We start from the raw sequence: 72,089 nt of genomic DNA, 5'->3' as shown, positions 1-72,089 counted from the left end.
CACCATGGACTAAGGCTGATCTTCAATAGCAACATAAATAATGGAAAGCTGACATTCACGTGGAAACTGATCAACATTCTTCTCGATGATAACTTGGTCAAGGAAGGAATAAAGAAAGAAATTAAAGACTTTTTAGAGTTTAATGAAAATGAAGCCACAATATACCCAAACTTATGGGACACCATGAAAGCATTTCTAAGAGGAAAACTCATAGCTCTGAATGCCTCCAAAAAGAAACTAGAGAGAGCACACATTAGCAGCTTGACAACACACCTACAAGCTCTAGAACAAAAGGAAGCAAATTCACCCAAGAGGAGTAGACGGCAGGAAATAATCAAACTCAGGGGCGAAATCAACCAAGTGGAAACAAGAAGAACTATTCAAAGAATCAACCAAACAAGGAGCTGGTTCTTTGAGAGAAAATCAACAAGATAGATAAATCCTTAGCCAGACTCACTAGAGGGCAGAGGGACAGCATCCTAGTTAACAAAATCAGAAATGAAAAGGGAGACATAACAACAGATCTTGAAGAAATCCAAAACACCATCGGATCCTTCTATAAAAGGCTATACTCAACAAAACTGGAAAACCTGGAAGAAATGGACACATTTCTAGACAGATACCAGGTACCAAATTTAAATCAGAATCATGTTAATGATCTGAACGGTCCCATATCCCCTAAAGAAATAGAAGTAGTCATTAATAGTCTCCCAACCAAAAAAAGCCCAGGACCAAATGGGTTTAGTTCAGAGTTTTATCAGACCTTCAAAGAAGATCTAACTCCAGTTCTTCACAAGCTATTCCACAAAATAGAATCAGAAGGTACTCTATCCAATTCCTTCTATGAAGCCACAATTACTCTGATAGCTAAACCACAGAAAGACCTAACAAAGATAGAGAACTTCAGACTAATTTCCCTTGTGAATATAGATGCAAAAATAGTCAATAAAATTCTTACTAACCAAATCCAAGAACACATCAAAACAATCATCCATCCTGACCAAGTAGGTTTCATTCCAGGGATGCAGGGATGGTTTAATATATGGAAATCCATCAACGTAATCCAGTATATAAACAAACTCAAAGACAAAAACCACATAATCATCTCGTTATATGCGGAGAAAGCATTTGACAAAATCCAACATCCATTCATGATAAAAGTCTTGGAAAGATCAGGAATTCAAGGCCCATACCTAAACATGATAAAAGCAATCTACAGCAAACCAGTAGCCAACATCAAAGTAAATGGTGAGAATCTGGAAGCAATCGCACTAAAATCAGGGACTAGACAAGGCTGCCCACTTTCTCCATACCTATTCAACATAGTATTTGAAGTCCTAGCCAGAGCAATTCGACAACAAAAGGAGATCAAAGGGATACAAATTGGAAAGGAAGAAGTCAAAATATCGTTATTTGCAGATGATATGATAGTATATATAAGCGACCCTAAAACTTCCACCAGAGAACTCCTAAACCTGATAAACAGCTTCAGTGAAGTAGCTGGATATAAAATTAACTCAAACAAGTCAATGGCCTTTCTCTACACAAAGGATAAACAGGCCGAGAAAGAAATTAGGGAAACAACACCCTTCTCAATAGTAACAAATAATATAAAATACCTTGGTGTGACTCTAAATAAGGAAGTGAAAGATCTGTATGATAAGAACTTCAAGTCTCTGAAGAAAGAAATTCTAGAAGATCTCAGAAGATGGAAAGATCTCCCATGCTCATAGATTGGCAGGATCCATATAGTAAAAATGGCTATCTTGCCAAAAGCAATCTACAGATTCAATGCAATCCCCATTGAAATTCCAACTCAATTCCTCAACAAATTAGAAAGGGCAATCTGCAAATTCATCTGGAATAACAAAAAACCTAGGACAGCAAAAACTCTTCTCAAGGATAAAAGAACCTCTGGTGGAATCACCATGCCTGACCTAAAGCTGTACTACAGAGCAATTGTGATAAAAACTGCATGGTACTTGTATAGTGACAGACAAGAAGACTAATGGAATAGAATTGAAGACCCAGAAATGAACCCACACACCATGGTCACTTGATTTTTGACAAGGGAGCTAAAACCATCCAGTGGAAGAAACACAGCATTTTCAACAAATGGTGCTGGCACAACTGGCGGTTATCATGTAGAAGAATGGGAATTGATCCATTCCTATCTCCTTGTACTAAGGTCAAATCTAAGTGGATCAAGGAACTCCACATAAAACCAGAGACAGTGAAACTTATAGAGGAGAAAATGGGGAAAAGCCTCGAAGATATGGGCACAGAGGAATAATTCCTGAATAAAACAGCAATGGCTTGTGCTGTAAGATTGAGAATAGACAAATGGGACCTCATAAAATTGCAAAGCTTTTTGTAAGGCAAAAGACACCGTCAATAAGACAAAAAGGCCACCAACCGATTGGGAAAGTATCTTTACCTATCCTAAATCAGATAGAGGACTAATATCCAATATGTATAAAGAATTCAAGAAGGTGGACTCCAGAAAATCAAATAACCTCTTTAAAAAATGGGGCTCACACCCTCCACACACTGATCGTCTCTAATTTTCATCTAAGTACACATTTACATCTCCCCATGAATTCAGAGGTCCATCTCTTCTACCTGGATGTCAAAAAGCTCCTCAATCTGTAACCACCTCGAGCTCCTCCTCCCCAGGCATAGCTCTTTTTTACAGTTTTCCTTCCCAGTTGATGAAAGTTCTCTACAAGTAGTTAAGCCAAAGTTGGAAAGTTTGCCTTGCCTCTTAACATTTCCTCTCGACCTTCTCTGTTCCACACAAGTATAAATCAACAAGAGTGTTGTCCTTCATGCTTTCCAAATATGTTCAGCATCACTTGAATCACTCCTCACACCTCCTGTTCCCTGGCAATGCTCCTGTTCACAACCACAGCCTGGCTCCTTCTTTACTCCTATCCTACATTCATACAGTGATGTGATATGAGTGAGCCTTCTATGGTTGCAGGTAGACAGAGTGGTCACAGTGGTCATACATCAAAGTGTCCACATCCTCCACTAAGCTCTTTCATGGAGTCTCATTACTCAGAGGGAACATAAAAATGTACTTTCCAGTGGTCTGGGCTCTGCCACTGTGGATGAGCCTCTCCCAGGTTCATTGCAAGGCAGGCATCCCTCCTCAAGCTTATTCAGTTTCCTTGATTTCATAAGCTGCTATTTCCCACATAAGGCTCTCATCTTTGTGTCTGCTGACATGTCACATCATGAGTGGGGCTTCTCAAGGTCTTCCCTGCAGGAAACAGTGACTTATGCTCTTGCCTGTTACAGCTGTGCTCTGCTCTGCCTTGCTTTTCTGGGGCAGCGTGCTCCCACAGTAACCTACTAACCTCATACCTACTCTCCCACTCACTCTGATTTTACTGATGACCCGGAAAAGAAGGCATACCCATAATTCCTTTCTCTTTTCTGTTACTTCTCTTTCCTCAATGGTATCACAAGCATATGTGTATGCATGCACAATAATTAAAAAAATTACAAAAACAGAATGAGAATCCAACTTCTAAATGACAGACAAGGAAGCTGAGATCACAGAGGCTCTCTGCTTTGTCTTTGATCTTAAGGTGAGAAGTTCATATCTCTTTTAGAACCTCTAGAACCTTCATCTGGAATGTCTTAGAGCCTTCATCTCACTCCATGCTTTCTGAAACTGTCTGCTCTATTTTCAAACTTCTCAAAGCATTCAGAGGTTTCCATAGTAACGCTTACTATTACTATTAACATAAGTTTAATAGCAGAAAGCCCAATTTTCTTACCTTTATGCGTTCAATTATTGTTGTATCTTCTGGCACAGCAGGATCAATGGCAATAATGATGTCCTCATAACCATTCTCATTCAGCCTTACCAAGGAAGTGTCTGACCCCTGAAGCAGGTACAGGAGGAGGAGGAGGAAAACAGGCCCCCTGGAGGTTACCATCCTTCTAGCCTGGTTGCCCAGAGGCCTTTCTCTCTGTGTCTCTTGGCAGGTTTATATATACTCCTAAACATCACCTGTTAGTTCATTGAGGGATGGTGACTGTTGAAAGGTCAATGCTAATGTACAGGAAATACATAGCCGGGTTATATAATAGGTTTTTTTTTTTCCGGTTTGGTAATGGTTAAAGTGATCAGAAAATTATAAAATACATAGTATCCTCTCTTCTTGAGACATAATACATTGCTTTCCATTTTCAGTTAATTTCCTAAGCATACACACAGAGGTTGTGACCCTATACAATAGGGTCATAAAATAAAACCACAATAAATTATACAGAAATTCTAAAGTCCTGCCTGCATTTTAAAGAGCAAATCACTTATTACCTATTCTCTCTGTCATCTATACAATAATGATACAAATAAAATGCTAGGGAAAATGAGCTTGAAACACAAGGCTGTAAAGCATCTGCTACATTTAAGGAGATTTGATAAAGTCAAGTTATCACAGTAAACAAGCAAGCAAACAAACAAACAGACCATCCCTACTATACAGGAATAGAACTTGTTTTTCTATGTCATACTTTGCTGGTCACTGTTGAGGAAGGATAAACAATATAAATCTTAATTAGAAGGTAGTCTGCTCCTGACTGGAAATTCCTGTTTTTCTGGTCTTTGGTACCATGACTGGAAGAGCATTAGGGATGATTTGTTCCTCTGAGTTCTGCCTGCCTTAGACCTTGGTTAGGATGCAGAAGCCTCAGCTCCCCTGGCAGCTGCCAGCTCCTTTTTACAATGCAGATGGGATGTATGTAGAGAATTGTGTAAGAGGGCTAGCTGCCTTTTCTAATGCACGGGTGACACCTCTGCTTTACAGTGCTGGTCACAGAGTTTGGATATCTTCAGTGAAATATGATGTAGGCTTGCAATAGATACTGAGACTCCTTCACTGCCAGAGCGTCCTAGGCTATGCAAGCTCTAGAAGGTTAGGTTCTGGGACTTGTTGTGGCTGTGTAGCCTACACTGAAGCTTACAAGTCATGACCTTGCCTACATCTTCAAGGGTATTGAACACTGCTCCATCTTAGCCAACTGTTGATAGATGTCAGAGAGCCATAGGAAACAGCCTGGTGACTGCCAGCTGGGCAAAGACACTGCTGGAGGAAAGGATCATGTGACTAGAAAATAGCCATAAGTTTCTCAGGAATATGCTTCTATGCCCCAGTAACATGGTAACGCCAGGTTCAAATATTGATTGTGGGCCCTGTTTTTGTTTTTGTTTTAAAATTAGATATTTTCTTTATTTACATTTCAAATGTTATTCCCTTTTCTAGTTTCCCCTCCCAACCCCTCATCCCTGTTATGTAACAGTTTCCTTGACACTGAGACATTCTATACTGCTGGGAAGCTCCTTAAGAAGAAAGGTAAACAAGTCAGACTATTTTTCAGGAACTCCCTAAAACTGAGCAGATCCACCATGCCCCTCTCTGCCAGAGTAAACAATTAAAGTTGAGAATCCCACCCAGAGGAAGTGAAGCTGAGCTGCAAAGATTTTTTTCAAAGGATAAAAGCTACAAAGACTTTGAGATCGGACCAGCTGCCTGGAAGAAGTAGAGATCAGACAGACCAGCTGCCTAGAAGAACTAGAGACCAGCCAGGCTGCCCGGAAGAGTTTTAGTCCAGAGTCACTTAGAAATGATACTTTGCAACTTGACTGTGCAATAAGATCCAGGTTTCCAGCTTTGTGAGCTGTCACCCACGCTGAGCTGGGCCTTAGTGATGCAGATATCTTTGAGTCATTTCTGCTCTTGTAAGTAACCCCAATAAAATTCGTTGGTTCACCAAGTCGGAATTTGGTGGTTTCCATACTTTGATCTCGTATGAGATCCCTGTCAGAGATGAGTAAATGTGTGTGTTTCAATCAACAGTCCTCAAATCTGACTTTCACATTTAGTGGGGCAGGAACCATAACTGGTGTCTAAATAGGGACCTGATAGAACCAGAGATGAGTTAGGGAAGAGCAAGTGCATGGCCCTGGGTAAGGACAGCACGGCCCGTTACTGAGCTGGACATGCCTGAGATGGAGGAAATTCCAATACAGTTGACATTTCCTGTATGGTGGGTGTTCTTGTGCCTTTGTGCTATGAGAGTGGTTATATGGTTCTTGCTGTAGGTAGTGAGACACACAACTAAGGCTGAGCCATCAGGATTAGAGATAAATCCAACCTTTAGTAGAAAAAGAGAGGAAAAATCTGTAATCCAGCATGCAGATGGGGGCATTAACTGGTGTATCAGGAAATTATCAGCACTTGAATTGCTAGAATTAGGGAAGACTTGGCAACAAGCAATGAAAGAGCCTGGCATTTCAGGTTGAGGGACACAGGAGCAGGTGGGATCAATCTAACTGCTGTGGAGGCAGAAAAACCAAGGAATATAGCTTTTCATGCCCTCTTTAAGGCAAAGGCTGTATAACCTGAGACATATGAAAAAGAGCAGTCCCTGACAGACTGGTTTATTAAAGCTATTAGGAACATTTGCAAGTCCCCATAAATATCAGGAACGGGAGGACCATAGAGGAGGGGCAGGTGGTATTGAGGGAACTAGGAATAAGTTTGGGTGTATTTGAACCCTAGTTCACTGGGCCAGACAGAACTCTGTTTACAGAGGAGTTAAACAAAGGTTGATCCAGAAGGGACCTCAAGGCTATGATGGAGTGTTTCTGGCTGAGTCCTTTGGTAGAGCAAGATCTTTATAAAGCAGGAAAGGCTATGGCAGATCTCAGTGACTTAGAACAACATGTGATGAGTGTCCTCAAAGTAAAAGAGCCTCCCAGAGGTAAAGTATGTGGCAGGATTTTTGTCAAGCTGAAGTTCCTAAGAAAAACTGATAGAAAGGGAAACTGTGTGCTCAGGAGCTTCTGCCTAAGGAGGTGACATCCTTGACAGAATGCAGGTGAAGAGCATCAAGTCTGCCCCAGGAGTGGGTTAAACCCCCCTCCCCCCACTAAAGAGGGTACATTTTCTTTCAGCAAAAGATCATGCTACGGGTGTAGACTGTTAGCTCAGCTAGAAACTCCCCCAACAGCAAGGTATGGTGAGTGGGGAGGCTACAGCCACTGTGCCAACCCAGGCCTACTATGCCCCAGGGAGCCAGAGGTACAGTGGGAAAGCAGGGCTGCATTAACCTTTGGCCCTGAGTGCGTCTGAGCAGACTAAGTCAGACCCACTGAGCTGATCAGGTGGGGAGAAATGTAGGGAGGCTTCCAGGACGAGCTCCAGGTCATGTAAACATAGTAGTTCTGAATCACCTAGGATTATAGAGAACAAATTAAGTTAACACCTCCTATCTATGTATATTAGTCAGGGTTCTCTAGAGTCACAGAACTTAAGGAATACCTCTCTATATTGAGGGAATCTATTGAGATGACTTATTGTCTGTAGCCAATTAACCCAACAACTGTCAGCTATGAATGGGAAGTCCATGAATCTAGTAGTTGCTCAGTCCCACGAGGCTAGTTGTTTCTACTGGTCCTCTGTAGATGTAGGTTCCAATAGATGTGCTGGCAAATAAGTGCAATCAGGTGAAGAAGAGTGACTCTTCTTTCTTCAGTTGTCCTCATGTAGGCCTCCTGCAGAAGGTGTGGCCCAGATTAAAGGTGTGTCCCACCAGGCCTGGATCTGTGGCTTGCCTTGTCCCAGGCTGACTTTTAACTCAGAGAGCTCCTTGCTTCCGTCTCCTGGGATTAAAAGGCATGCACTACCTTGCCTGGGCCTAAGCTTTTCATGGCCACTATGCTTCAAGATCTCCAGCTAAGATCCAGGTCAGAAACTTGTGTCTTCCAGCCTCAAGAGCTGGATCACATGTGAGCCTTCCAATTCTGGATTGTGGTTCATTCAGGATATAGTCAAGTTGACAACCGGGAATGCCACTACACTATGCTATGTATCTGATCTTGATCTTTGGAGGAAGCAAATGGTACAAATGGATGGAACCTGTTCATGCTGTATTAGACCTCACTAATTTCAACTTTAGTTATCTTCTTAGTTGTGAATTTCTGTGCTCACCCGACACTTGCTGAGGACAGATGACAACAGACTTTCAGAGTGTTTCACCAAGGTTATTTTTGGAACATCACTGCTCTGTTATTGGTGTTGCCTCGGGATGTTGCCTCATCCTGCACATCCTTGGAAAAGGTTCTGTTATCTAGACATAGTTTTAACTCCGTAGAATTTTGCAGATTTGGAAAGCCATGGATGAGACAACCATGTACTTCTACCTCCCTTACAGTCAGTCCTACCTGGGCTGGGTTAATTAAGAGGAAGCATGTAATAAACAGTAGCTTCAAAGTTTATATCCAAATGGCATACACTTCCGTAAGGTCATTGAATAATATTCCCAGGGCCTGGGGTGGGTCGTCATCCTCTGAGTTGCTAGCCAGGCAAGTGTCTGCAGTCCCACAGGTCATAAAGCTGTTGCCACTTCTCTTGGCTGTATGCTAGACCCTACTGTTGATGACATCCATGCTTTAACTTAGAACATGGAGAAATTAAGCTGGGTCTGAACTGGAAACTTGCATCCTGCTGACTGGCTTTCACAGTGCCAGAGGGGACCGTGCCGGCTGCAGGTGAATTGTCACCACACTTCTGCTTGGCTATGAACTCTGTGTTCTAAAATGCTGACACACAAGATTGCATGTGCCTGCTTGTGCAATAGTGGCTTGGCTGTTGTGGCCAAGACCAACATCCTTCTGATTGAATCTAAGGCTAGCTCCACAAAACAGGATTCAAGTTTAGTACTGTGAGCCAGAATAAAACCTGTAGCCGGGACGTCATAGGTTCCACTGGGGAAACAACTTCTGTGGTTTTTCTAGATGGATGTGATGTGCCTGTCAAATTAGCTTCTAAACTCCTGTTTCCTCCTGTAGGCTTTATTGACCTCACTCATAACCACTGGGGAGCTCCTGAGATCAAATGACTGTTATCGTGTTGTGGTAGCCTGTTTTTTCATCATAGGTGGATGTCTATAGTCACACCTTCCAAGGCTCAGGGATCATTGAAGAAGATGGGACAGAAAGAATGTAAGAAAGAGCCGGGGAAGGAGTGGAGTTTTGTGGAACAGTTTCCTCCCAGATTGAAGCATTTCACCCTGCAGGGCTGCTGCTTTGCCTTCTGGCTACGACAAGATGACCAGGCTTCCTGTGCCACACACATCCACTGTCACCATGTATTGCGCGGCCACTGGCTGGAAGGCACATGTGCCAAGTGACTGGAAACTTTTCAGTCACTTTTCTCATCCCTCCCCCCTTCACATTAATGGAAAACTGACAAACGAAGTTTTATGTCAACCTGACACAAGCTAGACACATTCAAGAACAAATAACTTCAATGAGAAGGAAACGCTGCCACCAGTGCACAGCCACCCCTGGACTAATGGTCCTGGGTGGTGTAAGAAAACAGGGTGAGCAAGAAAGCAGCACTCCTCCATGGCCTCTGCATCAGTTCCTGCCTCCATCTACGTTTCTGCTTTGAGTTTCTTCCTTGACTCCCTTGGATGGACTGAGATGTTATACTGTTAGCTGAATTAGCCTCTGTCTCCCCGAGTTGTTTTTTGGTGATAGTGTTCTATCATGCCAAGAAGACACACAGCTACTCAGAACAATGAGACAGGACAGGTGTCAACTTTGTTGAACAGGTGAGGAGAATGGCCTTGAGAATAGATGAACCCCTGGGGTTAAGTGGCTGTGGTGAGTTGAGCTGTGGGGTCCTAGCCCTTCAGCCTCATAAGAACTCAAACTTCCTTTATAAGCATGCAGACCATACTCATATTTGTGTGCCTTAATCACACTCTCTGAACACACACAGACAAAAATTGCTTCTAACTTTACAAGGGTTAAAAAGCAATAGAAAAGTTGTGGAACAATAAGAACTAATCAGTACCCCCAGAACTCGTGTCTCTAGTTGCATATGTAGCAGAAGATGGCCTAGTCGGTCATCACAGGGAAGAGAGGCCCCTTGGTATTGCAAACTTTATATGCCCCAGTACAGGGGAATGCCAGGGCCAAGAATTGGGAGTGGGTGGGTAGGGGAGCAGGGTGGAGGGAGGGTATAGGGAACTTTCGGGATAGCATTTGAAATGTATATAAAGAAGATATCTAATAAGAAAGAAAGAAAGAAAGAAAGAAAGAAAGAAAGAAAGAAAGAAAGAAAGAAGGAAAGAAGGAAGGAAGGAAGGAAGGAAAGAAAGAAAGAAAGAAAGAAAGAAAGAAAGAAAGAAAGAAAGAAAGAAAGAAAGAAAGAAAGAAAGAAAGAAAGAAAGAAAGAAAGAAAGAAAAGTTGTGGAGATAGTGCAGAAAGCCTTTGTCTGCCCCAACCAAATTTTCCTTAGTAGTGATATCTTAGTGATATGTTAGTGTGTTCCATTTATCAGTCCATTGAGTTGTTGCTGGTATATTAATTCTGGATGTCTTTTTGCTGTTCTAGAGTCCCAACCAGCTTTTCATATTACGTTAAATTGTGCATTTCCTAGGCTCCTCTTGGTTGAGACAGTTTCTCAGAAGTCTTTGTGTGTTTTGTGATGCTCTAACTGAAAACCTTAGGTTAATTAACTAATTAAAATTTTATTTTATCTGTAAATATTTTTAATTAACTGAATTTGATATTTGAAAGTAGATACATAACCCATTCTGTTTACTTTTCCCACTTCTCACCTCCCCCTCTCCATCCACCTACAAGTCTGGTTGCCACATGCCCATCTTTTTGTTGCTTTGTGACCTGCTAAGTTCAGTTACTGCCATCTATGAGGCCATGGCTCGGGAATCTATGTTGGAGGCCAGTGAGCTCATCATGGGTACACAACTGAAAACAGTGACAGCCTCTCCATGAGAAAGCATCAAGAGCCAGTAGTTAGCCCAGGAAGCAAAGCCCCTTGAGCCCCTCCCTGATCCTTGATTGACAGGCCCAGTCTTGTGACAGCCTGTGCAGGCAGTCCAATCTCCTGTTAGATTTTGATTACAAGGTCTGTGTCATGCTCTGAAGGAATGATTTCATAACCAGCTGCTTCATTCATTCTGTCCCCTTTTGTGGTGTTCCCCGACCCTTTGAGGGGACAGTGTAAATATCTTATTTAGGTCTGAACCTTCAAACATCATGCACTCTCAGCACTTTAAGTAGCCACAAGTCCCTACATTCTCTCTAGTCACTGCAGCGGAAGGCTTCTCTGAGCTAGGCTGAGCATGGCAGTTGTCTATGGGTATGCATAGATATTTAGGAGGAAGCTTGACTTCTGCCAACTTAGATAAACAGTGTATCTTTACTGTGTTAATAATTTCCTCTTCTGTTCACTTTGTGTCTCAGACATTTTATTGGACCAACAATAACTTTCTCTGAAGAACCATAAAAGAAACATTTTTGTACTTCCCCATGTCAAATTTATCATAAAAAAGTTCCTTATATCTTCCTTATAGAAAAATGAGTATGCCAGGAACATACTGTAAGAACTAAATTTACCCTGTAAACCGCACCTAGCCATGGGCAGACAACTTTGTGGTATGCTGGGGCTGTTGCTCATGTAGGATAACAAGTCACATATTTTCACTTCAGTATGCAAATTTGGTTGCCCCAACTGCATAGGATATGCCTGGTTACACATAGGTGGGAGGTACATAGGCAGGAAGTACAACAGGGTATATGTTTGTCCCCAAAGGGACAACAGCAGGAAGTGCCATAGTTTTGTGAATTCAGCCTTTAAGAGCACCTGACTAGCACAAATCTCTGGGAATTCTGAGTATGACCAGTGTTTATCTTCATGGCCAGTATTAAATAAAACTTGCTTTAATTGGACACTCATAGCCTTGGTCTCTCTCCTTGTGATTTTCAGATTTAACAATTCAATTGGAATATTAGTTTTTTGATTTTTATTTATCTATTTATTTTTTATTACTATTATTTCTCTTTCATTAATATTATTTTTAATTTTAGTTAATTTTTTTGTACACTCCAGTTTTTTATCCTCTTCCTGGTCCACCATTTCACTATTTCCCATCCCATACCTCCTCCTCACTCTCCTGTCTCCACAAGAATGTCTCTACCCCTCCAACCCCTACCCCATCAGACCTCTCCACTCCCTGGGTCCTCCAGGCTCTTGAGTTAGGTACACCTCTGTCTGAACCCAGAGCGGGCAGTCCTCTGCTGTATATGTGTTGGTTGTCTCATATCATCTGGTGTATGCTACCTGGTTGGTGGTCAGTGTTTGAGAGATCTCATGGGTCCAGGTATTTGAGACTGCTGGTCCTCCTACAGGGTTGCCCTCCTCCTCAGCTTCTTCCAGCTTTCCCCTAATTCAACAACAGGGGTCAGCAGCTTCTGTCCACTGGTTGGGTGCAAATATCTGCATCTGACTCTTTTAGCTGCTTGTTCGGCCTTTCAGAAGGCAGTCATGATAGGTCCCTTTTTGTGAGCACTTCACAGCCTCAGTAATAGTGTCAGGCCTTGGGGCCCCAACTTGAGCTGGATCCCACTTTGGGCCTGTCCCTGGACCTTCTTTTTCCTCAGGCACTTCTCCATTTTTGTCCCTGCAGTTCTTTTGGATAGGAACAATTATGGTCAGAGTTTTGACTGTGGGATGGCAACTCCATCCCTCACTTGATGCCCTTTCTTTCTGCTGGAGGTGGGCTTTATAATTTCCCTCTCCCCACTGTGCACTTCATCTAAGGTCCCTCACTTTGAGTCCCGAGAATCCCTCAACTCCCAGGTCTCTTGTACATTTTTGAGTGATCCCCACTTCCTGCCTCCATGGTTGCCTGTTTCTTTCTGCTGGCCCTCAGGGCTTCAGTTTTTAGATTTTTTTTTAAATTCAATTTTAGGTGCTTCACTGGTACTTCAAGTGAACAACATCAAGTTCTTTTTTATATTTTTGTCATACAGTAAATTTAAACAGTATATTTGATCATATTCTCCCCCATCCTCAGTTCCTCCCAGACTCTCCTCACCTCCTACCCCACCCAACTTAGTCTGCCTACCCCTTTCTCAAAACTTGATATTCAAAACAAAGATGGTCAACACCCAAAACAGATCCTATGGTTGTTTTTTTAAACCAATAAAATTTATTTTAAAATATACAACTCAGTATTGATATTTTTAAGTCATCCAAATAATTTATAGTTGTTAAATGCCTCTTATATATACATGATAACTTCTGCAACTAAAAGTAATATGCACTCAACCAGTTTTTAACATCTGTTTGGAACCTTAAATGTGGTAGAAGTAGAAAAAAATCTCTTATGAAGTCCTCTAAGAAAGGAAATTGTGACAAGTTCCTGATTAGACAGAAACCTTTCCATTTTGAAGGGAGAATACGTGGCAAAAATGTGGCTTCATAGAATGAGTGTGTAGTGTTCCTTCTGTTTCTATTTTGTGGAATAGTTTGAAGAGTATTGGTATTAGATCTTCTTTGCAGGCCTGATAGAATTCTGTACTAAATCCATTTGGTCCTTGGCTTTTTTTTTTTTTTTTTTTGGTTGGGTGACTTTTAATGACTGCTTCTATTTCTTTAGGGGTTATAGGACTGTGTAGATGGTTTATCTGATCCTGATTTAACTTTGGTATTTGGTATCTGTCTAGAAAATTGTCCATTTCATCTATATTTTCCAGTTTTGTTAAATATAGGCTTTTGTAGTAGGATCTGGTGTTTTTTTAATTTCCTCAGTTTCTGTTGTTTTATCTCCCTTTTCATTTCTGATTTTGTTAATTTGGATAGTATCTGTGTGCCCTCTGCTTAGTCTGGCTAAGGGTTTATCTATCTTGTTGATTTTCTCAAAGAACCAGGTCCTGGTTTTGTTGATTCTTTGCATAGTTCTTTTTTGTTTCTACTTGGTTGATTTCATCCCTGAGTTTGCTTATTTCCTGCAGTCTACTCCTCTTGGGTATACTTACTTCTTTTAGTTTCAGAGCTTTCAGGTGTGCTGTTAAACTGCTAGTGTATGCTCTCTCCAGTTTCTTTGGAGACACACTCAGAGCTGAGTTTTCCTCTTACCATTGCTTTCATTGTGTCTCATAAGTTTCGGTATGTTGTGCGTTCATTTTCATTAAATCCTAAAAAGTCTTTAATTTCTTTCTTTATTTCTTCCTTGACCTTCCTTGTTATCATTGAGTAGAGTGTTGTTCAGCTTCCATGTGTATGTGGACTTTCTGTTATTTGTTGTTGTTGTTTTGTTATTGAAGACAAGCCTTAGTCTGTGGTAATCTGATAGGATGCATGTGATTATTTCAATCTTCTTGTATCTGTTGAAGCATGTTTTGTGATCTATTATATGGTCTGTTTTGGAGAAGGTACCATGCATGAGGTGTTGAGAAGAATGTATATTCTTTTGATTTAGGTTGAAATGTTCTATAGATATCTGTTAAATCCATTTAGTTCACAACTTTTGTTAGTTTCAGTGTGCTCTGTTTAGTTTCTGTTTCCATGATCTGTCCATTGCTAAAAGTGGGGTGTTGAAGTCTTCCACTATTATTGTATGAGTTGTAATGTTTGCTTCGATTTTTAGTAAAGTTTCTTTAATGAATGTGTGTTCCCTTGCATTTGGACCATAGATGTTCAGAATTGAGAGTTATTCTTGTGTGCCCTTCCCCAAGCCTTGAGTGGGCTAAACACGCCCATGATGGTATTACAACCTAGCTGCAGTCCCTTGGCATCATAGCATTTGCAATTTTTTTGCAGGAACTTTGAGGAGTTGACTACCTGCTGAACTTGCTTTGCTACTCAATTAAGCTGATTCAAAGGATGGGTCTGTGGGCTTTCCCTGTATAAACACAGTGGTAAAAATCTGAAAACTAAACTTTGAACCTTGATCAGAAACTTTGTCTTGGCTTGATCCTTCAGGTTGTGCCCAGTGGTAAGCAAAGAACAGCATTAATGCTAGTGCTAGTTATAAAGTTTATTTTTTAGAGGCTGTTGTTGAAGGAGGTACAAAGAGGAAACAGCTAGGTTGAACAAGTGTCAACCAGATGTCAAATTTACCTAGGGGTAGCAGCACAATTGGGAAGGTGGCATTCTATATAGGCATTTATCTGGGGCCAAGAGCTACATCAGGGGAGAGGAACAGGGTTTAAAACAGATGTTAGAAAAATTCTGAGCTCAAGTAGATTTATGCTGTGCATGGTTCCCAAAAGTAGAAATGGTAAATATGCAAATGACATGAAATGCAAACTTTATATGCCCCAGTACAGGGGAACGCCAGGGCCAAAAAAATGGGAATGGGTGGGTAGGGAAGTGGGGGGGAGGGTATGGGGGACTTTTGGGATAGCATTGGAAATGTAATTGAGGGAAAGATGTAATAAAAAATATTAAAAAAAACAAAGACACAAACAAACAAACAAACAAACAAAAAACAAATGACATGAGAAAGAGAGAGTAAGAGAGAGAGAGAGAGACAGAATGGGTCCCTGAAAAACAGTTCTCCCCTTTCCAGGACACATTAGCATAAAAGAAGAAAATGGTCAGAGCTCTCCTAGGGCCAGGAGGAAATCAGGAGACTCTCTGCTTCCTCTCTGGCTCTTACTGGAGATTCCTTAGTTCTGGTTACATCATGTTCTCTTCCTTCTCTGTCTATTGTCTGTCTTTCCTGCAGCAGTCTGTCCACGTGTCAACTTATGTCTGTTTTTGTTTCATTGTTTGAATGATTGTGGTTCTGTGTTTCATGTTGAAAAGAAATCTGCTGGCAGTCTCAATTTGCACAGCAGAAACTGGTAAGTTTTCCTTCAACCTCAGCTAGGAGCAAGCGCAGCAGGAGAAGCCCTGCCAGGAGCTGAAAAGCTGCTCTTAGAGGGGCCAGAAGCTTCTCCAGTTCTAGAGCTGATGGCTGTGCTCTCCTAGAAAAGTCTCTGCAATTGTGTTTATTGGGTTCAGCAAGTGACAAGATGCTTTTGTTCCCCTTGAAATTACAGCTATAGAAATAAAAAATTTTGTTTAGTCTAAATATATAACATGTGTGTAGCTATTTCATTTTTGCTTCTGACTGGTTTTAAAATTATAAATATGTTCTGCATGTCTTAGTTATCTAGTGTTGGCTTATAAGTTATTGGGTGTGATTAAAAAATAGTATTGGTAACAGAAAGTTAAAACTGGTAACTCTGGGTGGGAGTCATTCTAGACAACATAGGGCATGAGCCAACCCAGGAATACTCATCTCTAAAGACACTTCTAATTTGGGATAATATTTTATGTAATTCTTATACTAGAAACTAGACTTCTAAAGGATAGGATTTAAAACAATCTCTTTAATGAGGCATTAAAAGCGGCACTGCCATGCATTCATATATTGGAACTGGCAGCCAAAAACTTTGTAGCATGGGGGATGATGCACTTGGTGTTGATTTTAAAGAGAATGGATTGTTTGTTGGAGTTTGAGTTTTGCTTTCCAAAATTATAGTTATGTTCTAAAATTGCAAGAGAAACTTTAAAATTATAGTTAAAATGCCAGTGATCCATTGGCTGCAGTTTGCAGTTCTATCACAGGCTCAGGATTCTAACACATCCATATTTGTAATGAAGAAAAAAATCAAGCAAGTAGAGACGATTGCAAGAATAATAAAAGAGTTAAAAGTAGGTGGGACACAGTATGGCCCTGCTGCCCTCTTTTACACAAGCTTTATTGGATACAGTAGGAGAAACAAATTTAACTCCCTAAGATTGGAAATGACATCTCAGTGGGAGTTTATCTAGGATCAAACAAGGTAATGAACCATTTCAGCAATTTTTGGATAGACTGCTAAAAGCAGCTGGTAGGATTTTTGGAGACAGAAATTGGACCATCATACAATTAGGGTCTGGTTATGACTGCTGCCTTGCATGGGGGCTGGTGAGGGGTGAGGCATGACTACCGTAAATATTTACATTTGAGTTAATACAAAGCTCAGAGCAGCATCAGTGGAGGCTTGTGTGACATTTCTTTTGAATTGCTAACCCTGCCTGCAAGACTTTTTGGACCCTTGCCTCTGGGGACCTGGGGATTATTTTAGGCTGAAGCACCATTATTATCAAAGTATTGTAGATCTATTCAGGTGTTTTGATTATGCGGGAGAAACAAAAATTATTTCTGCTTTCCCCCATGGCTTTATAACTGTGTCTGCAAACCTTAAAATACTAATTTTAGAAAAGGGGCTTTGAAGGATTAATAGACATTGGAGCTGATGTATTCACTCCCCTCCAAGGGATTGGTTATTCCATTAATCCAAAACAATGGTCAGACAAGATTTATGAAAGATTAATGAAACTAGGAACTTATGAAGGCATTACAGCCTGTCTTACTCTAGCTGCCATTCCAGGATATGCATATAGAATTATTATGGATTTGAACGATTGTTTTATACTGTTCCTTTGCATCCTGGTGATTGTAAAGTGTTTGTTTTTAGTGAGTTTGTAATTTTAAAGAGCCCACAAGCGATATCATTGGAAAGTTTTCCCTGAAGGAAGAGCTAATAGCCTTACATTATGTAATAAAAAATTTTGTCTCTGTACACTTACTGTTTTTACAAATGGTTCATCTAATGGGAAAGAAGCATACATAACTGGATAACATGTTTTTTCTCTTGTGTTTCCCTCTACTTCAGCACAAATAATTGAATTACATGCTGTAGCCATTGTCTTTGAAATGTTGAAATTTCAAGGTTTTTAATTTGCATACTGATAGCCAATATGAAGCTTATGGTTTACAATTGCTTGGATCTGTTCCTTTTTTAGAGACTGCTAATTCTCAAATTTTGTAATTATTTATGGAAAGACAACTCAATTTAAGAGAACACACTGTTCCTTACTTTATAGGCCATGTAAGAGCTCATACTAGATTGCCTAGACAGACCCCTTAGTGCAATGCCAGAGCAGCTTTTTATACCAGACAGATAATAGGCCTTACACAGGTATAATTGGCCATACAATCTTATTCTTTACATCATCAAAATAGTAATAACTTGAGACAATAATTTGGTATTTTTTAGAGAATGTACATGTCATATTGTAAACATTTGTCCTCAATGTCCTAGTTTCTACCTATAACATATAACAGTGTTAATCCTTGAGGATTAATACCTAATCAATTATTGCAAATGAATGGTACTCATAATTCTGATTTTGGAAAATTAAAGTATGTACATCTGACTTGACAACATTTTAGGCTTTCTAATTGCCACTGTTTTAACAGGAGAAGAAATTAAAAATATAATTAGTAATTGCCTGCATTGTTTTTCTATGCTTAATGCTCCAAATCAGATTAAACAGATAATAGAACTGGCTATTATATTCCAGCATTTGAGATGTTTTGTAGACAATTTAATATTACCAATATTTCTTGGATTCTTTATAATTCTAAAGGGCAGATGTTGTGGAATTTAAAACAATATCTTTATAAAAAACAAAAAAGGGGGGATTATATTCCTGTATACCACATTATTTAAATCATGCCTTTTTTTTTAATTTAAAATTTGGATGCCAAGTAACTCTCTGCTGAATGTCTATGGCACCCTACAACTAGGCATAGTTATGCCTAGGTGAAATGGAAGGATCTACTTATTGGCATATGGTATGATCCTATTCATATATTTAATACGGGGAAGAGAGCATGTTTGTGTTTTTTTTCCAAAGGATGCTATAGGAGGGTGCTAGCTGCCAGAGTGATTTGTGTGACATGCTGATGCCAGGACAAAGAATGATGCTGACCTATGAGCTTGCTGAGTACCCTGACAATGGTGGCAGGAAAAATGTGTTGGATATATCTTCTTGACCCACCATTGCTTGCCTATATCCCAGATTAGACAAGCTGTCTAAGAATTAGCTTTTAGACCTTGTGGAACAGAGAACCTGGAGACTGTGGAAATTGATCTAGAAAAATTAATCCAAAGGAGAAGTTATAATGCCTTGTCTTTTTCCTTTAATGTGATCAGTTATTCTGACTCAATCATGGACTGGCCTAGAAATCAATCCAATATTGGAAAAAAGGAAATGTCTTTATTTGGAAGGCTAGATCTGAACATTTTTCACAGACATATTTGGAAATTAGTTGCAGCTCGTTATGAAGTTGCATTTTGCATTGAATAAAACTGGATAGGGTCTGGATTTTGAACAACTGTTAGTTCATGTGTATAAGCTACTAATCTTTTATTCCTTCAACAGGGAGGATTTTGTACAGCCCTCAATAAAGAATGCTACTTTTACTTCGATCATTCAAGAACAGTAAAGGATTCTATGGCTAAAGTTTGAGAAGGACTAGCTAAAAGGAAAAGCAAAAACAGACAGAATCAGGGATGGTTTGAATCCTGGTAAACTAACCAGTGGCTTACAGATTTAATTTCTACACTGCATGGACCATTAATTATAATTTTGTTGCTTTTAACCTTTGGACCTTGTATCTTAAACAGATTAGTTGCCTTCACACAGGATCGCTCTCAGCAAGCTCAGCTATTCACCGTGTCAGTTATTCATTGCTATTCAGATGTCCTTTGTGACTTTGGTCTGAATGGGAAAGAGTGTGCTTTTGAAGGCTGGTAGCCAGGTAAGAGTGTTCTTGATCTCCTATTGACCTAAGCCAGAGATGTACATCAAAAACTATGTTTGTAGTCCATGACGGGTAAGAAGGAGCAATATAGACACAGACCTAAGACAAACACAGCCACTTAGCCATTTTGTTCCCTAGAGGGGATTATGAAAAACAAGTAAATCTTCTGCCTCTGTCTAGCTCACCTTTATTAAACAAAAAAGTGGGAATTGTGCCCTTCCCCCAACCTTAAGTAGGCTACACAAAACCATGAGGGTTTTGTGACCTACCTGGAGTCCCCTGGCCTTGCCTCATTTGCAATTTCCTACAAGAGCTTTGAGGAGTTGAGTGCCTGCTGATCTTGATTTGTAACTCAATCCAGCTGAAACAAAGTATGGGTCTGTGGGCTTTCCCTATATAAATATATAGGTGAAAATCTGAAAATTAAACTTTGAACCTTGATCAGAAACTTTGTCTTGGCTTCATCCTTTTCTCAGCCCGCCATACCCCCAGTCCTTTTTCATTTCCAACCTTCCTTTCAGGTGACCCAGTTAATCCATGACTGCTGGACAGCTAATTCTTGGTAGATCTTTCCTTTGATGAGTCTGAAGTGTCCTTCCTTATCGTTTTTTTATAACTTTTGGTTGAAAATTGATCTTATTTGATATTAGAATGGCTACTCCAGCTTATTTCTTGGGACCATTTGCTTGGAAAATTGATTTCCAGACCTTTACTCTAAGGTAGTGTCTGTCTTTGAAACTGAGATGTGTTCCCTGCATGCAGCAAAATGCTGAGTCCTGTTTACATATCAAGTCTTTTAGTCTATGTCTTTCTATTGGGGGAATTGAGTCCATTAATGTTAAGAGATATTAAGGAATAGTGATTGTTGCTTCCTGTTATTTTTGCTGTTAGAGATGGAATTATGTTTGTGTGGCTGTCTTCTTTTGGGTTTGTTGAAAGAAGGTTATTTTCTTGCATTTTCTAGGGTATAATTTCCCTCCTTGTGTTGGCATTTCCTACCTATTATCCTTTGTAGGGCTGGATTTGTGGAAACATTTTGTTTTTTCATGGAATATCTTGGCTTCTCCATGTATGGTAATAGAGTTTTGCTGAGTATAGTAGTCTGGGCTGGTATTTGTGTTCTCTTAGAGTCTGTATAACATCTGCCCAGGATCTTCTAGCTTTCATAGTCTCTAGTAAGAATTCAAGTATAATTCTTATAGGTCCGCCTTTATATGTTTCTTGACCTTTTTCCCTTACTGCTTTTAATATTCTTTCTTTGTTTAGTGCATTTGATGTTTTGACTATTATGTGACAGGAGGGATTTCTTTTCTGGCCCAATCCATTTGGAGTTCTGTAGGCCTCTTTTATGTTTATGGGCATCTCTTTCTTTAGGTTAGGGAAGTTTTTTCTATAATTCTATTGAAGATATTTACTGACCCTTTAAATTGGGATTCTTACTCTCTTCTATACCTATTATCTTTCTGTTTGGTCTTCTCATTGTATCCTGGATTTCCTGGATGTTTTGGGTTAAGAGCTTTTTGCATTTTGCATTTTATTTTACTATTGTGCCAATGTTTTCTATGGTATCCTCTGCAGCTGAGATTCTCTCTTCTGTCCCTTTTATTCTGTTGGTGATGCTTGCATCTATGACTCTTGATCTCTTTCGTAGGTTTTCTATCTCCAGAGTTGTGTCCCTTTGTGACTTCTTCCTTCCTTCCTTCCTTCCTTCCTTCCTTCCTTCCTTCCTTCCTTCCTTCCTTCCTCCTTTCCTTCCTCTCCCTCTCTCTCTCTCTCTCTCTCTCTCTCTCTCTCTCTCTCTCTCTCTCTCTCTCTTTCTTTCTTTTGATAAAGGGTTTCTCTATAGCCTTCACTTTCCTCCTAGAACACAGTCTGTAGACCAGGCTGGCCTTGAACTCAGAAATCTGCCTGCTTCTGCCTGCCATGTCTGGCATTAAAGGCATGTGCCACCACTGCCAGCCTCCTTTGTGATTCCTTTATTGTTTCTATTTCCATTTTTCAATCCTGGGTGTTTAATTCCTTCACCTGTTTGATTGTGTTTTTCTCTAATTCTTTAAGGGATTTTTGTGTTTACTCTTTAAGTAATTCTACCTTTTTACCTGTGTTGTTCTGGATTTCTTTTTAAAAAATATTTCTTTATTTAATGTATATGAGCATCCTGTTTCTGATACACCAGAAGAAGACATTGGATCTAATTACAGATGGTTGTGAACCACCATGTGCTTGCTGGGAATTGAACTCATGACCACTGGAAGTAGAGACAGTGCTCTTAACCAATGAGCCATCTCTCCTGCCCTGTTCTGTATTTCTTTAAGGGAGTTATTTATGTCCTTTTAAAAGTCCTCTATCCTCACCATGAGATGTGATTTTAAATCAGAATCATGCTTTTTTTTTTTTTTTTTTTTTTTGCTGTGTTGGGGTATCCAGGACTTACTATGGTCAGACAACTGGGTTCTGATGATTCCAAGTAGCCTTGATTTCTGTTACTTATGTTTTTGCCCTTCCTCTTGCCATCTGGTTATCTCTGGTGTTAACTGGTCTTGCTGCTTCTGACTGTGGCTTGTCCCTCTTGCAAGCCTGTGTGTCAATACTCCTGTGAGACCAGTTTTCTCTGGGAGGGATTTGGGAATGGAGAGCTATGGTACAGGGTCAGCTCTAGAGAGCAGATGGAAATGGGAAGGTTCCTGTCCCTGGCTGTTACTTGGTTCCTGTGTCCTGATGGCTCTGATCAGGTTTCTCTTGGGCCAGGAATTTGAGCAGAAATGGTGGTCTCACCTTTGCTCTCAAATGTACCAGCACTCTTGGGAGACCAGCTCTCTCCCAGTGAAATTTGGGCATGGGGAACTGTGTCACAGTGTCAGCTCTGGATACAGATGGAAACAGGAAGGTGGGACTATATTTCTTTTTTTTTTATTTTTAATATTTTTATTACATATTTTCCTCAATTACATTTCCAATGCTATCCCAAAAGTCCCCCATAGCGCCCCCCACTTCCCTACCCACCCATTCCCATTCTTTTGGCCCTGGCATTCCCCTATATTGGGGCATATAAAGTTTGCAAGTCCAATGGGCCTCTCTTTCCATTGATGGCCGACTAGGCCATCTTTCGATACATATGCAGCTAGAGACAAGAGCTCCGGGGTTCTGGTTAGTACATCATGTTGTTCCGACAATAGGGTTGCAGATCCCTTTAGCTCCTTGGCTACTTTCTCTAGCTTCTCCATTGGGAGCCCTGTGATACATCCAATAGCTGACTGTGAACATCCACTCCTGTGTTTGCAAGGCCCCGGCATCGTCTCACAAGAGACAGCTATATTTGGGTCCTTTCAGCAAAATCTTGCTAGTGTATGCAATGGTGTCAGCGTTTAGAAGCTGATTATGGGATGGATCCCTGGATACGGCAGTCTCTAAATGGTCCATCCTTTCATCACAGCTACGAACTTTGTCTCTGTAACTCCTTCCCTGGGTGTTTTGTTCCCAATTCTAAGAAGGGGCACAGTGTCCACACTTTGGTCTTCATTCTTCTTGAGTTTCATGCGTTTAGCAAATTGTATCTTATATCTTGGGTATCCTAAGTTTTGGGCTAATATGCACTTATCAGTGAAAACATATTGTGTGAGTTCTTTTGTGATTGTGTTACTTCACTCAAGATGATGCCCTCCAGGTCCATCCATTTGGCTAGGAATTTCATAAATTCATTCTTTTTAATAGCTGAGTAGTACTCCATTGTGTAAATGTACCATAATTTCTGTATCCATTCCTCTGTTGAGGGACATCTGGGTTCTTTCCAGCTTCTGGCTATTATAAATAGGGCTGCTATGAACATAGTGGAGCATGTGTCCTTTTTACCGGTTGGGACATCTTCTGGATATATGCCCAGGAGAGGTATTGCTGGGTCCTCCGGTAGTACTATGTCCAATTTTCTGAGGAACCGCCAGACTGATTTCCAGAGTGGTTGTACAAGCTTGCAATCCCACCAACAATGGAGGAGTGTTCCTCTTTCTCCACATCCTCGCCAGCATCTGCTGTCACCTGAATTTTTGATCTTAGCCATTCTGACTGGTGTGAGGTGGAATCTCAGGGTTGTTTTGATTTGCATTTCCCTGATGATTAAGGATGTTGAACATTTTTTCAGGTGTTTCTCTGCCATTCGGTATTCCTCAGGTGAGAATTCTTTGTTCAGTTCTGAGCCCCATTTTTTAATGGGGTTATTTGACTTTCTGGAGTCCACCTTCTTGAGTTCTTTATATATATTGGATATTAGTCCCTTATCTGATTTAGGATAGGTGAAGATCCTTTCCCAATCTGTTGGTGGTTTTTTTTGTCTTATTGATGGTGTCTTTAGCCTTGCAGAAGCTTTGTAGTTTCATGAGGTCCCACTTGTCAATTCTCGATCTTACAGCACAAGCCATTACTGTTCTATTCAGGAATTTTTCCCCTGTGCCCATATCTTCAAGGCTTTTCCCCACTTTCTCCTCTATAAGTTTCAGTGTCTCTGGTTTTATGTGAAGTTCCTTGATCCACTTAGACTTGACCTTAGTACAAGGAGATAGGAATGGATCAATTCGCATTCTTCTACATGTTAACAACCAGTTGTGCCAGCACCATTTGTTGAAAATGCTGTCTTTCTTCCACTGGATGTTTTTAGCTCCCTTGTCGAAGATCAAGTGACCGTAGGTGTGTGGGTTCATTTCTGGGTCTTCAATTCTATTCCATTGGTCTATTTGTCTGTCACTATACCAGTACCATGCAGTTTTTATCACAATTGCTCTGTAGTAGAGCTTTAGGTCCGGCATGGTGATTCCACCAGAGATTCTTTTATCTTTGAGAAGAGTTTTTGCTATCCTAGGTTTTTTGTTATTCCAGATGAATTTGCAGATTGCACTTTCTAATTCGTTGAAGAATTGATTTGGAATTTTGATGGGGATTGCATTGAATCTGTAGATTGCTTTTGGCAAGATAGCCATTTTTACAATGTTGATCCTGCCAATCCATGAGCATGGGAGATCTTTCCATCTTCTGAGATCTTCTAGAATTTCTTTCTTCAGAGACTTGAAGTTTTTATTATACAGATCTTTCACTTCCTTAGATAGAGTCACGCCAAGATATTTTATATTATTTGTGACTATTGAGAAGGGTGTTGTTTCCCTAATTTCTTTCTCAGCCTGTTTATTCTTTGTGTAGAGAAAGGCCATTGATTTGTTTGAGTTAATTTTATATCCAGCTACTTCACCAAAGCTGTTTATCAGGCTTAGGAGTTCTCTGGTGGAATTTTTAGGGTCACTTATATATACTATCATATCATCTGCAAAGAGTGATATTTTGACTTCATCTTTTCCAATTTGTATCCCTTTGATCTCCTTTTGTTGTCGAATTGCTCTGGCTAGGACTTCCAGTACAATGTTGAATAGGTATGGAGAAAGTGGACAGCCTTGTCTAGTCCCTGATTTTAGAGGGATTGCTTCAAGCTTCTCACCATTTACTTTGATGTTGGCTACTGGTTTGCTGTAGATTGCTTTTATCATGTTTAGGTATGGGCCTTGAATTCCTGATCTTTCCAAGACTTTTATCATGAATGGGTGTTGGATCTTGTCAAATGCTTTTTCCGCATCTAACGAGATGACCATGTGGTTTTTGTCTTTGAGTTTGTTTATATACTGGATTACGTTGATGGATTTCCGTATATTGAACCATCCCTGCATCCCTGGGATGAAACCTACTTGGTCAGGATGGATGATTGTTTTGATTTGTTCTTGGATTCGGTTAGCAAGAACTTTATTGAGGATTTTTGCATCAATATTCATAAGGGATATTGGTCTGAAGTTTTCTATCTTTGTTGGGTCTTTTTGTGGTTTAGGTTTCAGAGTAATTGTGGCTTCATAGAATGAGTTGGGTAGAGTACCTTCTGTTTCTATTTTGTGGAATAGTTTGTGAAGAACTGGGATTAGATCTTCTTTGAAGGTCTGATAGAACTCTGCACTAAACCCATCTGGTCCTGGGCTTTTTTTAGTTGGGAGACTATTAATGACTGCTTCTATTTCTTTGGGGGATATAGGGCTGTTTAGATCATTAACCTGATCTTGATTCAACTTTGGTACCTGGTATCTGTCTAGGAACTTCTCCATTTCATCCAGGTTCTCCAGTTTTGTTGATTATAGCCTTTGGTAGAAGGATCTGATGGTGTTTTGGATGTCTTCAGGATCTGTTGTTATGTCTCCTTTTTCATTTCTGATTTTGTTAATTAGGATGCTTTCCCTGTGCCCTCTAGTGAGTCTGGCTAAGGGTTTATCTATCTTGTTGATTTTCTCAAAGAACCAGCTCCTTGATTGGTTGATTCTTTGAATAGTTTTTCTTGTTTCCACTTGGTTGATTTCACCCCTGAGTTTGATTATTTCCTGCCGTCTACTCCTCTTGGGTGAATTTGCTTCCTCTTGTTCTAGTGCTTTTAGGTGTGTTGTCAAGCTGCTAATGTGTGCTCTCTCTAGTTTCCTTTTGGAGGCACTCAGAGCTATGAGTTTTCCTCTTAGAAATGCTTTCATTGCGTCCCATAAGTTTGGGTATGTTGTGGATTCATTTTCATTGAACTCTAAAAAGTCCTTAATTTCTTTCTTTATTCCTTCCTTGACCAAGGTATCATTGAGAAGAGTGTTGTTCAGTTTCCACGTGAAGGTTGGCTTTCTATTATTTATTTTGTTATTGAAGATCAGCCTTAGGCCATGGTGATCTGATAGAATGCATGGGACAATTTCAATAAATTTGTATCTGTTGAGGCCTGCTTTGTGACCAATTATGTGATCAATTTTGGAGAAGGTACCATGAGGTGCTGAGAAGAAGGTATATCCTTTTGTTTTAGGATAGAATGTTCTGTAGATATCTGCCAGATCCATTTGATTCATAATTTCTGTTAGTTTCACTGTGTCCCTGTTTAGTTTCTGTTTCCATGATCTGTCCATTGGTGAAAGTGGTGTGTTGAAGTCTCCCACTATTATTGTATGAGGTGCAATGTGTGCTTTGAGATTTACTAAAGTTTCTTTAATGAATGTGGCTGCCTTTGTATTTGGAGCATAGATATTCAGGATTGATAGTTCCTCTTGGAGGATTTTACCTTTGATGAGTATGAAGTGTCCCTCCCTGTCTTTTTTAATGACCTTGGGTTGGAAGTCAATCTTATCAGATATTAGAATGGCTACTCCAGCTTGTTTCTTCATGCCATTTGCTTGGAAAATTGTTTTCCAGCCTTTCATTCTGAGGTAGTGTCTATCCTTTTCTCTGAGATGAGTTTCCTGTAAGCAGCAAAATGTTGGGTCTTGTTTGTGTAGCCAGTTTGTTAGTCTATGTCTTTTTATCAGGGAGTTGAGTCCATTGATATTAAGAGATATTAAGGAAAAGTAATTGTTGTTTCCTGTTATTATTGTTGTTAAAGTTGGCATTTTGTTCTTGTGGCTGTCTTCTTTTAGGTTTGTTGAGGGATTACCTTCTTGTTGTTTCTAGGGCGTGGTTCCTGTCCTTGTATTGGTTTTTTTCTGTTATTATCCTTTGAAGGGCTGGATTCGTGGAGAGATAATGTGTGAATTTGGTTTTGTCGTGGAATACTTTGGTTTCTCCATCTATGTTAATTGAGAGTTTGGCTGGGTATAGTAGCCTGGGCTGGAATTTGTGTTCTTTTAGTGTCTGTATAACATCCGTCCAGGATCTTCTGGCCTTCATAGTCTCTGGTGAAAAATCTGGTGTAATTCTGATAGGCTAGCCTTTATATGTTACTTGGCCTTTTTCTCTTACTGCTTTTAGTATTCTATCTTTATTTAGAGCATTTGTTGTTCTGATTATAATGTGTCGGGAGGTATTTCTTTTCTGGTCTAGTCTATTTGGAGTTCTGTATGCTTCTTGTATGTTCATGGGCATGTCTTTCTTTAGATTTGGGAAGTTTTCTTCTATAATTTTGTTGAAGATGTTTGCTTGTCCTTTGAGTTGAAAATCTTCATTCTCATCCACTCCTATTATCTGTAGGTTTGGTCTTCTCATTGTGTCCTGTATTTCTTGGATGTTTTGAGTTAGGATCTTTTTGCATTTTACATTTTCCTTGATTGTTGTGCTGATGTTCTCTATGGAATCTTCTGCACCTGAGATTCTCTCTTCCATCTCTTGTATTCTGTTGCTGATGCTTGCATCTATGGTTCCAGATTTCTTTCCTAGGGTTTCTATCTCCAGTGTTGCCTCATTTTGGGTTTTCTTTATTGTGTCTACTTCCCTTTTTAGGTCTAGTATGGTTTTGTTCATTTCCATCATCTGTTTGGATGTGTTTTCCTGTTTTTCTGTAAGGACTTCTACCTGTTTGATTATGTTATCCTGTTTTTCTTTAAGGATTTGTAACTCTTTAGCAGTGTTCTCCTGCAATTCTTTAAGGGATTTTTGTGCTTCCTCTTTATTGTCTTCTTCCTTTTTAGCAGTGTTCTCCTGCATTTCTTTAAGTGTGTTATTAACGTCCTTCTTGAAGTCCTCTATCATCATCAGGAGATATGCTTTTAAATCCGTGTCTAGCTTTTCCGGTGTGTTGGGGTGCCCTGGACTGGGCGAAGTGGGGGTGCTGGGTTCTGATGATGGTGAGTGGTCTTGGTTTCTGTTAGTAAGATTATTACGTTTACCTTTCGCCATCTGGTAATCTCTGGGGTTAGTTGTTATCGTTGTCACTGTTTAAAGATTGGAGCAGAAGCTGTGTTCCACTCACCAGCAGTCCCAAAATCCTGCGGCGGGGGTCGTGGGTAGCTGGTGGGTGTCAGCAACCCTGCTCTCCCGCTACCCCGGCGCTGATCCGGCCGGATGAGGCCTGTGGCCCTACTCAGGCCGGTTTCTGCTTCCCTCACTAATGTAGTCTCAGGTCCCGAGCAATTGGATTGGAGCAGAAGCTGTGCTCCACTCACCAGAAGTCTTAAGATCCTGTGGCGGGTGTTGTGGGTAGCTGGCGAGTGTCAGCCGACCCTGAGTCCCAGCTGCCCCGGTGCTTTTCTGACCGGAAGAGGGTTGTGGCCCTATGTAGGCCGGATTTCTCTCTCCCCAACCAGAGCAGTCTCAGGTCCCGCGTGATTGGACTGGAGCAGAAGCTGTGTTCCACTCACCAGCAGTCCCAAAATCCTGCGGCGGGGGTCGTGGGTAGCTGGCGGGTGTCAGGCAACCCTGCTCTCCCGCTACCCAGGCGCTGATCCGGCCGGATGAGGCCTGTGGCCCTACTCAGGCAGGTTTCTGCTTCCCTCACTAATGCAGTCTCAGGTCCCGAGCAATTGGATTGGAGCAGAAGCTGTGCTCCACTCACCAGAAGTCTTAAGATCCTGTGGCGGGTGTTGTGGGTAGCTGGCGAGTGTCAGCCGACCCTGAGTCCCAGCTGCCCTGGTGGTTTTCTGACCGGAAGAGGGTTGTGGCCCTATGTAGGCCGGATTTCTCTCTCCCCAACCAGAGCAGTCTCAGGTCCCACGCGATTGGACTGGAGCAGAAGCTGTGTTCCACTCACCAGCAGTCCCAAAATCCTGCGGCGGGGGTCGTGGGTAGCTGGTGGGTGTCAGGCAACCCTGCGCTCCCGCTACCCTGGCGCTGATCCGGCCGGATGAGGCCTGTGGCCCTACTCAGGCCGGTTTCTGCTTCCCTAACTAATGCAGTCTCAGGTCCCGCGCAATTGGATTGGAGCAGAGGCTGTGCTCCACTCACCAGAAGTCTTTTTTTTTTTTTTTTTTTTTTCGAGACAGGGTTTCTCTGTGTAGCCCTGGCTGTCCTGGAACTCACTTTGTAGACCAGGCTGGCTTAAGATCCTGTGGCGGGTGTTGTGGGTAGCTGGCGAGTGTCAGTTGACCCTGCGCCCCAGCTGCCCCGGCGCTTTTCTGACCGGAAGAGGGTTGTGGCCCTATGTAGGCCGGATTTCTCTCTCCCCAACCAGAGCAGTCTCAGGTCCCGCGTGATTGGACTGGAGCAGAAGCTGTGTTCCACTCACCAGCAGTCCCAAAATCCTGCGGCGGGGGTCGTGGGTAGCTGGCGGGTGTCAGGCAACCCTGCTCTCCCGCTACCCCGGCGCTGATCCGGCCGGATGAGGCCTGTGGCCCTACTCAGGCCGGTTTCTGCTTCCCTAACTAATGCAGTCTCAGGTCCCGCGCAATTGGATTGGAGCAGAAGCTGTGCTCCACTCACCAGAAGTCTTAAGATCCTGTGGCGGGTGTTGTGGGTAGCTGGCGAGTGTCAGTTGACCCTGCGCCCCAGCTGCCCCGGCGCTTTTCTGACCGGAAGGGGGACTATATTTCTATTAGCAGATTTTAGAGACATGCTTAGATGGAATAATGGAAAAGAAGGGAAAAGGGATCCTCTTTAATAAATATGTATTTTATGTGTAAGTGTGTGCCTGAGTATATGTATATGCAGCACTTGTGTGTAGTAGCCCTTGGAAGAGGATGTGAGGGCAAGACTTGTTCAGTTACTGAATGTAAGATGTGAAGAAATGGGCAGGCAGAAGGGTTTCCTGTGGTCTCTGACTTGAGTGGCAGGGGGGTGAGATGCCTTTCTTACACTGAGTCAGAAACTTGTAAGGTATGTATCAATACAGTGAGCTCAGTGTTTTAGAATTATATTATTTTGCCTCAAATATTAACAAACCAACCAACCAAATCAAACCAAATCACTACCCAAACAACTTTCTATAATGTATCCCTAAATTATGTGTCTACATCAAACCAATCAATCATTTGAACAATCTCTAATCAAATCATATTGTAAAATTATTTCTGGGGCATGTGATTCTGATTTTATGAAACTAGGGTGAGAAAGCCAGCATAACTATGGGAGTATGCCTTGGTGCCATGCATGTGATGCCTGGGCATAGCAGGGACTGCTCTATGAGGGGATGAGGTCATCTTGCACTTGCTTCATAAACATACTGAGCAGAGAGGAAGCTGTGGGTCTTGTGACCCACATGGCCACTCACCTCTCCTTCAGAGCCTTGGCTTCATGAACACAAAGATGGCCTCGGAATACAATGACATATTTATTAACTACTTTAATGGAATGTGTTTTAGTAAAGAAAGAATGAAGAGCAAGTAAATAGAGAAAATCTGGACACATAATTGTTCCAATCATTTGGATGATTGCAACATAGACTAGTAAAGATTCAAAGTAAAATATGGTTAATGGAAGTTCAATTTTAAGAGTCCAGAAGTATTACAGGAACATAGAATTTATATTATATTATATTATATTACTTATATTATATTATATTATTATTGTATATTAAAACAGATTTCACCTTTGAGAAAAAAATAGAGAGTTTCTCTTTATGTTTCTGGGACACATACTTACATAGTAATTTCTAGCTCTATCCATCCTTCTAAAATGTCATGATTTTATTTTTCTTTATGGGTGGTTATATATCATTTGATGTACAAATGCAACACATTTTCCTTGTCTGCTCATCTGCTGATATACATCTAGGCCATTGCAAATACTGCTGCAATGAACATGGCTGTACCAGGACCTCTGTGATAGGACATAGAGACTTTTAGGTATATACCCAGGAGGGATTCACCTGGGTCATATGGTCTTCGTGTTTCAAATTCACCAATGTCCATCCCCACCAAGCATGAGTAAAGGTCCCTCTTTCTTCACATCCTCACCAGCATTTGGTGTTGTGTGAAGTAAGTCATATTTGTGCTAACTTGGTCTCATGGAAGGATTGTAAGAACAACCTGCAATGTGTGGATCTATTCTTCTCAACCTCCTTTCTTTCTCTTCTTAACTCCTTTCCATCAATCTGCTTGAGACCCCTAGGGTGTGCCTCTGAGTGATGGGTTAAAATGTATCTTTAACATATCTTGCTTTTTTCTCTCTGAAAGAAAGTCAATAGTCTATAGCTTCAACAGTTCCTTCTTAAGATGAATGAAATGCACATAGGTAGGAGGGGTTTCATGAGATGTTTAGGTTAGGTTGACATATAAACAGTGGTATCTGATCTTTAAAAAACAAAAACAGTATTGTCCTGTGCCCAGTATAAAGATACTTGCTGCCAAACATGACAAGAGGAGTTTGGTTTGTAGATCCCACAGGATGGAAGGAGAAAACCCATTCCCACAAATTGTCTTCTGAACTACACATCCACATGACTGCAGATACATACATATATGCATACATACATGCACACACATATACACTTATTCATATATATATACACACATATATATACACACATACGATCATATACACATACAATATGTATACACAAAACAAAAAGTTAAATAATTAAACTAATACCTTTATATCCAATAAAATTATAAATCATTAATATTGATAGTTTTTCACGGAATGGGTATGATTAAAGTATTTTAGACCCTCTTGAAATTATATTTGAGTTCATGATCACATGGAATATGCTTTAAAAGCTCAGAAATATCTTTTTATTCATGTTGCCTTTCAAAATGTTGTTGCGGCTCCTGATGAGGACCTTTTGTTCTTTAAGATACAAATAGTGGTACTTACAATAATACAAACTAGTACAACAGAGCCCACCACAGACAGCACAATAGTAGAAATACTAACTCCTGATGAACGTGGACTTTCATCAGGGACAGGCTCTGCCTGAGGGGTGAAAAGTGCCACTTGTGCGATGTTGGATGGTCCCGAACTCAAACTGCTTTTGTCGACACTTTCAATGGCAATGAATATGTACATTGCATTTTCTTCTGAGATATTTTCTGGTTTAAAGGCAAAGGTTTCCTCGGAGTTGGCTTCTTTTGGTGTAAGTTTAGTAGTATCAACCCGAAGAGAATTATTAAAATTGTCTCTGAGGTCAATGATATTTTCGCTTGTTCTTATGATATACTGTTGAACTGAGAAAAATGTTATGTGTGGGTTAGTTACTGCATCACACCATATTAAATTTCTTTCTAGTTACCTTAAATATATTTTGTCATACTCACATCAAAAGTCTTATTCATTTTTCTGTAAAAGCTGAGTTCTGACTTTATTTATTTATTTATTTTTGTTTTTTGAGAAAGGGTTGCTCTGTATAGTTCTGGCTGTCCTGTGAAATCTGCCTGCTTCTGCCTCGCAAGTGCTGGGACTAAAGGGATGTGCCACCATTGCCCAACCGAGTTCTGACTTTTAAAGACAGCTATGCAGGAAAATCAAGACCTGTTTCATAAACTATAAAACATCAGATCCTAAAATTCCTACTTGGCTGAGTTGTCAGTCATAAGTGCTCTCCTCTAGCTGACCTATCTGCTCTTGCTTCACCCTATCTTTCAGTCAGGTCAAACCCACAGGGGTCCTTGTTCTTACCTCTTCCAACATCATAATCATCTCCTGGGGCCGTCCATGTTAGACTGATCTCTTCCCCATCAAGAGTGGCCTGGAGGTCTGTGATTCGATTTGGTGGGTACAGATCAGGTAATGGACCACTTGGAACATTGGACATCACAAAGGCACCTCCAGACGCTATCCTGCTGAAATTCTCTAGGACTGGCTGAGTAGCCTCAGTCGTTTCAGGTCTGGGTGGGTTCCCTTGAATTTCTCCTGCATTTAAAATTCTCTAGTTAAATTGGATGGAACTGTAAACTTTTAAGAACTCAGTCAGTCAGCTTCCTGACCCTCCTGTCTTTCCTTTCTTCTTCCTCTTTTCATTTTCAAGGTTGTATTTTTATGATGTGCTACAATCATAAGCCTTCCATTTGTGGGAAAATTCATCCTCCAGAATTATTACCAGGATGTTATCAAATCAAATTGGACAATAACTTGCTGTGATATGAAAACTGCCCTGAATGAGGATGTTATGTAATTTGTTATATGAATTAACAAAACAAAACAAAACAAAACAAATCCAAAATCAAACATGCTGGTATGAAATCTAGGCTAGCCTCAAATATACTTAAGCAGCCAAGATAACCTTGAAATCCTTATCCTCCTTCCTGCCTCTGTTCCATAAGTCCTGGGATTACAGGCATGTGTCACTAGGCTTCCCTAACATGGACCTTACAAAAGGATTGCTTTATTTCTCAAGTTATTTCTGACTAGAAATGTGTCTGCCCTTAACACTGGGATGGCTTCCTTCCCTCCAAGCCATCAGTGCTAAGACATAAGACTCTCAACTTCTCCATTGCTTAGCTCCCCACTCTCCAGATAAGGAGTCAGGAAAGCAAAGCTCAAAAACATGGACACCCGTGGAACTCAGAGGACAGACTGCCCCACTGGCTTGCACTTCTGTTCCTAGCATAGTGGGCCATTTCCTCTGTCCTCAAGTGTAACATAGAGGACAGACTACCCACTGGCTTGCACTTATGTTCCTAGCATAATGGGCCATTTCCTCTGTCTGTAGCTGAAAGGTAGATACATTTTGGTGATAGTCAAAGGATGTTCCACAGTAACAAATACTAGCTGATAGGTTTTCAGCATGTATTGATTGCTAGGTTTTGATTGGGTTAATGTAGAAACAATTGTGTAATAATCTCACTCTAGAAATGGGTGTAGTTACATTTTGAACTGTTTGTAGCCTCCACCATATGAAGTCACAAAAAAGGGATTCACTGGGTTTCTGATACTGGGACCCACTCACCATCCACTACCCAGCCTGGTATGTATGCAGCTCTGCTTGATGGGTGGCGTAAACTCCTCCTGGCAGAGTTTGTTCCTCCATCTGCACGGACTTTTAAGCTATACCTGCCATTCACTGAATAAGCTGTGAAGAACCTGGAGTAGACCCCATCATCCTTGAAAGCATCAGCACCTTGGTAAAAGCATAAAGAAAGGAATTAGATCATTGTAACAGATGAGAGGTTAGTGTGTGTTGTCACACTTGCATGGCCTTATACTCATAGTCTGTTGCTGTGCTTACAGTTTCACATTTGAATGGAGTATCTCTCTCCATTAGTTTCTGCCAAAATAATACATACTGAATGGTATATTCTTGACTCACTTTGGTATCTATCTCTATCTCTATCTCTATCTCTATCTCTATCTCTATCTCTATCTCTATCTCTATCTCTATCTCTATCTCTATCTCTATCTCTATCTCTGTACTCACATAACATGATAACCCACACTTATAATTGTGTATGTTTCATAAATACTTTAACATATTATCTCTTTGTGCCCTACCAACTTATGCAGATGTCATAAGCCTCTTCTTATCATTTCTCTTATATTTGATTGACTTTGAGTTCTCTACATTAATCTGCCTGTGTTATCTTCTGTTTATATAAGTGAGGCCCTTCCTGTGGCAAATGTTTCTTAGGCAAGACTTAATTATCATTATTCCTCATTGACAATGCAATTAACTTATTTTGCTTTATGATCAACAACTTCTGTTTCTTTCTTCTCTTTTCTTTTGTTTCTTTTCTTTTGCTTTCTTTTCTTTTTTTTTCTTTTTCTTCTCCAAATCATTTACTACATCTGTAGTTCAACAGAGAAAAGATACATTTTCCTCTAGGAATAAATGCTTGGGTATCTAAGAAATGTTGTAGCATAAGTCCTCTCTTACAATGATAAGCATAGGGGGCAGCTGATAAGTTAAAAATGTATTTCCCCATTCTACACAGAAGAGAAAACAATGTTCATGTATCAACCACATCTGTGTCCCTCTAAATGTATGGGGATTTTCAGACATGCAGATTTCCCAGACTACCTAGGGAAGCACCTGCGCAGTACTTCAAGTGACTCCTGTGTACACAGAAGCAAGCAGTGCTGGCCTCAGCTATCGGCCGTCTATTTCTTTTTCTTTTTTTCTAGTAAAGGAATTTTAAATTAGTTCGTTTCCCCTGTGAACTAAATTGTCATCTGGTAATCTAGTAAAATACCAAGAAATGATGCATGGAGCATGAAGTTACATGCACTGTAGAAGGGACTGGGAATTGGTGAAAGGTAGTTGAAGAATTATTGTTGCAATGAGAGAAAACATGGAATTCACTCCAAGAATATAACTGAAGACAAGTTTGTGGCATTACATAAAATGCACTGATGGGTGTCTTCTCTCATTCATGTGTGGGTCAAATTGGTTATTTTATTCACTGACTTCCACTCAAGTTTCAAAACACAGGAGAACACAGAGTGTAGGGAAAGGGTTTCTGCCCCACCTCCCTACAGAGCAGACATTACGTTTCCTAGCTTCTTGCCAGGCAGAACTGGCATCTGAAACTGCAGTGCCCAGTCTCCTCTCTGTGCTACTTCTAGCTTCTCCTGGGTCCCTGCTCCCAGGACTCTATCTATGCTTTGTTCCAGTTGTGGGGAATCACCCTTGCTTCCTTCCCTTCAGCTGTCAGGGTCCCAGTCTCTGGTGCTCTCTCCCACCCAAGAGACAATTCCTGCATCAGCTGCTTTGATAGTACTTTTTTGGTGATGCTCCCCTAAGAAGCATGAACTTAGAAGGAAGTCTTGTGTTCTCCATCTTCTGAATGAGCCTGTCTTAGATGGAGAAAGCTATTGCCTGTTGAGATTACAAACATCATTTTGGCAATACCTGACATATATAGAGAGCATACCATGTGCAGGACACTTACTAAGCACTTTGGCGTTGCCCAATTGGATTTCCTGTTGGTCTTTCTATTCCTTCCTAATATGTGTTAACCCTTCGGGTGGCCATCTTGTTCCCACTGCCCCAGGAACACATGACACATTTGGAACTATAAACATATCGGCTTATTCAGAAAAGTCTGTGGATTACCTGCACCGTTGTCCAGCAAGACTAGCTCTTCTGTCTTCCCACTGTTAGATTCTATGGTGGCTGTCACACGGGCTCCAATGATGGGAGTGTAACCTTGTAGAACTTCTGCATACACAATCATTGGGCTGGGGAAAGTGTTAGTGTCCGTGTTTACCTTAGCATTTACAGTGATTGGTGGAACAGAAGAACTTGCTGCCCGAGAGGTTACTGTAATCGTTAGTATCTCTGAGTTTTCTTTGGCTTCCAGGTTGTAAGTCCAAACACCCACCTAAAATTGTCAATGAAACATGCAGCAAGCATTTAGTGTCCAATGACATGTTTGTTTGTTTGTTTGTTTGTTTTCCATTATGTGATTATTAAAATAAAGCATAGAAGAAGGAAAAAAAAACAAAATTGGATTGAGTGTTCTTAGAAAGGTCTTGATTCCTCAGGTACTGAAGCTGAGACAGAATGGGATCCCAGATAGTGTTATGCATGATAATTGCATTTTGTGATATCTCAATTGGAAAATAATGTTTTGAAATGTTTGCCTTTGCTTTGCCCTTATTCTCTGGCCTCTGTGTCATATATTCCATGACTCTGGCAGGCAGAATTGGAAAAGATGACATTCCAGGTCACCAGGACGCTCCAATTTCTTCCTTTCTGTTCTCAGATGCCTTCTGTTTTCTATCAACCCAAGGCTTCTTTTCCTTTTATAGCTCTCAGGATCACACAGGTAAGGGAAGTACATACATTGTTCTTTCATTTTGAAGATGGTAAAGTTATTGTACTCACATTTATAATGTGCTTAGAGCCTCCTTGCAAGAATATCTTTAGGGGGAAATTCAAATGCTAGCTAGTGGCTTACCTGAGCTGTTCCTGGGATACTGAGATAGGCCATTTTGGAAGCAGAGTCCATTGTGAAATTGGAGATTTGTGTTCCTTTGGGATCCCTGAGATAAATGGCAGGGGCTTGTTTGCTCCAGGTGACAAGAAAGAATGTGTCCCTTCCCACGGTGCTGTCAATTACAACAGTGTCATTCAGCCAGAGGCTATTGGTCAGTATGGCACCCTTACTTTCAAGCTGTAGAAATGTAAAACAAACAACCAAACACAAGAAAAGAAAAAAAAAAACCCTTAATTATTACATAAGACAAAAGTTTTATTCTCTTTTCTTTTCTAGATAATTCCTCATATTTGATCTGAAAACAGTTTTACCTTTGCTTTCTCCTCACTCCCTCACTTATACCCCTCCCCCCGAATAGATTTGCCATCTTTCTGAAGGCTTCTTGGCTCGTGACAGTTGCAAGGTTGGTAATGCAGACCCTGAAGACAGGACAGGGTAGAAGAGGAGATCTAAAGAGGAAACATCAGTGTAGTGGCTATTCCTGGTTGTCAACTTGACTATATTTGGAATGAACTACAATCCAGAATTGGAAGGCTCACCAGTGATCCTAATCAGGAGGCTGGGAGATAGAAGTTTCTGATCTGGATCTTGGTATGGAGATCTTGAGACATAGTAGTTATGGATTCCAGAAGATTAAGACAGGGAGACCTCTGAGTTCAAGGTCATCTGTGATTAAAGGTGTGGTGGAACACACCTTTAATCTGGGCTACACCTTTTGCTGGAGACCATATATGGACATTGGAAGAAGGGAGTCTCGATCTCGTTCCTTCACCTGTTTGCCGTGTGGTACTGAGTAATTTCTAGATCATTGGACTTCCATTCACAGCTACTACTGAACCATTGTTGGGAATTGTACTGCAGAGTGTAAGTCATCAATAAATTCCATTACTATATAGAGACTATTCATAAGTTCTGTGACTCTAGAGAACCCTGATTAATACAATCAGTTGAAGGGTTTTGAATATGACCCTGCTATACTTGGGTAGTTTTCTGGAAAATGCTGCTGTTGACTGTTGGATATAAAGTATGCTAAAAGTCACAGAGAATTAGAGTAGAGAGTGTGTGTATGTGACATGTGCTTTACTCATCTCAGTGATGACCTGAAAGATAATCCTTTGGGTTTTTAGAGTATTCTAACTGGAGCAGAGTAAAAGCTCACACAGTGACACAAAGACAGGTCTGTAGCCTAGACACAGTTCATTGGAAGGAAGGTTACCTAGCATGATAGAGACTGTACATTCAGTTCATAGGAAGGCATGAAAGATAATTGAGATAAATAATTTTGGGGAGATTGCTAATGTGGAATCTTTATGTTTTCGCACAGGACTGAGAGTGAAGCCTTGGATGTGGTGTTCATCCATAGGAGGGAAACTGATTTTTGAAGTTATGAATCCTTAGAAGAGAGAAAGTAAACTATAGGGTCTCTTCTGAGAGGAGCCATAGAGAAGCCATTTATCTATGTTGATAGTTCGTAGCAGAGAGAGTCAACATCTTAATTTTTCTTTAAGTTACAAAATTGCATATTTGTCATATAACCATGGTGTTTTGAAACACTATAAATGGGCTAAATTAGACTAATTAACCCAAGGGTTTCCTCACAACTCACCTTTTTATTTAAATCCACTTTCTCATCTATTGCCTCAAATAGAATAAAATGCTATTAATTGTAGTTGTCACTATGTTTATGTAATACATCTCGTAGGCCCCCTTATTATTTAACTGAAAGTTTGTGTCTATATCTCTTCCTCAAACATCTTATTAGCTGATGCTAATTATGGCCTTATGGTTTTATCTTTACTTTGTGCATTCAGCTGTTTTGAATTTCAGGTGTACATGAGATAATGCACCGCATCTTTCTGTGCTCATTTTATTTCACCTAACAGGAAGTCCAAGAATATCCAGCTTTATCCATGTGGGTGCATCCTAGGGCTGCTCTTTTAGGAATAATAGAATGAATGTACTCTATCCTAGATATCAACACCCCAACACCTTCAGTCCTGATAGGAGCAAGACAATTCTTTGCAGCATCACTCTGTTGTCTAAAATCTCACTCCCATATTAAGCTGGCAAGTCTCTCAATGGATATGGAAAACTTTTGAATGAAAATACCATTTATTGTCTCTTCATCAGCAAAGTTTCAGAAACTAAAGTCATGTTGGTCCCACAATGGCATTAGGAGAAATAGATGTGGTAGCAGGGTTTCCTTTGTATTCCAGATGCCATCTCAAAACCCAGCTTCTCCTCAGCTCACATGACTGCACCATGCTTCTAACTGGTCACTGTTTACCTCTGACATTTCCACTCATCATGCATGTGAATCCAGATCAACTTTGAATATTTGTGTTTTCTTTTTCTTTTCTATTACAGAACTTACCAGAAATATCTCAAATGAGCAAAATATAATTTTATTTCTACTATTCTACATTTTGAAAACCAAACTGAACCAAACCAAACCAAACCAAACCAAAACACACAAACCAACACCTAAAATCTTGAACATCTCTCTCTTAAATGTTTCCTTTATGGCTAGTTTCATGTACTCTGCCCTTACACCTTTCCTTGGTTACGGCAAAGGCAACCACAAAATCTATAGGGATGGGAAAACACTGACCTGAAGTGACTTCTGGGTGATATCAGCATTTTCTGAAGCCAGGGCCCCAAAAGCATCAATGAGTCCATTGTTCTGGGCTTCATCTGTAGCAAGCCTATGGTTTCCACCTAAATTATGAATGAATATGCTGCATTGTTTTGTAGAACAAGAGTTCTTATTATAATTTAATGATTAACAGTGTAACAGTTCAAATAAGGGAAAGCATCTTTACCTATTGTAAATCAGATAGGGGACTAATATCCAATATATATAAAGAACTCAAGAAGGTAGACTCCAGAAAATCATATAACCCCATTAAAAATTGGGGCTCAGAGCTAAACAAAGAATTCTCACCTGAGGAATACCGAATGGCAGAGAAGCACCTGAAAAAATGTTCAACATCCTTAATCATCAGGGAAATGCAAATCAAAACAACCCTGAGATTCCACTTCACACCATTCAGAATGGCTAAGATCAAAAATTCAGGTGACAGCAGATGCTGGCGAAGATGTGGAGAAAGAGGAACACTCCTCCATTGTTGGTGGGATTGCAAGCTTGTATAACCACTCTGGAAATCAGTCTGGCAGTTCCTCAAAAAATTGGACATAGTACTACTGTAGAATCCTGCAATACCTCTCCTGGGCATATATCCAGAAGATGTTCCAACCAGTAAGAAGGACACATGCTCTACTATGTTCATAGCAGCCTTATTTATAATAGCCAGAAGCTGGAAAGAACTCAGATGCCCCTCAACAGAGGAATAGTTACAGAAAATGTGGTACATTCACACAATGGAGTACTACTCAGCTATTAAAAAGAATGAATTTATGAAATTCCTAGGCAAATGAATGTACCTGGAGGGCATCATCCTGAGTGAGGTAACCCAATCACAAAAGAACTCGCACAATATGTACTCACTGATAAGTGGATATTAGCCCAGAAACTTAGAATACCCAAGATGTAAGATACAATTTGCTAAATGCATGAAACTCAAGAAAAACGAAGAGCAAAGTGTGGACACTTTGCCCCTTCTTAGAATTGGGAACAAACACCCATGGAAGGAATTACAGAGACAAAGTTTGGAACTGAGACAAAAGGATGAACCATCTAGAGACTGCCATATCTGGGGATCCATCCCATAATTAGCTTCCAAATGCTGACACCATTGCATACACTAGCAAGATTTTGCTGAAAGGACTCAGATATAGCTGTCTCTTGTGAGACTATGCCGGAGCCTAGCAAACACAGAAGTGGATGCTCACAGTCAGCTATTGGATGGATCACAGGGCCCCCAATGGAGGAGCTAGAGAAAGTACCCAAGGAGCTAAAGGGATCTGCAATCTTATAGGTGGAACAACAATATGAACTAACCAGTATCCCCCGGAGCTTGTGTCTCTAGCTGCATATGAATCAGAAGATGGCCTAGCTGGCCATCAGTGGAATGAGAGGCCCATTGGTTGTGCAAACTTTATATGCCTCAGTACAGGGGAACGCCAGAGCCAAGAAGTAGGAGTGTGTGGCCGGGGGAGTCGGTGGGGGAGCATGTGGGGGACTTTTGGGATAGCATTGGAAATGTAATTGAAATAAATGCCCAATAATAAGAAAAAAAAACCAGTTCAAATAAAGTCAAAATTTCCACATGGGTTAAATTAAATTTTCAGAAAGCTATTAAGGTCATCTCTGAGATGTTAGGTTAATTTAATATATCATAACTGTGAAGCAAAACCCACTTTATTACTTAGTATGGCAACCTCAGTTGCCTGAGGTACTTCATCTGGATGTAATTTTGAAAGGCACTAGATTCTGTATATTCACAGATTGGTGTATAGCCCTTTAGGGGAATTATCAACTCTTATTCACATTATCTAGATTTTTGTCAGAAAAAATAGATTAGAAGCAGAAAATTGAAAAGATGAAAGAATTGCTGTATCAAGGTATCTTGACAAAACCTGAGTATTGGTGAGAATATTTGTTAGAGAAAAATATTGTAAAATGCTCATAAAGTGTTTGGAATGGTAGGAGCTTATATAGCCAGTCACAAAATACCCCCAATTATGTATACTTGGTGTCATGAAATCCAAACTAGTATAATAATTGATATTCATACTATTGGCTTTGTTTACTATGTTAGGAAGATACTAGGAGCATGTAATCAGTTTTCATCACATCTGTATATTAAAATAAGTTACCATAGTTAATGTTACATAAGTTAACATAGTTTGAATGTTCTCGTCATCTTTAGTCCTGGAAAATCCCAGACTTTGTTCAAGCCCTGTCTTGGGAGCCATTTGATTCCATATAACTCCTTTCCTCTCCTTCCCCACTACAACATTTTGGGAACATAGAAGGCTTGTAAGTCTCAATTAAATTTTATTTTGTATTCTTCCTGTTATGAAGAAATGTGATCTATGTGTTTAAATTTACTGTCTTATGTGTCTTTTCCATCCAACTGAATAAAGAATGTGACGAGGACAGAGGCTGGGTCTGTTTGACTCTGTTCTCCAATCCTTGGCCTGACTCTTGCAAAGTTGAGCTTAGAAGAAGTAGTTGAACATCAGCTCTACATTTATACACAACAACTGAAAGTCTGAGATGAGATCATGTGTTACCTGTTAAAATGCTCATGTTTGTTACAGCTAAGTCAGCCGATGGTCCCAAGGCAATGAAATGAACTATGGCCCCGCTGTCTTTCACCTCGTCAATACAGTCTTTGGCTGTGCTGTCCTCCCCATCACTCAACAGCAAGATCTCAGTCCCATCTGTTTTGTGTCCTCCATTTTTAAATACCTGCAAGCATAATTCAGAATACCATTATCATTTCATACTAGATTAGCTATCTTGATGGAAAGTTAGAAAAAAGAAACTATAAAAAAAGTATAGAATAGAGATAATTTCTGTTTTAGAATCATGGAGTTTATGTTCAATAATCCTTGGAGAATATAAATAAATTTTCTGTCCTCCTCCCCAAAATATAGGGGATAATTTTTCAACTAAAAGATGGGTGGGATCAGGAATTAGAAAAATTCACATGGACTAAATAACATCTGACTCAGGAAAGCCCAGGCCAATAGATATTTAAAATATGGAACCAATTGTCTTTGCCTGATATCCTCTGACAAACCAGTTGGTTTATACAAAATCTCTTATATATACAGCCAGGTGCATTGAGCAACCACACTAGCACTAAAAGGCGATGGAATCGCAATTAGGAAACTCTTAAATACTTAGATAGCAGGGATCTAATGGTCTAAGCATGTTGAAATTCCAGATAAGACAGAGTCTCATTCATCCCATGCTGGTCTTAGATGATCTAGGCAAAAATGATCTTGAAATTTTTATCCCTGTGCCTTGATTTCCAAGTGCTAAGATAGCATATACATCAAAAATTTTTTTCCTGTGTGTTTTGTCTAGAACCTCTTAAGATTAGTTATGCTAAAATCAAGAGACAAGTAAGAACAGTAGAACTTCACTTTGTTCTAAAAACAAAACTAAGATCAAAATACATGTGCAGTGGGATTTTCACCTGAAATGCAGTCTTGATTCCAGAGCAGATGGACGTCCCTCCATCAGCACTTGTAGGTAAGGTTTGCAAAAGCTGGTTTTTCTCGATGTCACTGTTTATTTGGATCAGCTCATGCATAATAGTGGCCTGGCTACTAAAGTTTACCATCCCTACCCAGGCCCTGGTTTCAATTATCTGGCTTAGAAAGTATTTTGCTGCTTGGTTCATTCGATTCAGGCGATCATTAGACTGTGTGAAAAATTATAAGAGAAGATATGAGTGGTTTTCAACTGGAAGATGAGAGAAGAACTGGACAACTGTTAATTTGAACTATGGAAGAATGCAATTATAATTTTAGCTGGCAAATTAATAAGTGTGGTTATAGGTAACATGGGCACATGTAGAAGTTCATAGCTTTCTACTTGAGGTGTTCCCAGTGGCTTAGTAACCAAGTCAAAGGTGGGGCTTGGGTTGAAACTAAGGCAATGGTTAACATCACAATTCAGCCCATGATCACACATGTTAAGATAAACTCCCATCCCAGGTTTGGAAACCTCAACCAGACTCTCTTGGTCTCCAAACATAGCTGAGCTTTGAAGCTCACCAGGAGCCTGCTGAGCTACCATTAACTCTGAGAAGGCCACCTACTCTGCCCCTTCTACTTCTAATCTTTCCTGTAGTTATCATTGGGGTGACTGCATTGGCTTTCTGGTAACTCATTGGTAACCATGCTTCTCTTAACTAGATGACTGCCCAGGACATACACATCACACATTGATTTCCTCTAGATTCTCCCTGCAACCCATCCCCAAAGTGGTTTGAGAACTTCTCGAACCAAATCACAGCTCCTACATATCTACAATTTTGTCCCGCCTGTTCATCTATCATTTTCACATCTGATTTTTGTTACTTTTTTTTTTTTTTTGGAATGGTGAGCTTGTAGGAGTGCAGGATACTTAGACCACAGCACACATGTTATGGTATATATGTAGAGATGAGAGGACAACTACAGGGACTCAGTGCTTGCCTTCCATCATTTGATTTCCAGAGCTTGAACTCAAGTTGTTAGGGTTAGCCAAAAGCACCTTTGCCCACTGAGCGTCTCTTCTGCCTTTATCATAAACATTATTATTATCATTCATTATTATTGGTGTGTGTGTGTGTGTGTGTGTGTGTGTGTGTGTGTGTGTGTGTGGTTATGGTGTCCATGTGGAGGTCAGAAGATAGTTTTGAGGACTCAGTTCTCTTTTAATTCTTGAACTCATATTGATAGACTATTTTACTTGCTGAGCCATCACACTTTTTTTTTTTTTTAAACACAGATCTACTAGGACCCTATCTGGGGTATTCTATTCATCTCTCAATGGGCAGTCTCTTCTCTCCTCAGTGACATTTCTTGGGCTACCTGTGTGTAGTGATTTTGAATGTTCTGTCTTCCATGAAACCCCATGTCACTGTGGCTCACCTTGTCAGTCCCTGCCATTCTTTGCCCTTTCAATAACAACTTTCCCTTCCTTGCTGACGCTTTAATTTCTGCTTTAGCACATCTGTCCCACCACACAGTGCAGTCACTCAGTGCTTTATCATATAACACCTGCTTGTTTGTAGTTTATATTCACTTTAGCAGCTTCCGATTGGTCACAAATATATTATGTTCTCTGGATCAGAAAAGGTTCTAGTTCCGAGTGGAACTTTTAGTCTGGTCTGGAGAGGCACAGGTAGTATCAGTAAATTACACAGAACTGGAGATATACAAAAGGGAGTTTTGGCATTAGCAAAAGATGAACTCCTATACAGTACCTCTAGAGCCCAGCCCTTCTCTTGGTGAAAATGTGTCTCTACTAAATTGTAGAGGACAGGAATGATTTACTTAGGTAGGTGAAGCTGAGACAGAGAGAAAAAAAACCCACACATTTCTTAACTGTTACTATATCTGCTTTTTTGGTTTATTTTATGAGACAGGGTCATACTATGCAACCCAACTGACTTTGAACTTGCCTAGTCCCCCAAATGCTAGGATTCCAAGAACATACTTCCATTGCTCATCCTAAATGAACTATAAACTTCTCAAGTACATTTCTATACTCAAAATAAAAACAAAACCAAACAAACGAAAAAGAGCTCAGGAACTTACAGCCATACTCCCAGACACATCAAGAACTAGGCATACAATTCTCTCACTGATCCTCAGCAGGGAGAAGAAGGGTGGAGCGGGTGGTGTCTCCATGGGCGTGCTGTTGTTAAAATCCTCAGAACTGCTGATTACTTCCCACGTGCTTCTCCATTGGCACTTTTCATTATGTAGAGTTGGAGCCTCTCGATTATGGTTTTCTTTTTTACAGAATTCAGTCACCTAAAAGTGGAGTAAATTATAGAAAATTACTATTTCATGTATTAAAAAATGACCTGGAAAACAAAGCAAAAGTATGTCCAGCGTTAGAAATTAAAAATAATTATGCTGGCTGGCCTAGCAAAGTGGCTATAGTTGATACTTTGCTATGAATGTATGTAATAATAGCTATCAAAGAAAAAGTGGTTGTTGAGAGTGGGGGTGGGGGCTCAGGATTGGTATGAATGATTCTATATGGGAGGATTGAACTTTAATTGAAAACACGTTTTTTTGTTATGTTTTTTTAAATTGAAGGAGCATATGTATAGTATTTAGCACTATGCATGTTCAAATAAAATACTGTTAACACTAAAGTAGACTTATTATTTAATAGTTAATAATTATCTAGCTATTAAAAGACAATAGTGTTAATATACAATAGAGGATGAAAAATTACTGCATGTCAATCAATGTTCAATGAATTCTATATTAACATATTTAATCTTCATGTCATGCTTAACATCTGTAATATCTCAGGTATAACACTTGCCTAGCAATGTGTATTTTTTAAATTTTATTTTCATCATCATCATCATGGTTATTTTAAAATGATGTTAGACAAATCCTTTGATTATAGATTTCTGGACACAGTGACTGGTATACTTACAGAATCGATACTTTGCATGAACATTATGGAAGCCTTTTCTGATTGAACTTTATCAGGGAAGAATTGACAATCCTTTTCATATAACTTTGTGGTGGAATTAGTTCTGCACCTTCTGGTTGTACAGCTGCCCCCTTGGCATATATGGACTCTATTTGTACCCGTGATACCCGTGGAGCACCTGAAAATATGGGAGTGAGTCTAAGAGACAACTTAGTCATTCCTTTGAAAAGTGATCCTGTTTCCACTGAGCTTTGTGGCTCAGTATTTGTTTGTAGCTTCCAGGACCTTCCTCCACTGCTGGCCAATCAAAGTAATCATTTGTTTTTCAAGAAACTGTAATGAAAAACAAAACAAAACAAAACAAAACAAAAACAAACCCCTAAAAAAATCCAAAAAAACCAAAGTGGTATCTCCAGTCACACACAGTGGGGCTCTCTGCTAGCATGAGAGCTGTGGGTGGGTCTTTCCCTTAGACATTCATACAGCTGGCCTTGTACCAACTCTCTGTAGTCACCTGGTTGACAGAACCCTGTGAACCATTTATTCTTGGTGTGCAGTGTGGTCTTCTTTTCCAAGAAGACATCCTTGAAGAGTGGCATCACATGACTACATGTGCTTTGACTAATCAAGGAGCATCATTTTATCCAGATTACAATGGGACTGGACTCGGAGAATGAGGAACTGCCAAGAAAGGCAATGGAATGAAGAAGGATTGATGTGTGCTGTTCCATGGGAGAGTCATAGCTGGCAGTGATCAGAACAGACACACCAGGCTTTAGCCACAGCTCATCCCATTGGCTTGCAGTTCAAATTCAGTAAGTGAATTTTTAATGAGTTCTGACAGGTCTGGGAGAGATGTGTAAATAAAAAGTGTCAAAATGCCAAACAAATGATTGGCATTGAGGCTATGTATATATTTGCACAGATAATCATTGTCTTCAAGGAAAATGGCCTAAAATAAGCATAAAATAGGCTTGTGATATTGCATCTATTATCTGCCTTGTAAGAAAATATGGATGCTTGTCATTGGAAAGGACTATAAAGCAGTTAAAAGCCAGAGGTCATTTAAAGGTACTTAGGGGTCATGCCATGCCTTGTTGCTTCGATTTTCTTTGATGAAGCACTATAGAATGGCTCGTCTTCATTGTACTCATCAAATACTCCCCAGCGAAGGTGGGCCCATTCATGGACCAACAGTTTTCCTGTAAGACATTTTTGAAATACATAGTCATAATTTGATTGGTAAATTTTATATCTCAAAAATTTCCAGGCCACCGTGATGGTCCAGTGGGCAAAAGTGCTTGCCACCAAACCTGACAACCAGAGCTCAGTCTTGAACCCCATGTGGAAGGGGCAAGAACTGACTCTCAAGTTGTCCTTTGCCCACTACACCACTCCTGAAGAGAGAGGGAGAGAGACAGAAATGGAGACAAAGAGAGAGAGAGAGAGAGAGAGAGAGAGAGAGAGAGAGAGAGAGAGAGAGAGAGAGAGAGAGAGAGAGAGAGAGGAGAAAGAGAACAGAGAGAAGAGAGAGGAGAAAGAAGAGAGAGGAGAGAAAAGAGAGAGAGACAGATTGAAGAGAGGAGAGAGAGAGAGAGAGAGAGAGAGAGAGAGAGAGAGAGAGAGAGAGAGAGAGAGTTTCCATTTGGGTTTAGGTTTTCTGTAAATCCTAAAGTTTTTTATTTTGTACATAAAAATGCTTTTGTATTAAAGGATATTCATTGCTGTATGGAATATTAATTTTTATACCATAGCATGTTAAATCAATGAAACAATGTGGAGCATATGCCACAGTCACAGTAAACTAGTATTTTATTTTCAGTTCTTGGAGTGTCAAAAATTTTTAGTTTATGGCTTGCCAAGTACCAACCCTGTCAACAGCCTAATCAGATATACAGAACTCTGCTGTGTAGATATTTCGAGGGTGCAACTTTAGTGGAAAAAAAAAAACAGACTAAAAATGCTCCTGAAGAGTTAATATTGAAGAAAGATATAGATATGCTATTATAGATTATGGAGGTTACACTGGCTACTGCATAAAGATTTTCGCAAATTTTGAGAAAATTCAAATTATTTGGAATAAGCACCATGAAATACGTCACTTGTTTAATGTCACAAAGCTAATAGAGGAGTCAAGATTTGGAGCCAAGTGTTTCTGCTCCAGTCTGCTTACTTAGTATAGAGTTGCTTGTCGCAAACATGCAATGCTTTAACCAAATTCCCCACCTGAATCTCCATATTCATCTTGTTTTCTCCCCAGTACAAAGTCAGGGGTGAAGTGAATGTATTCTGCTCTCTCTTCACACTGTGTGAACTGCCTGGTGTAGGGCTCATCTCTGCCCTCGAAGGCGGGAGGTGCCACTTTAATGTCAGCCTGAGAATGTTTAAAACGATCGTTAACACTTGCAGAACAGAAAAGACAGTTGTTAGAATAACTCTGAATCAATAACTGTGTAGCAAAGCTAGCAAGCACCAGAAAATACTTTTTTTGTTGTTGTTAGACAAAAAAAAAAAAAAAAAAAAAAAAAAAGTGATACTTACATGCTTGTAACTCTCCTGTTTTGGCCTCCTGTACTGGGGACTGTCTTTCCAACTCTCAGGAATTAATAGAGACACACTTTTGAAGAAAAATCTTTTTTCTGTAGCTTCAAAAAGGTATGTAGATGCTTTAGTCACCATTCCCTATTATCAAAGGGAAATAGATAGGTAAAAATGAACATGAGAATGGAGTCATGTCTCAGGTGCACTTCCCTGGTGAACCCTGTTAAGCTGTTACTACAAAAGGAGCCATGCATCAAGCTCATTGCTCAGCAGGCTCTGCCCATCCTTCTAACCTGACCCTCTGTCAATCCATAACTCCCCTCATCAGCACCTGCAAAGGCTTCTGGGTCTCCATCATCTCACCTCAAAAGACAGCTTGAGGCACATACTTGGTGATTTCAGTAATTGATTTATGTAGTTATACACCTGGTGTTTAGAGTCATTTATTCGGATCTAATATTTGTGTGAAGGCTTTTTGGTTGGCTTATGGAATGTCTGAAGCCTGGTGACCATATCTTTAGTAGTCTAAAGACACTCCTAATTTCAAGAAATAAACCAAAACAGCTCTAGCAAATGCAAGCTAAGGAGAATAGCTCACAGGAACGGTTAAAAGGATGGGGTTTTCTTTGTTTTTGTTTGTTTGTTTGTTTGTTTTGTTTTTTCGTGACAGGGTTTCTCAGTATAGCCCTGGCTGTCCTGGAACTCCCTTTGTAGACCAGGCTGGCCTTAAATTCAGAAATCAGCCTGCCTCTGTCTCCCAAGTGCTGGGATTAAAGGCGTGAGCCACCATGCCCGGCTTGGGGTTTTCTTTTTATACTCTTGGAAGAGGTGGGAATGTTGGACCCTTGGAGGGCAAGGTAATAGAAATTCCATAGCACATGTAAAAAAAAATCATCAGAGAACTGTTACTCTGCCTTCAATGTGAAAATACACATTCTCTCCCAGTATCTGGAGTCCAAAGCTACTGCAATTTGTTAGGGGATTTCTCTCTCAACATTGTCAATATCTAATAAAGAGAAACACAGATGAAAAGCAATTAAGGTTCCTTATAAGCAGGCTTCTCAGAGGGAAGTAAAACATAAACAAATATAAAATAAAATAAATAAAAGCAAATATATCTTCATTTCGCAGAAGCTTTCTGCATCTCCACTGCTTTGTCTATCAGGACAGACCCCTCTTCCAGCTTTATCAGAAGCCCACTGCTCCTGAAGGCCTCCATCTCTCACCCTGCTGCCCTCTGAGAGTCCAGCACTCTGACTCACATGCATTTTAAAGAGTCAGCAAGCTGATTAGAGATTAGTTGAGAGATTAGTCAGTGTCAGAGTCCAGAGAATGAAGGTCCAGTGCAGGAAGTTTGTGAAGAACTCTACAGTGGCTCAGAAGCTGTTTAGCACACAACAGAAGGAGGATAAAATAATTCTCTTTTTCCCTGGATGCCTCTTTTCAAAATGAGAGGTATTTAGGCCCCAGGAAGAGAGTACTCTCTGTACATATGAGAACAGAGTGGTAGTGGTTCAAACTGAGTTATGAATTGGACCAGTAGGCTTGCTGTGTACAACTGTATAGGTTGTGTCTTGTATAACTCCAAGGGACTGCATTTCCTTGAGAGTCCCCATGACTCAACTGGCTTTCTTAGATAGGAGTGTGTTTGTAGGCCATGGAGAGCTATCAGAGACATTGTAGGTAACTTTCATCTTCACTGATACTGGGTGCCTAATAAGGGTTTCTCAAAGTTTTCTAACCAAAGTCCTATTGTATTCCTTCTAAGTTCCTCCCCAGAATTCCAATAATGTTTTAGACTTAAAAAAATAAAAATAAAAACCTGAAATATCAGTGTTTGCAGAAGTGGTCAGGTTTTAAATCCCAAAGGATCCTGAATATAAAATACAAAAGAAACTTGATAATGGAGAATATCAACCCATCAATTATAAGAGTTTTCCAAAATCATTGTATAAGTAGAGGATAGCAAGGCGTCTTCTGATGAGAGAAGACTTTGTAAAAGGCTAAGTGTCAAAAGCCACTAAACTATAGACATGTTGGCAAAGGATTGAATTTGTACTTGTAATAGTCAATAGGAGACTATGCTGAGAATTCCTTTTTGTCTCTAAAAATAGTCTTATCAAATATTCATTTTCTGAATTCAAAAAAGTTTGAAGCCAATCATTTATTCCTGTACACCAAGAATCCATCATTGAGAGTCTGGTCTTTGTATTCTATGGGAAAAATATGTTTTGTCTTTTAGAGTTCAAAGGACACCAGGTAGTGACACCTCTGAGCTGCTGGATGGTTGACAGAGACTGCATGACAAGTGGAAGCCAACTGAAATCATAAGGATAATTCAGTTCATGCCCAGTAGGGAACTCAACAACGAGCATTGGGGCCCAGTGGGGATGACCCCAAACCAAGTAGAAGAAGTTGTGGATGTTGCTCCTGAGGACATGAGAAATGATCATGAAGCTGACATGGCAGTCTTTACTTGGAATGTTGGGGTTGGAAGAGAATTTAAAAAACTAAAGTCCTAGGATTAGTGAGGGGGCCTTTCCCTCTTTTTGCAACCACTTGGTGGGCTCACACCCTCCACACACTGATCGTCTCTAATTTTCATCTAAGTACACATTTTACATCTCCCCATGAATTCAGAGGTCCGTCTCTTCTACCTGGATGTCAAAAAGCTCCTCAATCTGTAACCACCTCGAGCTCCTCCTCCCCAGGCACAGCTCTTTCTTACAGTTTTCCTTCCCAGTTGATGAAAGTCCTCTACAAGTAGTTAAGCCAAAGTTGGAAAGTTTGCCTTGCCTCTTAACATTTCCTCTCTACCTCTCCTTTCCACACAGGAATAAACCAACAAGAGTGTTGTCCTTCATGCTTTCCAAATATGTTCAGCATCACTTGAATCACTTCTCACACCTCCTTGTCCCAGTCACTGCTCCTGTTCATAACCACAGCCTGGCTCCTTCTTCACCCCTATCCTGCATTCATACAGTGATGTGATATGAGTGAGCCTTCTATGGTTGCAGGTAGACAGAGTGGTCATAGAATAGACACCAAAGTGTCCACATCCTCAGCTAAGCTCTTTCATGGAGTCTCATTACTTTCTGGGCTCTGCCATTGTGCATAAGCCTCTCCCAGCTTCAGTGTAAGACAGACACCCTTCCTCCAGCTTATTCACTGTTTCCTTGATTACACAAGCTGCTATTACCCACATAAGGCTCTCATCTTGGTGTCTGCTCACATGTCATATCATGAGTGGGGCTTCTCTGAGGGCTTCCCTGCAGGAAACAGTGACTTACACTCTTGCCTATTACAGCTGTGCTCTGCTCTGCCTTGCTCTTCTGGGGCAGCGTGCTCCACAGTAACCTACTAACCTCATACTCACTCTCCCACTCACTCTGATATTACTGTGAGGACCTGGAAAAGAAGGCATACCCATAATTCCTTTCTCTTTTAAGTTACTTCTCTTTCCTCAGTGGTTCAACAAACATATGTGTATGCACGCACAATAAATAAGTAAATTACAAAAGCAGAACAAGAATCCAACTTCTAAATGACAGACAAGGAAGCTGAGATCACAGAGGCTCTCTGCTTTGTCTTTGATCTTAAGGTGAGGAGTTCATATCTCTTCTAGAACCTCTACAACCTTCACCTGGAATGTCTTAGAGCCTTCATCTCAATCCATGCCTTCCAAAACTGTCTTCTCTGTTTTCAAACTTCTCAAAGCATTCAGAGGTTTCCACAGTAACTCTTACTATTACTATTAACATTTTTATTATTCATAATTCAAATAGGAGAAACCCTGATTTTCTTACCTTTATGTGTTCAATTATTGTTGTATCTTCTGGCACAGCAGGATCAATGGCAATAATGATGTCTTCATAGCCATTCTCATTCAGCCTTATCAAGGAAGTGTCTGACCCCCAAAGCAGGTATAGCAGTAGAAGGAGGAAAACAGGCCCTCTGGAGAAAGCCATCATTCCAGCCTGGTTTCCCAGAGGCCTTTCTTTCTCTGTGTCTCTTGGCAGGTCTATATATACTCCTAAAAATCACCTGTTAACTGATTGTGGGATAGTGACTGTTTAAAGGTCAATGTTCATGTACAGAAAACACATAGCCGGGTTATAAAATTGGTTTTTTGCTTGGTAATGTTTAAAGGTATCAGAAAATTATAAAAATACATAGCACCCTCTCGTCTTGAGACATAATACATTGCTTCCCGTTTTCAGGTAATTTCCTAAGCATAAACACAGATATATTTATTTATTTATTTATTTATTTATTTATTTATTTACATAACTGGATTTGTTCTTTGAAAGAAAATACATAACACATTCTGCTTACTTTTCCCACTTCTCCAGTCACCCCCCTACAAGTCTGGTTGCCACATGCACATCTTTTTGTTGCTTTGTGACCTGCTAAGTTCAGTTAGGGCCATCTATGAGGCCATGGCTTGGGAATCTATGTTGGAGGCCAGTGAGCTCGTCATGAGTATACAACTGAAAACAGTGACATCCTGTCCATGAGAAAGCATCAAGAGCCAGTAGTTAGCCCAGGAAGCATAGCCCCTTGAGCCCCTCCCTGATCCTTGATTGACAGGCCCAATCTTGTGAGACCCTGTGTAGGCAGCCCTATCTCCTGTTAGATCATGATTGCAATGTCTGTGTCATGCTCTGAAGGAATGATTTCATAACCAGCTGCATCATTCCTTCTGTCCCCTCTTGTGGTGTTCCCAGACCCTTTGAGGGGACAGTGTAGTATCTTATTTAGGTCTGAACCTTCAACCAGCATGCACTCTCATCACTTTAAGTAGCCACAAGTCCCTGCATTCTCTCTAGTCACTGCAGAGGGGCTTCTCTGAGCTAGGCTGAGCATGGCAGTTCTCTATGGGTGTGCATAGATATTTAGAAGGAAGCTTGACTTCTGCCAATTTAGATAAACAGTGTATCTTTACTGTGTTAATAATTTCCTCTTCTGTTCACTTTGTGTCTCAGACATTTTATTGGATCAACAATAATTTTCTCTGAAGAACCATAAAAGAAACATATTTGTACTTCCCCATGTCAAATTTATCATAAAAAAGTTCCTTATATCTTCCTTATAGAAAAATGAGTATGCCAGGAACATACTGTAAGAACTAAATTTACCCTGTAAGCTCCACCTAGCCATGGGCAGGCAACTTCCTGGAATGCTGGGGCTATTGCTCATGTAGGATAACAAGTCACATATTTTCACTTCAGTATGCAAATTTGGTTTCCCCAACTGCATAGGATATGCCTGGTCACACATAGGTGGGAAGTACATAGGCAGGAAGTACATCAGGATGTTTTTTTGCTCCCAATGGGACAAAAGCAGGAAGTGCCATAGCTTTGTGAGTTCTGCCTTTAAGAGCACCTGACTAGCACAAATCTCTGGGAATTCCAAGTATGGGCCTGGCCAGTGTTTATCTTCATGACCAGTATTAAATAAATTTGCTTTAATTGGACACTCATGGCCTTGGTCTCTTTCTTCCAATTTTCAGATTTAACAATACAATTGAGGTTTTAGTTTTTAGATTTTTAGTTGTTTAGTTATTTTTCTTTTATTATTATTTTATATTTTATTATTATTATTTTTAATTTTAGTTAATGTTTTTGTACACTCCATTTTTTATCCCATTCCTGGTTCACCATCTGAATGTTTCCATCTCATACCTCCTCCCAAAACCCTGTCTCCACAAGGATGTCCTCTCCCCTCCACCTGCCCCCACCCACCTCTCTACTCCCTGTGGCCTACAGTCCCTTGAGGGTTAGGTACATCTTCTCTGTCTGAACCCAGACCCTGCAGTCCTCTGCTGTATATGTGTTGGGTGCCTCATATCATCTGGTGTATGCTGCCTGGCTGGTGGTCCAGGACCTGTGATTTCTCGGGGGTCCAGATTAATAGAGATTGCTGGTCCTCCTTCAGGGTCACCCTCCTTTTCACCTTCTTCCAGCTTTTCATTAATTCAACCTCAGTGGTGAGTTGCTTCAGTCCTTTGGTTGGGTGCAAATATCTGCATGACTCTTTCAGCTGCTTGTTGGGCCTTTCAGAGGGCAAACATGATAGGTCCCATTTTGTGAGCACTTCATAGCTTCAGTAATTGTGTTAGTCCTTGGGGCCTCCCCTTGAGCTGGATCCCACTTTGGGCCTGTCACTGGACCTTCTTTTCCTCAGGTACTTCTCCATTTTTATCCCTGCAGTTCTTTTGAATAGGAACAATTATGGTTTGGAATTTTGACTGTGGGATGGCAACCCCTTCCCTCACTTGATGCCCTTTCTTTCTGCTGGAAGTAGGTTTTACAAGTTCCCTCTCGCCACTGTAGGGTGCTTCATCTAAGGTCCTTCCCTTTGAGCCTGAGAGTCCCCTCACCTCCCAGGTCTCTGGTACATTCTGGTGGGACCCCCACCTCCTACCTCCCAAGGTTGCCTGTTTCTGTTCTTTCTGCTGGCCCTCAGTGCATCCGTTTTTAGATTTTTTTTTTTTAATTCCATTTGAGATGCTTCATTGGTACTTCATTTGGACAACATCAAGCTCTTTTTTACATTTATTTTTTCATACAATATATTTCAAATAATATATTTGATCATATTCTTCACCCATCCTCAGTCACCTCCCACACCACTCAACTTTGTCTCCTTACCCATTTCTCAAAACCTGAAATTCAAAACAAAGATGGTCAACACCCAAAACAGATCCTATGTTTGTTTTTCTTTAAACCAATAAAATTTATTTTAAAATAAACAATTCTGTATCGACCTTTTATAAGTCATCAAAAGAATTTATAATAGTTAAATGCCTTTTAAATACACACGATATCTTCTGAAGCTAAAAGTAATATGCACTCAACCAATTTTTAAAATCAATTTGAAACATTAAACATGGTAGAAGTAGAAAAAAAATCCAATGAAGTCCTCCAAGAAAGGAAATTGTGACAAGTTCCTGATTAGACAGCAACCTTTACATCTCACAGGGAGAATACGTAGCAAAACTGTGGCTTCATAGAATAAATTCGGTAGTGTTCCTTCTGTTTGTATTTTGTGGAATAGTATAGAGAGTATTGGTATTAGATCTTCTTTGATTTCTTTGTTTATTCCTTCCTTGACCAAGGTATCATTGAGAAGAGTGTTGTTCAGTTTCCATGTGAATGTCAGCTTTCTATTATTTATGTTTTTATTGAAGATCAGCCTTAGTCCACGGTGATCTGATAGGATGCATGGGACAATTTCAATATTTTTGTATCTGTTGAGGCCTGTTTTGTGATAAATTATTATTTTTTTCCATTTTTTATTAGGTATTTAGCTCATTTACATTTCCAATGCTATACCACAAGTCGCCCATACCCACACTCGCCACTCCCCTACCCACCCACTCCCCCTTTTTTGGCCCTGGCATTCCCCTGTACTGGGGCATATAAAGTTTGCAAGTCCAATGGGCCTCTCTTTCAAGTGCTGGCCTATTAGGCCATCTTTTCATACATATGCAGCTAAGAGACATGAGCTCCGGGGTACTGGTTAGTTCATATTGTGGTTCCACCTATAGGGTTGCAGTTCCCTTTAGTTCCTTGGGTGCTTTCTCTAGTTCCTCCATTGGGGTCCCTGTGATCCATTCAATAGCTGACTGTGAGCATCCACTTCTGTGTTTTCTAGGCCCCGGCATAGTCTCACAAGAGACAGCTATATCTGGGTCCTTTCAGCAAAATCTTGCTAGTGTATGCAATGGTGTCAGCATTTGGAAGCTAATCATGGGATGGATCTCTGGATATGGCAATCACTAGATGGTCCATCCTTTCGTCACAGCTCCAAATTTTGTCTCTGTAACTCCTTCCATGGGTGTTTTGTTCCCAATTCTAAGAAGGGGCAAAGTATCCACACTTTGGTCTTCGTTCTCTTGAGATTAATGCGTTTAGCAAATTGAATCTTATATCTTGGGTATCCTAAGTTTCTGGGCTAATATCCACTTATCAGTGATACATATTGTGAGAGTTCCTTTGTGATTGTGTTACCTCACTCAGGATGATGCCCTCCAGGTCCATCCATTTGCCTAGGAATTTCATAAATTCATTCTTTTTAATAGCTGAGTAGTACTCCATTGTGTAAATGTACCACATTTTCTGTATCCATTCCTCTGTTGAGGGGCATCTGTGTTCTTTCCAGCTTCTGGCTATTATAAATAAGGCTGCTATGAACATAGTGAAGCATGTGTCCTTCTTACCGGTTGGGACATCTTCTGGATATATGCCCAGGAGAGGTATTGCTGGATCATCCGGTAGTACTATGTCCAATTTTCTGAGGAACCGCCAGACTGATTTCCAGAGTGGTTGTAGAAGCTTGCAATCCCACCAACAATGGAGGAGCGTTCCTCTTTCTCCACATCCTCACCAGCATCTGCTGTCACCTGAATTTTTCATCTTAGCCATTCTGACTGGTGTGAGGTGGAATCTCAGGGTTGTTTTGATTTGCATTTCCCTGATGATTAAGAATGTTGAACATTTTTTCAGGTGCTTCTCTGCCATTCGCTATTCCTCGGGTGAGAATTCTTTGTTCAGTTCTGAGCCCCATTTTTTAATGGGGTTATTTGATTTTATGGAGTCCACATTCTTGACTTCTTTATCTGTATTGGATATTAGTCCCCTATCTGATTTGGGATTGGTAAAGATCCTTTCCCAATCTGTTGGTGATCTTCTTGTCTTATTGACGGTGTCTTTTGCCTGGCAGAAGCTTTGAAATTTTATGAGGTCCCATTTATCGATTCTCGATCTTACATCACAAGCCATTACTGTTCTATTCAGGAATTTTTCCCCTGTGCCCATATCTTCAAGGCTTTTCCCCACTTTCTCCTCTATAAGTTTCAGTGTCTCTGGTTTTATGTGAAGTTCCTTGATCCACTTAGACTTGATCTTAGTACAAGGAGATAGGAATGGATCGATTCGCATTCTTCTACAGGTTAACAACCAGTTGTGCCAGCACCATTTGTTGAAAATGCTGTGTTTCTTCCACTGGATGTTTTTAGCTCCCTTGTCGAAGATCAAGTGACCATAGGTGTGTGGGTTCATTTCTGGGTCTTCAATTCTATTCCATTGGTCTATTTGTCTGTCACTACACCAGTACCACGCAGTTTTTTATCACAATTGCTCTGTAGTAAAGCTTTAGGTCCGGCATGGTGATTCCACCAGAGGTTCTTTTATCCTTGAGAAGAGTTTTAGCTATCCTAGGTTTTTTGTTATTCCAGATGAATTTGCAGATTGCACTTTCTAATTCGTTGAAGAATTGAGTTGGAATTTTGATGGGGATTGCATTGAATCTGTAGATTGCTTTTGGCAAGATAGCCATTTTTACAATGTTGATCCTGCCAATCCATGAGCATGGGAGATCTTTCCATCTTCTGAGATCTTCTATAATTTCTTTCTTCAGAGACTTGAAGTTTTTATTATACAGATCTTTCACTTCCTTAGTTAGAGTCACGCCAAGATATTTTATATTATTTGTGACTATTGAGAAGGGTGTTGTTTCCCTAATTTCTTTCTCAGCCTGTTTATTCTTTGTGTAGAGAAAGGCCATTGCTTTGTTTGAGTTAATTTTATATCCAGCTACTTCACCGAAGCTGTTTATCAGGTTTAGGAGTTCTCTGGTGGAATTTTTAGGGTCACTTATATATACTATCATATCATCTGCAAAAAGTGATATTTTGACTTCATCTTTTCCAATTTGTATCCCTTTGATCTCCTTTTGTTGTCGAATTGCTCTGGCTAGGACTTCAAGTACAATTTTGAGTAGGTATGGAGAAAGTGGACAGCCTTGTCTAGTCCCTGATTTTAGAGGGATTGCTTCAAGCTTCTCACCATTTACTTTGATGTTGGCTACTGGTTTGCTGTAGATTGCTTTTATCATGTTTAGGTATGGGCCTTGAATTCCTGATCTTTCCAAGACATTTATCATGAATGGGTGTTGGATTTTGTCAAATGCTTTTTCCGCATCTAACGAGATGACCATGTGGTTTTTGTCTTTGAGTTTGTTTATATACTGGATTACGTTGATGGAATTCCATATATTGAACCATCCCTGCATCCCTGTGATGAAACCTACTTGGTCAGGATGGATGATTGTTTACATGTGTTCTTGGATTCGGTTAGCAAGAACTTTATTGAGGATTTTTGCATCAATATTCATAAGGGATATTGGTCTGAAGTTTTCTATCTTTGTTGGGTCTTTTTGTGGTTTAGGTATCAGAGTAATTGTGGCTTCATAGAATGAGTTGGGTAGAGTACCTTCTGTTTCTATTTTGTGGAATAGTTTGTGAAGAACTGGGATTAGATCTTCTTTGAAGGTCTGATAGAACTCTGCACTAAACCCATCTGGTCCTGGGCTTTTTTTAGTTGGGAGACTATTAATGACTGCTTCTATTTCTTTGGGGGATATAGGGCTGTTTAGATCATTAACCTGATCTTGATTCAGCTTTGGTACCTGGTATCTGTCTAGGAACTTCTCCATTTCATCCAGGTTCTCCAGTTTTGTTGAGTATAGCCTTTGGTAGAAGGATCTGATGGTGTTTTGGATGTCTTCAGGATCTGTTGTTATGTCTCCTTTTTCATTTCTGATTTTGTTAATTAGGATGCTTTCCCTGTGCCCTCTAGTGAGTCTGGCTAAGGGTTTATCTATCTTTTTGATTTTCTCAAAGAACCAGCTCCTTGATTGGTTGATTCTTTGAATAGTTCTTCTTGTTTCCACTTGGTTGATTTTGCCCCTGAGTTTGATTATTTCCTGCCGTCTACTCTTCTTGGGTGAATTTGCTTCCTTTTGTTCTAGTGTTTTTAGGTGTGTAGTCAAGCTGCTAATGTGTGCTCTCTCTAGTTTCTTTTTGTAGGCACTCAGAACTATGAGTTTTCCTCTTAGAAATGCTTTCATTGCGTCCCATAAGTTTGGGTATGTTGTGGCTTCATTTTCATTGAACTCTAAAATGTCCTTAATTTCTTTCTTTATTCCTTCTTTGACCAAGGTATCATTGAGAAGAGTGTTGTTCAGTTTCCATGTGAATGTTGGCTTTCTATTATTTATTTTGTTATTGAAGATCAGCCTTAGTCCATGGTGATCTGATAGGATGCATGGGACAATTTCAATATTTTTGTATCTGTTGAGGCCTGTTTTGTGACCTATTATGTGGTCAATTTTGGAGAAGTTACCATGAGGTGCTGAGAAGAAGGTATATCCTTTTGTTTTAGGATAGAATGTTCTGTAGATATCTGCCAGATCCATTTGATTCATAACTTCTGTTAGTTTCACTGTGTCCCTGTTTAGTTTCTGTTTCCACGATCTGTCCATTGGTGAAAGTGGTATGTTGAAGTCTCCCACTATTATTGTATGAGGTGCAATGTGTGCTTTGAGATTTACTAAAGTTTCTTTAATGAATGTGGCTGCCTTTGTATTTGGAGCATAGATATTCAGGATTGATAGTTCCTCTTGGAGGATTTTACCTTTGATGAGTATGAAGTGCCCCTCCCTGTCTTTTTTGATGACATTGGGTTGGAAGTCAATCTTATCAGATATTAGAATGGCTACTCCAGCTTGTTTCTTCATACCATTTGCTTGGAAAATTGTTTTCCAGCCTTTCATTCTGAGGTAGTGTCTTTTTCTCTGAGATGAGTTTCCTGTTAGCAGCAAAATGTTGGGTCTTGTTTGTGTAGCCAGTTTGTTAGTCTTGTCTTTTTATCGGGGAGTTGAGTCCATTGATATTAAGAGATATTAAGGAAAAGAAATTGTTGTTTCCTGTTATTTTTGTTGTTAAAGTTGGCATTCTGTTCTTGTGGCTCTCTTCTTTTAGGTTTGTTGAGGAATTACCTTCTTGTTGTTTCTAGGGCGTGGTTCCCGTCTTTGTATTGGCCTTTTTTTTTATTATCCTTTGAAGGGCTGGATTTGTGGAGAGATAATGTGTGAATTTGGTTTTGTCGTGGAATACTTTGGTTTCTCCATCTATGTTAATTGAGAGTTTGGCTGGGTATAGTAGCCTGGGCTGGAATTTGTGTTCTTTTAGTGTCTGTATAACATCTGTCCAGGATCTTCTGGCTTTCATAGTCTCTGGTGAAAAATCTGGTGTAATTTTGATAGGCTTGCCTTTATATGTTACTTGGCCTTTCTCGCTTACTGCTTTTAGTATTCTATCTTTATTTAGTGCATTTGTTGTTCTGATTATTATGTGTCGGGAGGTATTTCTTTTCTGGTCCAGTCTATTTGGAGTTCTGTATGCTTCTTGTATGTTCATGGGCATGTCTTTCTTTAGATTTGGGAAGTTTTCTTCTATAATTTTGTTGAAGATGTTTGCTTGTCCTTTGAGTTGAAAATCTTCATTCTCATCCACTCCTATTATCCGTAGGTTTGGTCTTCTCATTGTGTATTTCTTGGATGTTTTGAGTTAGGATCTTTTTGCGTTTTACATTTTCCTTGATTGTTGTGCCGATGTTCTCTATGGAATCTTCTGCACCTGAGATTCTCTCTTCCATCTCTTGTATTCTGTTGGTGATGCTCGTATCTATGGTTTCAGATTTCTTTCCTAGGGTTTCTATCTCCAGTGTTGCCTCATTTGGGGTTTTCTTTATTGTTTCTACTTCCCTTTTTAGGTCTAGTATGGTTTTGTTCATTTCCATCATCTGTTTGGATGTGTTTTCCTGTTTCTCTTTAAGGACTTCTACCTGTTTGGTTGTGTTTTCCTGTTTTTCTTTAAGGACTTGTAACTCTTTAGCCATGTTCTCCTGTAATTCTTTAAGTGAGTTATTAAAGTCCTTCTTGATGTCCTCTACCATCATCATGAGATATGCTTTTAGATCTGTGTCTAGCTTTTCCGGTGTGTTGGGGTGCCCTGGATTGGGCGAATTGGGAGCGCTGTGTTCTGATGATGGTGTGTGGTCTTGGTTTCTGTTAGGAAGATTATTACGTTTACCTTTCGCCATCTGGTAATCTCTGGGGTTAGTTGTTATTGTCACTGTTTAATGATTGGAGCAGACTCTGTGTTCCACTCACCAGAAGTCTCAAAATCCTGTTGCGGGTGCTGTGGGTAGCTGGCAGGTGTCAGCCGACCCTGCACTCTAGCTACCGCGGTGCTGGTCTGACCGGAAGAGGCTTGTGGCCCTACTCAGGCCGGATTTCTGCCTCCCCAACCAAAGCAGTCTCAGGTCCCGCGAGATTGGACTGGAGCAGAAGCTGTGTTCCACTCGCCAGAAGTCTCAAGATCCTGTGGACGGTGTTGTGGGTAGCTGGTGAGTGTCAGCCGACCCTGTGCCCTAGCTACCCCGCTGCCGGTCTCCTGATTTCTTTCCTAGGGTTTTTATCTCCAGAGTTGTCTCACTCTGGGTTTTCTTTATTGTGTCTACTTCCCTTTTTAGGTCCTCTATTGTTTTCTTCAATTCCATCACCTTTTTGGTTGTGTTTTCCTGTATTTCTTTAAGGACTTTTACCTCTTTAGCAGTTTTTTCCTGTATTTCTTTAAGTGAGTTATTAAAGTCCTTCTTGATGTCTTCTACCAGCATCATGAGATATGTTTTTAAATCTGAGTCTTGCTTTTCGGGTGTGTTGCGGTATCCAGGACTGACTGAGTTGGGAGTGCTGGTTTCTGATGATGGTGAGTGGTTTTGGTTTCTCTTAGTAAGATTCTTACGTTTGACTTTCCCCATCTGGTAATCTCTGGAGTTAGTTTTTATAGTTGTCTCTGGTTGGAGCTTTTCCTCCTGTGATTCTCTTAGCCTCTGTCAGAAGACCTGGAAGTCTAGCTGTCTCCTGAGTCTCAGTGATCAGAGTACTCTGTGCAAGCAAGCTCTCCTCTTGCAGGGAAGGTGAACAGATATTTGGCATTCGGACCTGCCTCCTGGCTGAAGATGAAGGCCTGAAACAAGGCCTGTCCCAGAAGCTGTGTAGCTTCTGTAGTCCTCTCTCTTACTTGTGCAAACTATTATCTGAGGGATCCGGGAGCCAAGATGGCTCTGCCATGTGCGCTGGCAGAGCCCTTTTGGGCAGATACCTCTTCTCTGGCAGAGAAGGTGCCTGGATGTCTGGAGCCTGTAGCAGGGTCTGTTCCAGAAGCTGTGTCACTTATGCCTGTAGTAGGAGGCTGGCCTGTGGCCTACAAGAACTGAGTATTTCTGGAAGGCAAGCTGGGGCTGAAAAAGAAACTAGACAGCGAGAAATTAATGATGAAGCCAAGATAAATTTTTCTCTGATCAAGGCCTGCGAGTTTACTAAGAGACTGTGCTTATAAGGGGGAAGGCCCATCCCCTCTGCCAGTCATCCTTGGTGCTTTGTTGCCATGCCATCAGAACTTGGTTGCCAGGCTGTTGGTTTTTCAGTAATGTCTCAGGAAGACAGGTTCAGCCTCTGGGCAGGCAGCAGAATCTCAGGGCAGTTGACACTTCAAAAGAAACCAGCCAAGTAGGAAAGCTGCACCACAGGTGGCCCCACCTCAGTGGCCACAAGGTCTGTACCAGCCATCTTCAGGCTGGGGGAAGCTACAATTTCCCCCCGATTATATAATAAAAATAGCTAGAGCAAGACATAAAATTTGTTTATGCTCCATAGTCCTGCCTTGGAGGTATGGTGGCTGGTGGCCCTGCCTGGCTTAGGAAATCTCAGTTTTTCCTGAGCCATTCTTATCTGTCAAGGAGCATACATGCAGCTTGTTTGTGTGTGTGTGTGTGTGTTTTCTACACAAACATGGCTCTGTGGTGTATTATTCACAAACCACGGCCTCTTGGCATGTACCTCTGTCTTAGATTGATATGGCTCTGAAATCTGGTTGTCCATCATCGACTGTCTGGCCCTCATAGCACACTTTATTCTCAAATCAGACCAAAGCCACAATATATTCTTAATATGCTTCTTCACATTGATGAATTTCTGCCCCCTGTGCTTGCTGGAGGTGAAGCTGCATGCGTGCTGAAATCAGGCTGTAAGGAGAGACTGACCTGCTTGAAAAACAAAGTGGAGATAGTTGAAAAGCAACATGATAAAAGTTTCTTTGTGAAAATCCAGGTACTTTATTCAGTTGCAAATTAGCAAAGATCAATCTCAGACTCTGATCTCCCAGTGTGGGGAAGGCGACTTTGAGAATTAGCAGAAAAGCCAAAAATTCTCTGAAAGTGGAGGCTGTGCTCCAAATTAATTTTTTTTTTGGCTGAAAAGGATTTTTAGCCATCAATGAGGTTAGAATCATACTTACTAGAAGATTCAGAATCGGTGTCCACTTTACAAACCAGTCTTTCATGCAGCCATCACTCTGTCTTCTTTTTGTGAAAAAACAGAGACAGAACCTCTTCCCCAGATTAAAACGGGGTCTGGACCATTTCACGTATTAGTTAATGGGTCCCGCCATTTAACCATGGCATAAGAACTGGAAGTAACTGGATGCCAGTGGCGATCTGCTGCAGACTGACCTTTAACATCAGTTTGCAAAGAATTTAAAACAAATAAGACAAAAGTGAGATGTGCTTTTGGTGACTTTCGGGGTATAACTGCCCTTGTTTAGTTTTTAAAAGCCATTTCTTTCAGAGTGTGATGAGCATGTTCAACAATTCCTTGTCCCATGGGGTTATAAGGAACTCCAATTTTATGTTTGATACCAAATTCCTTACAAAATGAAGTAAAATTGTTGCTAACATAGGATGGCCCATTATCTGTCCTAATGAGTTTAGGCAATCCCATAGCATTAAAGGCTTGTAAACAATGATCAATTACATTTCTAGAGGCCTCTCCAGTATGTAGAGAAGCAAAAAGAAATCCTGAACAAGTGTCAATACAAACATGTATATATTTTAATTTTCCAAATAATGAGTTACATCCATTTGCAACAATTGATTAAGTATAAGTCCTCAAGAATTAACACTATTATGTGGAAACAGGTAGGAACTGAGGACACTAAGAACATTTTTTTTTTTTACAATTTGATATGCACATTCTCTAAAAATACCAAAATATTATCTTAAGCCATTACTGTTTTGATGATGTAAAGAACGAGATTATATGGCCAATTATTCTTATGTAAGGCCAGTAATCTTCCTGAGATATAAATCTAGCATGGCATTGCCTTAAGCGGCCTTGTCCAGGCAATCTAGAACAAATTTTTAAATGTCCAAAAACAGTCTTCTAAAAAGAACAGCATTTCTTTTTATGAGTTGTATATGCATAAACCATTGCAAATTTGAGAATTCATAGTATCTGAGGGATGAACAATTTTAAGCAATTGTAAGCTCTGAGATATATTATTGATAAATATACAAATTAAAGCTTGATTATTCAACATTTTAAAACACCATCTACAGCATACAATTTAATTATCTGTGCTGAAGCAGGACGAAACTCAAAAGAATAAGCATGTGATCCAATTAACATATAATTTTCTCCCAAGAAGTGCTGTTTTTAAACACAGTAAATGGGATGCATGCATGCATGAATTTACAAAAGCATGCATAAAAAACAATTTTTAACTTATCTTTAGGATAGTGATTATCAATTTTATTTAAAATGATGGTATGCAATAGGCCAAATATCAATATTCTGCAATAACCAAATTAATTGCTGTTTGGAACAAGGAACAGACACGTTGTCAGGTTCTTAAGACACAATTTTTTGTTATAGTTTTTCTAAAATATACGAATTTATCTTACAATTCTTAATTAGCACCACAGCACTCTTAATAGGATATCACAACTTTGCTTTGAGGCAAAGAAAGATGATTTTACATTTATGTTTTCTCTTGCCAAAGAATTTCTGTGGGCACATTTAATAACCGTAAATAAAATAAGCAGCTAATATTTAACTACCATTGATTATAATTGATAACTATTATAAAAGCTTCCTTTATTTTCTGGAAAGCCTTTTGTTCTTTACTAGTTAATTTGAATCTCTCAAGATAACATCTAACAAAGGTTTAAGTCACTTTAAGACCTTAAGGTGAGGTCTTAGTCAATTAACATCTCCTGGAAGCTTTTGAAAATAAAATATTGAAGCAAATCAATTTTTTTGTTCTTAGATTTTCTGTATCACAATTTTATAGTATAACTAAAACCCTAAATATTATAAAGATGTTGCCTCTGAATCTTATGGAGCAACAGCTACTCCCCAGAACTTTAAAGCTCATTGTGTGAGAGCAAAATTTGAATTAAACTTCCCTTGAGAGGCATTAGCTAATAAAATACTTTCCACTTAGGAAACTATATACACTGAAAGATTCAAACTCTTAGCTTCTTGTATTGAAGCAGAGACAATAAAAATTTTTCTTACATTATGTAAAGCTATTTTATCCATACCTAGAGGCAAAATTTTCCAGTATTACAAGTTCACTAGAAGCAAAACTCTTTACAATTATCAGAATTCAAAGGAGAAAACAAACTTTTAAACCTATAATAACTTTACATGAAGTAGGCAAGCCAGATTGTAATGTCTTTATAAGTTCTACAGTCTGATTGAACTTTTATAAATTTTGAATTTGAACTTTATTTAGAACAACATCTGGATAGATCTGCAACAATGTTCTTTTAGCTAAAAGAACATTTCCCTGAAAGCAGGGAGAGGCAAGTCTCAAGAACTTCCTTAGGCTCTGTTTGCAAAACAAAAGAAAGTCACACAAGCCCCCCACCTGAGGCTGCTCTGAGCTTTGTTCCTTTTGCTGAGAGGACAGATTTAAAATTTTTTAAGTTTCTTTTGCAATATTAGACTATAACTACAACTTTGGGAAAGCAAAACCCAATTTTAAAACAATTTATCATCTTTAAAATCAATATTAGAAACATTATTATCATGTTATGAAGTTTAACTTCTAATTTATACCTATGAATGCATGACAGTGCAAATTTTAATGCTTCATTAAAGAGACATTGTTTTAAATCTTATCTGTCTACCTTTTAGGTTAAGAATCATATTAAATATTATCTCAACTAGAAGTATCCTTAGAGGCCTAGTTTTTTGGCCTGTTTTATGCCACATGTTTGAAAGACTGCAAACCTGAGTTACCAATTTAAAACTGTCTTGCTACCAATGTTACACCTTTTAAATCATACCAAATAACTTATAAGCTAATATTCTATGATGAAGACAAGCAGAGCATATTATACCTTTAAGAGCAGTAAAAAAAAAAAAAAAAACCAAATTAAGTGGCTACAGGAATCCTATAAATCTAGACGAATCAAAGAATTTTACTTTTTCTAGCTATAATTATAAGATAAAAAAGCACTTTGTCGTTTGCTAAACACAATAATCACAATTGCAGAGAATTTTTTAGGAAAAAACCAACTATCAGCTTTTTTGCCTTAAAACCAAGAGGTTGCAGACTCCTTTTCTTTAAAAGCAGTTTTTCAGCAGTGGCTCTCCTGCTGTGCTTAATTCTTGGCTAAAGTGTAGGCCACTCTCAGGCTTTGCTGAACCAGCAGATAAAGTCTTAGCCATTTTTATTTTCCAACATGGAACACAGAGCATTCAGTCATTCAGACAACGAAACAAAACTCACATGAATTGACACGTGAACAGATTGGTACACCAGTCATTAGACAACACAAAGAGGGCATAGAACTTCTGCTGCAGGGGCCAGAGATAATAAAGCAGAGCGTCCCCCGATTTCTCTCTTTCTCTGGAAGAATTTCAAAATCCATTTTCCTCTATTTTATTTTATTTTATTTTATTTTATTTTATTTTATTTTATTTTATTTTATTATTTTAAACCCTGTTCCTCTAGCCTGATGCAGTTCTTGACTGTGGACAACCACCTGTTTTGGAGTTTCGAGTCCCATATTTCAAACCCTAAGTGGAATCAGGGCTGGGTCAGCACTGTTCCAACTTAGTCCATATTCTATCACACCTCAAGCAACACTTTAAAAAATGAAGTTTAAAACCAGTGCTAGCAAAAATACCTGTTGCTCACTGTGCCTGATATGATCTTCTTATTCTTTCCTTCTTGTGGAGCTCCACAGAAGACAGCAATCCCTCAGTGTTTCCCCGCCATTCCCAGGTTCCCATTCATGGCACCAATCTGTAGTAGGAGGCCTGCCCATGGCCTACATGAACCGGGTATTTCTGGAAGGCAGGCTGGGGCTGAAAAAAGAAACTAGATGGCAAGAAAAGAATGATGAAGCCAAGATAAATTTTTCTCTGATCAAGGCCTGCAAGTTTACTAAGAGACTGTGCTTATAAGGGAGAAGGGCCACCCCCCCCCCGCACCGTCCCCCCCTCCCCCTGCCAGTCCATCCTTGGTGCTTTGTCACCATGCCATCAGCACTTGGTTGCCAGGCTGTTGCTTATTCAGAAATGTCTCAGGAAGACATGTTCAGCCACTCGGAAGGTAGCAGAATCTCAGGGCAGTTGACACTTCAAAAGAAGCCAGCCAAGTAGGAAAGCTGCACCACAGGTGGCCCCACCTCAGTGGCCACAAGGTCTGTACCAGTCTGCTTCAGGCTGGGGGAGGCTACATCTGCCTGTCCCAGAAGCTGTGTCGATTCTATAGACGCATTCTCACCTGCACAGACTAGTCTCTGAGGGATCTGAAACCCAAGATGGCTCCCCCAGCTGTGCAGGCAGAGCCCTCCCAGGTGGACACCTCTCCTCTGGCGGGGAAGGTGCCCGGATGTCTGGAGCCTGAAACAGGGCCTAAGCAGCATTATTATAAAAGGATTATAGCCAGGCAGTGGTGGCACATGCCTTTAATCCCAGCACTTGGGAGGCAGAGGCAGGCAAATTTCTGAGTTCGAGGCCAGCCTGGTCTATAGAGTGAGTTCCAGGACAGCCAGGTCTATACAGAGAAACTCTGTCTCAAAATAAATAAATGGATTATAGATCTATCCAGGTATTATGATTATGTAGGAGAAACAAAAATTATTGCTGCTTCTCCCCATGGCATTATAACTGTGTCTGCAAACCTTAAAATACTAATTTTAGAAAAGGGGCTTTGAAGGATTAATAGACATTGGAGCTGATGTATTCACTCCCCTCCAAGGGATTGGTTATTCCATTAATCCAAAACAATGTTCAAACTTAAGATTTATGAAAGGTTAATGAAACTAGGAACTTATGAAGGCATTACAGCCTGACTTATTTACTCTAGCTGCCAATGTTTTTATACTGTTCTTTTGCATCCTGATGAGTGTAAAGGGTTTGCTTTTAATGAGCTTGTAATTTAAAAGAGCACATGAAGCAATATCATTGGAAAGTTTTGCCTCAAGGAATAGCTAGTAGCCTTACTTTATATAAAAAAGTTTATCTCTGCTTCAATACAAAAAGCTAGGATTTTGAATCATTCAGTGTATATTATTCATCATATGGATAGTATTTTATTAGCTGATTCCACTGAAGGCATTTTACTACCAGCCTTTTCTCTTATACAAAGAGGTTTAAAATTTTGGGGAGTATTTGTTGCTCCAGAAAAGATTCAAAGACAATATCCTTTTCAGTATTTTGGACATGACTTATATCCTAAACAAACTGTGGCACAGAAAATTTAAAATAAGAAAAGATAGTTTACTTACTTTAAAAAGCTTTTGGGAGATGTTAATTATTAAGATTTCACCTTCAACTCACCACAGGAGGACTTAAGCCTATGTTTGATGTTCTCAAGGTGCATGCAAATTAACTGGTGAGTAACAAATAGCTTTGCAGAAAGTAGAGGAAGCATTAGCCAACAATAGATTAATTATATTGACTATAAATCAATTGCTGGCTGTTTGCATTATTGCTACTCATGTGCTCAGAGCAATTCTTTGGCAAAAGGGACCATTAATGTGGATTCATTTCTCTTCATCTACAAGTAAAGTTTGAACACCCTATTAGGAAGATGTTGCTGTGTTAATACAAAATTGTTGGATAAAATCATGATAGTGTTTTGGAAAGAATGTCTTAGGAACCTGATGAAATATTTTGTATTCCAAACAGCAATTAAATTGGTTATTGCAGAATAATGATATTTGGCCTATTGCATGTGCAAACATTTTAGGCAAGTTTGATAATCATTATCCAAAAGACAAGTTGCTACAATTTGCCTCTATACATGCTTTTGTATTTCCTGTAAGTTTGTGTATATAGCCATTAGAGGAAGTGCTCACTGTACTTATAGATGGGTGGTCTAATGGGAAAGCAGCGTATATAATTGGATCACATGCATATTCTCTTGAGTTTTCCTCCACTTCAACACAAATAATTGAATTACATGCTGTGGCCACTGTTTTTGAAATGTTGAATATTCAAGGCTTCATTTTGCATACTGATAGCCAATATATAGCTTATAGTTTGCAATTGTGTGAAGTTGTTCTTCTTTTTGACATTGGTAATTCTCAAATTTTGCAATTATTTATGCAAATACAACTCAATTTAAGAGAATGTATTGTTCCTTATTTTATAGGACTTTTAAAACTCATACTGGATTGTCTGGACAGACCACTTATGACAATGCCATAGCAGATTTGTATACCAGGAAGATAGTAGGCCTTACACAGGAAAAATTGGCTATAAAATCTTATTCTTTACATCATCAAAACAGTAATAGCTTGAGACAATAATTTGATATTTTTAGAGAATGTCCATGTCAAATTTTCAAGACTTGTCCTCAATGTCCTAAATTTCTGTCTATATCAAATAATGCTGTTAATCCTCGAGTACTTTTACCTAATCAATTATTGCAAGTGGATGGCACTCATATTTCTGATTTTGGAAAATTAAAGTATGTACATGGAACTTGAACCTTTTCAGGCTATCTAATATTAACTGCTTTAATGGGAGAAGCAACTAAAAATGTAATTAGTCATTGCCTGCATTGTTTTTTTATGCTTGGTGTTCCAAATCAGATTAAAGCAGAAAATGGAACTGGCTATTACAGTCAAGCATTTGAGAAGTTTTGTAGATAATTTAATATCACCCACATTGCCGGGATTTTTATAGTTCTAACGGACAAGGTATTGTGGAACTTTAAAACATTATCTTCATAAAAAACAAAAAGGGGGGAATTATATCCCCATACACATTATTTGAATCATGCTTTTTATTTTTAAAGTTTTAAAATTTGGAAGAGAAGGAACTCTCTGCTGAGTGTCTATGGGCTGGAGAGACACCCTACAACTAGGCATACTTATTATGCCTAGGTGAAATGGAAGGATCCACTTATTGGCATATGGTATGATCCTGATTAGATATTTAATATGGGGAAGAGGACATGTTCCCCCCCCACACACACACACACAGGATGCTGCAGGAGTGTGCTAGCTGCCAGAGTGGTTGGTGTGACATGCTGTCGCTAAGACAAAGAATGATGCTGACCTATGAGCTTGCTGAGTGCCCTGAAAATGGAGACAGAAAAATTGTAGTGGATATATGTTCTTGGCACTATTTTGCTTGCCTATATCCCAGATTGGACAAGTTGCCTTCCTTCAAGGTTTTAGACCTTGTTGGACAGAGAACGTGGAGGCTGTGGAAACTGACTTAGAAAATTTTTCAAATGGAGAAGTTATAATGATTCCTTCACCTGTTTGGTTGTGTTTTCTTGTAATTCTTTAAGGGCTTTTTGTTTCCTCTTTGAGGGATTCTACCTGTTTACCTATGTTCTCCTGTATTTATTTTTCTTTATTTAATATTTATTTATTTAATGTATATGAGCAGCCGGTTTTTACACACCAGAAAAGGGCATTAAATCCAATTAGAGATGGTTGTGAGCCACCATGTGGTTGCTGGAATGGAAATCATGACCTTTGGAAGAGCAGAAAATGCTTTTAACGACTGAACCATCTCTCCAGCCCTGTTCTCCTGCATTTCTTTAAGGGAGTTACTTATGTCCTTCTTAAAGTCCTCTATCATCATCATGAGACATAATTTTATATCAGAATCTTGCTCTTTTGGTGTCTTCGGGTATCCAGGACTCTCTGTAATCTGAGAACTGGGTTCTGATTATGCTAATTAGCCTTGGTTTCTGTTGCTTATGTTTTTGCCCTTGCCTCTTGCCATCTAGTTATCTCTGGTGTAAGCTGGTGATGCTGTCTCTGACTGTGCCTTGCTCTCTTGCATGCCTGTGTGTCAATACTCCTGTGAGACCAGTTTTCTCTGGGAGGGATTTGGGTATGGAGAGCTATGGCACAGGGTCAGCTTTAGAGTGCAGATGACAATGGGAATGATCCTATCCCTGGCTGTTCCTTGGTTCCTGTGTCCTGATGGCTCTGGCAGGGTTCCTCTTGGGCCAGGAATTTGAGCAGAAGTGGTGGTCTCACCTTTGCTCTCAGGTGTGTCAGCACTCTTGGGAGACCAGCTCTCTTCCAGTGAGATTTGGGTATTGAGAGCTGTGGCACAGGGTCACTTCTGGGCAGTGATAAAAACTGGAAGGTGGGACTATATTTCCATTAGCAGATTTTAGAGCCAGGCTGACATGGTATAATGGAAAGGAAGAGAAAGGGGATCCTCTTTA

General features: G+C 39.9%; 2 protein-coding genes across 3 annotated transcripts in view; both read right to left on the bottom strand.

The window, feature by feature from the left end:
- LOC110291672 (calcium-activated chloride channel regulator 4A-like) overlaps nt 1-10,696 on the bottom strand; it is a 27,745-nt gene extending 17,049 nt beyond the window's left edge. Inside the window, exons 1-2 of the mRNA XM_021158917.2 lie at nt 10,689-10,696; nt 3,789-3,951 (exon numbers count right to left, since the gene is read on the bottom strand). Coding sequence (XP_021014576.2) covers nt 3,789-3,951; nt 10,689-10,696 — 171 coding nt within the window. The remainder of the gene's footprint in view (nt 1-3,788; nt 3,952-10,688) is intronic.
- Nucleotides 10,697-31,921: 21,225 nt separating this feature from the next.
- On the bottom strand, nt 31,922-52,647 carry LOC110288176 (calcium-activated chloride channel regulator 4A-like). 2 transcript variants are annotated; one of them, XM_021154599.2, is made up of 14 exons: nt 52,483-52,647; nt 48,677-48,817; nt 48,362-48,509; nt 47,229-47,337; nt 46,136-46,313; nt 45,274-45,492; nt 43,161-43,388; nt 42,247-42,424; nt 39,659-39,765; nt 37,009-37,224; nt 36,162-36,429; nt 34,059-34,229; nt 32,789-33,022; nt 31,922-32,337 (listed from the first exon to the last, which is right to left on the bottom strand). In XM_021154599.2, the coding sequence occupies exons 1-14, from the start codon at nt 52,645-52,647 to the stop codon at nt 31,922-31,924; spliced, it is 2,778 nt and encodes a 925-aa protein (XP_021010258.1). The 2 variants fall into 2 exon arrangements, with proteins under 2 accessions (XP_021010258.1, XP_085691372.1); XM_085835246.1 differs by lacking the exon at nt 43,161-43,388.
- Between the last annotated feature and the right edge of the window lie 19,442 nt (nt 52,648-72,089).

This window comes from Mus caroli, unplaced genomic scaffold (assembly GCF_978045245.1).
Source record: "Mus caroli unplaced genomic scaffold, Mus_caroli_1 scaffold_3, whole genome shotgun sequence".
Lineage (NCBI taxonomy): Eukaryota > Metazoa > Chordata > Mammalia > Rodentia > Muridae > Mus > Mus caroli.
Note: the sequence above shows the minus strand (reverse complement) of the source record. Positions and strands in the feature narration are given on the sequence as shown.

Coding starts and splice junctions, on each gene's coding strand:
- LOC110288176 (XM_021154599.2), bottom strand. CDS start 52,647: ATGATGGCTTTCTCCAGAGGGCCTGTTTTCCTCCTTCTACTGCTATAC. Junction 39,766..42,246: donor AAACATGAGCATTTTAACAG/GTAACACATGAT, acceptor TTCATAATTTAG/GTGGAAACCATAGGCTTGCT. Junction 37,225..39,658: donor TCACCCAGAAGTCACTTCAG/GTCAGTGTTTTC, acceptor ACATTTCTACAG/CTTGAAAGTAAGGGTGCCAT.